Source organism: Medicago truncatula, chromosome 6 (assembly GCF_003473485.1).
Source record: "Medicago truncatula cultivar Jemalong A17 chromosome 6, MtrunA17r5.0-ANR, whole genome shotgun sequence".
Taxonomy (NCBI): Eukaryota; Viridiplantae; Streptophyta; class Magnoliopsida; order Fabales; family Fabaceae; genus Medicago; species Medicago truncatula.
The window spans coordinates 12,848,268-12,915,413 of NC_053047.1; the positions used below are offsets into that span (position 1 = coordinate 12,848,268).

At 34.2% G+C, this 67,146-nt stretch overlaps 2 protein-coding genes and 1 long non-coding RNA gene across 3 annotated transcripts; 1 reads left to right on the forward strand and 2 right to left on the reverse strand.

Moving 5' to 3' along the window:
- Positions 1 to 522: 522 nt before the first annotated feature.
- LOC112422559 (uncharacterized) lies at positions 523 to 4,534 on the reverse strand. Its single transcript, XR_003012980.2, has 3 exons — positions 4,111 to 4,534; positions 2,057 to 2,150; positions 523 to 813 (listed from the first exon to the last, which is right to left on the reverse strand). It is a non-coding gene; the product is annotated as an uncharacterized lncRNA (long non-coding RNA).
- Positions 4,535 to 33,286: 28,752 nt separating this feature from the next.
- LOC25496089 (squalene monooxygenase SE1) lies at positions 33,287 to 45,008 on the forward strand. The gene is made up of 8 exons (XM_013596360.2): positions 33,287 to 33,532; positions 35,464 to 35,575; positions 35,688 to 35,862; positions 37,419 to 37,587; positions 40,240 to 40,461; positions 42,111 to 42,386; positions 43,111 to 43,389; positions 44,896 to 45,008. Exons 1-8 carry the CDS (start codon positions 33,287 to 33,289, stop codon positions 45,001 to 45,003), a joined length of 1,587 nt encoding a protein of 528 aa, XP_013451814.1. The 3' UTR covers positions 45,004 to 45,008.
- A 13,362-nt stretch (positions 45,009 to 58,370) lies between these two features.
- LOC25496090 (cytochrome P450 71D8) lies at positions 58,371 to 60,627 on the reverse strand. The gene is made up of 2 exons (XM_013596361.3): positions 59,716 to 60,627; positions 58,371 to 59,244 (listed from the first exon to the last, which is right to left on the reverse strand). The coding sequence occupies exons 1-2, from the start codon at positions 60,598 to 60,600 to the stop codon at positions 58,627 to 58,629; spliced, it is 1,503 nt and encodes a 500-aa protein (XP_013451815.1). The 5' UTR covers positions 60,601 to 60,627; the 3' UTR covers positions 58,371 to 58,626.
- Positions 60,628 to 67,146: the final 6,519 nt, after the last annotated feature.

The window sequence follows — 67,146 nt, forward strand, 5'->3', positions numbered from 1 at the left end:
TTAGCACGTCTAAAGAGTCGTTTGAAATCCTTTGATCATTCACCAGTAATCCACTACAAGAAAAACTGCATTTTGCGACTTTTAAAATGGCTGATTGCGACTGTTAGAAGGGTCGCAAATGTACAATTGCGACTGTTCTCCAACAGTCGCGGATGTTGGGGTCGCAAGTGTCATTTGCGACCCTTCATAGAACAGCCGCACCAACTGCCGCAAAAGGCACTGCGACAGTTGCCAACAGTCGCAAATGAAGAGCTTTCAGATGGTTTTGAACGGGCTTGCGACAATTAGAACTGTCGCAGATGTCTAATTCAAAATTTTGAACTTAATATTCTGCGACTGTTCAAACAGTCGCAAATGTTTAGTTTTTTATTTTATTTTTTGAAAAAAGTCACAAATATTTATTTATTTTTGAAATTGATATGGCCTGATTTAATTTTTTTTTCTCTGCACTTTGAAGACAATCTCAAATAAATATATTAGTGACTTAAAATGCAAAAATATACATAAATAAATCTCATAAAATGAGTAAAAAGTTTGATCCATACATCAACTTAACTAAAACAAAAGATAAAGTACCTAGTTTAAATATTTTAAAAACTGAAACACTAGCGGCTGAACATTCGATAAAGTACGTATAGTTTAAACATTCAAAAAACCGAAACACTAGTGACTAAACATTCAAAACAACTGTACCAAAATTAGAAATCCATAAAATATCTAAATATTCCCCAATGATGTTGCTTCAATGATCCTCAACGCGGTAGCTAAACTCATATGAATGTCTACATCTCTTGTTGTTTCTAAATTTGTTGGCTGAAAAGAAGAAGAAAAATAAATAAGACAATGATGAATAAAACGCATGAAGCACACATAGGGCACCAAAAAAATATTACTATGCAGAAGAGTCATAAATATGATTCAACAATATATGATTCACTATAATAATATTGAGAACAGACAAAGAAATAGGCCAAAACATAGAGCAAATTCAGAATGATTGCAACTATCTATTAGGTCATCACAATCTTCTTGACCAATGACATTATTCACAGCTTAAGCATTTTTCCTTTGGCTTAGATCCAAGAGGGAAACCATTCTTCTTAAAACATGTCAAAGTAAAAGATTTTAGCTAGCAATGATGGATTATTGATTAAAGCTGAATACTTGATTGTCGAAGGGGCATAATTGATTAAACAAGCTGTATGTGACTCGAAGGGAAATTATTCTGAAAAAAATGCAAGCCAACAGTTGACAAAGAAGCCGCTGTATGGAACTATAAGTCAAGATAATAATGACAACTTGGAGCTCAGACTGAAGATAAGCTTGAACTTCATGTTAGATATAACTGTACTAACTTGAATGAGTGAAAACCTAACTTAATTGATACTAATAACTCAGCTGGCTATCACAAGATGATTACATAAGGATAACAAAACATAGTAAAGATAAGATAAAGCTGTGATCTAGGATCTTATTCAAGATAGAAAATCTCAACCTAAAATTACTTATTGATAACAGATAATATCCTCACATTCCATTCTTTAAACTGGTTACACACAGATGCAGGGGAGCCAGTAAAAGATCAGAGAAGGATCACATTAATGACTGAAAGCAATTCACAGAGAAATAACATAGTGACAACAGCTAATGAGGCAGCCCAAAAAATTTATTTATTTATAAGCTTTCAAATGAAATCCTTAAATCTCTTATAATATAATGCAGCCCAAAAATCTCTTATATTCACTTAAACATAGACATGTCAAAAACAATACAAATATTCATGAAAGTGATTCACACAAACAACTAAAAAAGTAAAGTGTACTTAGAAGCAGTGTGTTTACAGTATGTAGTTTGGAAAATCGCAGCTAGGTGTCATTATATTTTAGAACAAGTTTATACAACCATCACAAAAAGCACCAAACAGAAGCAAATCGATAAGACATAATCTATATCCCCATTTTACAACAAAATGAATAACAGTTCCAGCAATAACATATTGAAAAAATGTGCAACGTAACAGTCAAAGATCAAAAAACATGAGGGAAAAAAGACTTACATAAACAGCAGCAGACTTAAAAGGAAGTAGGCCCAAACATAGCAGATGGCAGAGCGACACAATATGCATGTAATAGATCAGACCTGTTGTGAATCTGTTGTAAGCATTTTGTTAGTAGAGTTAATATGTTGATAAATAACACCAATAAAATAGAAAATATCAGACATATAACTCATATAATCAATAGTCTGAAATAAATCAACCACGTTAAAGATGTTTGCAATGTCATTAGATAGTCTGACATACAATTACCAACAACTTTGAATCTGGTGACATTAACACCTCAAATAAAGTAAACGATAGCATTAGATAGCAGCCACACACACACACTCACTTGCGAACCTAACCTAGTGCCATCTGAATGTGACATGCCTCCTAACCTAGTGCTCACGAATAAATTAAGTTGTTACTCAAAGTATGTCTTCCCTATACTCACATGTCACAACCATTTTAATGCAGAAATAATTAAAATAACTATATATTCATATCCTCTAAAAATATTGATACTTCTTCATCTCATAACTTGATCCAAACAGGTCTACTTCATATTTGATTGGTTTAAGATACTTAAGATAATTATTCATGGATTCAAAATTATTGCTTCTTCATATATCTCATTAGTTTGAGGTTAGATCACCATTAACAAAAAAAAATCATTGAAATCTTAACCTTCATCATTCCGGGTCTTCAAGAACTTTGAAAGCAAACTTCGGAATAGTATACCTACAATTTGTAGTTTTGGTTCGGTTCGGTCAATAGCCAAGCAAACTGTTAACCAAACCATAACTTTGGTTCAATTCGGTTATTTCCAAACCTTAAACGGTTCGGTTCGGTTACTCCGAACCATTTCAACACTTCGATTCGGTTCGTTTAATATGGTTAACCGAACCATGCCCACCCCTAGTTTCAATTGTTGGTTAAGTACATTATCACCAAATCCAATATCAAAAAGAAAAGAAAAGAAAAAGATGTCAATGCATAAACAAACAAAACAAATAAGAGTTTAAAAGCATATACTGTTTGTTCAAAGTGATTGAAAAATAGGACATCATTGTTTCATGAGGTAGTGCAATGCAGATAGCAGAAAACCAGAGCTTTAAAGATACCAGAACAAAAATATTGATCCACAGATCGGTCAATGTACATCATTTCGACTTAAAATATTGATCCACAGATCGGTCAATGTGCAATGGATATTTTTTTCACATAAATTTCCATATAACCACACAAGGAACAAGCAAAAATTTCATCAAATAACACTAAAAGAATTGTCTCGTCTTATCATAAAAAATATCTCAGCATATTAAAATATTGAAATTATTTGATTATGTTTTGTTGTATTCAAATTCAATGTGCATACAAAATCACATTGAAATAAATACAGTGAGAAGAATGAAATAAAAAACAAAAACACTTAATAATAGGAAATTTATTAAGTTAGGAACGTAGCAAACAAAATCTCTAAAATATAAGCTACAGGATATAATCAAAAAGGTTCACCAGATATACATAAACCAAATTTGACATTATCAGGGCACTAGTTTTCTATTGCATTCTAAGAAATCGATAAGCAAAGTCAATCCGAAGCAACAATCACAGCAGAATTGACATTATAATAGACTTACATGACTTATGCTATTCTTAATCCAAGTTGGGTCATGATTAAATACAACCAGGAAGTATGATCCAACAAATAACATCGTTCCATCTACTGCTAGAACTTTTATAATATAAAAGAAATAACACATTTCCCTCTACTATCTTAAAATCCATAATCACAAGCTCAAATTCTTATCGCTTTCTTACCAAATAACACATTCCCCTCTATGTCTTAAGAACCATGTATGTTTTATTCAAATTATCATTATTATCTACTAGATTAAGAGCATTACATTTTCAATAGCATGAAAAATCACTCAAAAAACAAAAATAATCACTGAAATCAACAAAAAAAACTAAGAATTCTTTAAGAAAAAAATAAAAATTATCCAGAAGATTAGATGGTGAACGATTGAGAGTGAGAAGGATATAGAGAACAAAGATTGAGTGATCACCTTTTGAGCACCGTTCGAGTTCCGATTGAGCGAGTGAGTGAGAAGATTCTGAGATTGAGTGAGTTGAGTTCCGATTGGACCGATTCAGAGCTAGGTTAGGTTTTGGATCTGAATCGAGAGCGAGTGTGTGAGCTAGGTTGCGAGTGTGTGAGCTAGGTTGCGAGTGTGAGAGCGAGCGTCGAGTGTGAGAAGGCATAACGATTGAGAGGAAGCAGCACTGATACGGATCTTTGCGATTTGGGAACGATTTCGATTTCGAAATTAGAACCAGTGAAAGAGGAACTGGACTGAGTTGGTGAACGAGAGGGGAAGGTAAACGATGAACTGGTGGGAGTTGGTGAACGAGGAACTGGAGTGAAGTTTTTGATGTTTGAGAGTGAGATGGAGATTTGGGGGTTTTGGGGGAAAGTGAGCATAAATGAAATTACAAAGCGCCTTTTTTAATTCATTAACAAAGAAAACTTGCGACAGTTGACCCGAACAGTCGCAACAACCGTTGTAAATGTTCATTTTGAGGCAGTTATAAGGTAGGGGTCGCAGATGAAGTGTCGCAATTTCCTGATTTTCTTGTAGTGATCCTTTGCCTGATTTGGGTGTAGTCCTTTGAAGAATTAGCTTCAAATTCATTCCCATCTTGAAGGCACAAATTCTGCAGGCATAGCTGTTGTCTTGTCTTGTAGCGTGGACAAAACAGAGTAGTGGAGGTAGTGGTTGTACACTTGTACTTTGTCAACTCTGTTAACGAAGGACAAATGCTCAGTGCTATCCAAATGACCGTTGATACCTCCCTTTCAATTCTTCGTTCTTCTTAGATAAGGTTGAAATGAGAAACAACTACTTTGGATCTTCAGTTTGAATATACGGATTAAATGTAGCTTCTGGTGATGATTTCGCTTCTGATGAAAACCTTGCTTCTGATGACCTTCTGCTTCGGATGAACTTCTGCTTCTGATGACGTAATCACTTCAGAAGCACTTCAGCTTCAGAAGCACTTTAAGCTTCAGCCGCAGTTTTCTTCAGATGCTTAGAATTCTTTTGCTTTCCATTGTTCTTCCAAGACCTATTGAAATTACTTGACTAGCCTTTGGTCCTGTACACTTGAACAATTATTAGCAATAATCAATTGACAATTTTTAATACCTTGTTATCATCAAAACTCATTAAGGTTCATTGTGAAACACATTTTGTTCCAACAATCTCCCCCTTTTTGATGATGACAAACAATAGTATTTAAAATGTTCAATTGTTGTTGATCTAATTAATAAGTTGACTACTGGGATAGAGGTTTGTAAGCTCCCCCTGAGTCTAATAGATCTTTAAGGTGAGGTTTGTAAGCTCCCCCTGAGTTCTATTCTTATTAATTAAATTTCAATAAAAATACTCATAAAATATCAGAAGTATTAAAAAAAATGTTTAGAAGTGGTTCTGAGCAAAGCTCAAGTTATTATAATGGGGCTCAAAGCCTTAAAATACTATACATCTACTCCCCCTTTTGTCATCAACAAAAAGTAAGTAAAAACAAAAGAAAGAGTATCAGAGCAACAAAAGGATAAACTTTAAAATACAGTGTATTAGAGTAAACAACAGTAAAAAAAAAATGCAGCAAATATTATAAGAGCAAAAAGCTTGTAAAAAGTATGATTCAGAAGCAATGATAAAATATATGATTAAGCAAGTCAAAGTACAAAGTCAAAGCAATTATAATACTTAAAACAAAAAACTAAACAAGCAGCATATGTGTGCAACTAAGGTTTGGCTAGCTTAGACATCTGTTCCAATAGATATTTAATCTGATCATCCTTCTTCTGAAGTTCTTCATTCTTTGCTCTCAATCTGCTTTTCAGCCCTGCTTGAATTCTATCAGCCCTTGAAGTGTAATCATCTTCTGGATAGAAAGGAGAGTTGGCTGACAGAGGCACATAATCCAGCTCCTTCACTCTAGCTGCTTCATGCATATCATCCAACATTTTCTTCAGCATTGCAGAGTGAGATGAGATACATTTTGTGCTTAGTTGATCCAGCAGCTCATTAAAACCGTTCTTCAGATCCATCCATTGATCAAGATAGTGAATAGGAGGTACAGGAACTGTTATGCGAAGAATCAGTGTCTGAATCTCATCACTTAGCCTGACAAGCTGTTCATCAATATACTCAGATTCTAGGATAGTGTCAGGGATGGGTGAAGGTTCAGAATGGGTTGTTTGAGATGTTGAAGGTTGGTCAGAGGCTGTTTGTTGTTCAGAAGTGGTTAAGTCAATTATTGAAGGTGATTCTGGTTGTTGTTGTTGTTGTTCTGTGTTAGGCTGGGGTTGTTCAGAAGCAACCTGTTCAGGAAACATTTGTTCAGGAACAGTTTGCTCAGGAATGGTTTGGGTTTCAGTTTGTTGGTTTTCCAAAACAGTCTTTTCAGGGACTGTCTTAGAGGCCTTTGTTGGTGTAGGTTGCATTTCACCACCTAAATGCTTTTCTAAGTTATGAAGGGTTGATGATTCTTGTTGTTGGGGGATTTCTGAAGTAGTTGCTTCTGAAACTACTTCAGAGGCTCTTTGTGAAGTTTGGTCATTTTGAGGGTTGATTTGGTTATGTTTTTGGTTGGGTTCAGGGTATTGGATACTAACAGCTTCTGGAATTTCTGGTTGAAAAAAGTGATCTTGAGGCAAATTGAATTTTTCACAGATTTTTATCCTATTCTTAGAAAATTCAATTTGGGTCTTTTCATAATCAATGGTTCCATAGGTTGTTAGTTTGGTAGGTTTGAGATTTAAGAGTTTTTCTATGTGCTGACTTAAGGGTTTGTCATCTGATTCAGTTGAGGATGATGAGGGTGAAGAGGGTGAAATTGGAAGGCTAGGAATCTGAGTATTGATTTTAGCTTTAGATGAAGTACCTGAAGAGTTACCTTCTGGATGAGCTGCTTCTGGAGCTTTAGAAGCTGGTTCTGATGAAGTAGCTTCTGAGGCATGCTTGTCTTTCAAAGCTTGAGATAGCAGTTTCACTCCCTCCTGAACAGTTTCCTTTTCAACCTCAGCAGCCAACGTAGCAAACTCAGCAGCCTTGTCAGGAGCTAGCTTATACCCTGCAGCCTTGAGTTGTTCCTCTCTTTTCTTCTCCTGTCTCAGCTTCTTTAGCCTTGCCTTCTCAGAAGCGATATAGTCTCTAGCATATTGCCATTGTTCTTCTGAAGGAACAAACATTGGCATTACACTAGGCTTACTCTTAGCCTTTTTAGCACTTGGCTCTTCTTCTGGCTGTTCAGCTAGATCTTCTGTGCTTCCTTCAGAAGTTTTCAGATTCCTTGATTTCTTGTTTCTGATGGTTTGAAGAGCAGCTTTCCTAGCATCAGATTTCTTGATATTCTTCTTCTGAACATCTTCTTCAGAAGCAGGAACTTCTTCAGAAGCAGCAGCTTGTTCAGAAGCTGAAATATTTGCTTTGGATTTCTTGGGCTTTGGTGCTGCAACCTCAACCTTGGTCTCTTTTCTGGTCCTCTTGGAAGGTTTCCTTTTAGCTTATTCTTCTTCCAAGTATTCTTCTTTAGAAAGGGGTTTGCTTTTTGATTTCCTGCTCTTGGCAGCAGGAAGAACACCTCCAAACATCTGTTCAGGAACATCTTTCAGACTGATCTTCTCCCTTGTCCTTTCAAAATGCTCTCTGATATAGTTCATCTGAACATCCAGAGGATCTTGCTTACAGATGGAGGGAAATTTGGGAATCAAGGCTGATTTGGCATCAGATGGCTTCAAATCTGTGGGTAGCTTCTTAAGGTCTTTTACATCAACCAGATGCATGGACCTCAATGTTTCTCCATTGATAATTTTTCCTCTAACAGTTCCCAACTGTTCATCCGTGAAGAATTCTGCCTCCTTCAGCATCTTGATGATACCTCCTTGATGAAGAATCTCAGAGAGTAGCCTTTCATAGGGTACCCAACACCTATTCTTCAGCTGGCTCTCTCTGAGCTGTTGTACCATATGCCTGAAGATGTATCTGGGCACATTAGCCTTTACACTAGTTATGAAAAAGTGTAAAAGGATTTTGTGTTCCAGAGAAGGTTGATCACTACCACCACCTTTTGGTAGTAGGTTGTCATTTTGAATTTTCAGCATCACCTTGGTCTTGGCATTCATATCTGCATAGGCGAAGTCCTTGACCTTGTTGTAGAGTGTTTTGTTCACAATATCATTCCAGGGGCTGTCTTTGGGTTTAATGATTCCAGCTTTATAATCTCCTTCTGCTAGTCTTCTGAGGACGAAAGCAATTACATCCTCATTGATCCATACAGGAATCCCCATGATGCTTGATCGTATCTGGGTTTTAGTAAATGGTTCCAAGCCCATTTCCCGTCTTGATTTTCCCTTGAGTTCTGGATAGAGAAGAACTTTTTCATCTTCTTCCATCTTAGCAGCATCTCTATCAAAGATACTGGCTCTAACCTAGAAATGTCGTATCAAAGTTTAATAGGTTGGTCCGTTCAGAAAATTGAAGTAGCTTCCCAAGCCTTGCGCTTCATAGAATCTTCCAATATCGCAGTTATGAGCGGCCAACGAAGCAAAATCCACTGGATTTTCTGATTGAATCTTTAAATCCCATTCCTCCAAGGACATGGTTCTTCCTTTGATCACGCAGGCAGGAGCCTCTTCTTGTTGCATGTTTGATGATGAACCAGGTGCAGAACTTGAAGATGCCATTAGATTGATTGAAGATTGACGAGGGTTTCTAGGGTTTTTGGAGTTTCTTAGCAGAGAAGGTTTGAAATGAAATGAGAGTGTGAGTTGTGAAGCGAGTAGTGTGTGTCTTTGCTTAAGTGTATTTATCAAAACGTTTGCAATTCAAAAGAGACAAACAAACATAGCATTAATGACAAATTGGGGGCGCGTGTTAGTACGTTTAAAAGCAAATAAAACATCATTGCCCTTTTTGTTATACTCCAATACAAATAGACCACGTTAGAGACTTTTCAGAAAACTATCCTTTGGGTAATGGGACAGCTGTTACAAAAAGTAACTGCCAACGTTCCCACTAGCCTTGCTATTCAGAAGCAAAGAATACCGCTTCTGAAGTTTTAGTGCTGATGTCATCTTCAGAAGCACATTTTCCTCAGAACCTCAGTTAAGAGCTTCTGATGGACCAAATGCTTCTGAATGGACTTCAGAACCAAACTTTTTATTCAGAGGCAAGCAATTTTTCAATCAGACACAAAGTGCATGTTCAAAATTTTCTTAATAAAATCAAATCTTTCAACAGATAAAGGTTTTGTAAATATATCAGCCCATTGATGTTCAGTATCAATGAATTGTATATCTAAAATTCCCTTTTGAACATAATCTCTGATAAAATGGTGTTTGATCTCAATATGCTTGGCTCTAGAATGTAGAATTGGATTCTTTGACAAGCAAATAGCAGCAGTATTATCACAAAAGATGGGAATACTGTTAGCATTTATCTGATAATCTTCCAACTGATGTTTCATCCAGAGTAGTTGTGTGCAACAACTTGCAGCTGAAATGTATTCTGCTTCTGCTGTAGACATAGCAATAGTTGCTTGTCTTTTGCTTGCCCAGGATATCAGATTCTCTCCTAAGAATTGACAATTTCCACTGGTTGATTTTCTTTCAATCCTGTCACCAGCATAATCAGCATCACAGAATCCAACTAACTTATAATCTAGAGATTTCCTATACAGGAGTCCAAGATTAGTTGTTCCAGTCAGATACCTGAAGATTCTCTTAACTGCAGTTAAATGAGATTTTCTAGGATCTGATTGAAATCTTGCACACAAGCATACACTGAATAAAATATCAGGTCTAGATGCAGTGAGGTATAACAGAGAACCAATCATACCTCTGTATAGCTTCTGGTCTACTACAGTTCCAGTATCTTCTTTGCTTAAGGTGCAGGTTGGATGCATTGGAGTGTTCATCACTTTACGATCTTCTAGCTTGAACTTCTTCAGAAACTCCTTTGTATATTTTGTTTGATGAACATATACTCCTTCTTTACTTTGGTTGATTTGAATTCCAAGAAAGAATTTCAATTCTCCCATCATGCTCATTTCAAATTCATCCTGCATTAGCTTAGAAAATTCTTTGCAAAGAGATGCATTAGTAGAACCAAATATTATATCATCAACATATATTTGCACAATCAAAATGTCTTTCTTAAGAGTCCTTCTGAAGAGTGTTGTGTCAACTTGTCCTCTTTCAAAATCATTTTTAATTAAGAAATTACTTAGTCTATCATACCAAGCTCTGGGAGCTTGTTTCAAGCCATATAGTGATTTCTTAAGTTTATAAACATGGTCAGGATGCTTAAGATCCTCAAACCCAGGAGGTTGTTTAACATACACTTCTTCTTCAATGACACCATTAAGAAAAGCACTTTTGACATCCATTTGATATAATATTATGCCATGATTAATTGCGTAGGATAGAAGTAACCTGATTTCTTCCAATCTTGCAACTGGAGCAAATGTTTCAGTGTAATCAATGTCTTCTTGTTGACTGTAACCTTGAGCAACAATTCTGGCTTTGTTTCTGGTTACCTCTCCTTGTTCATTCAGCTTGTTTCTGAATACCCATTTTGTTCCAATAATGTTCTTCTGAAAAGGTTTGGGTACCAGATCCCACACATCATTCCTCTGAAACTGATTTAGCTCTTCTTGCATAGCTAATATCCATCCATCATCTGAGAGAGCTTCTTCAACAGTTTTAGGCTCAATTATTGAAAGCAATACTATTAAAGACTCTTTTTGTCTGAAGTGTGATCTTGTTCTTCTAGGACTTTCTTTGCTTCCAATGATTAGCTCCCCAGGGTGTGAAGATTTGTGCTTGAATTTAGGTTGAATAACCTGCTGAGTGTTATCTTGAACATCCTCAGAAGCATTTTCATTCTGTATTACTGGACTGGATTCTACTTCTGAAATAGACTCAGCTTCTGGAGTAGTTTCAGCTTCTGGACTAGATTCAGCTTCTGAATGCTTTTCAGAATCAGAAGGTTGATCAGATTCTGATGCATCTTCAGAATGAGTTGTACCTGCATTACTTTCACTTTGCTCTGGGGTTTTACTTCCAGGCTCTCTATCATCAAATTTAACGTGCATAGATTCTTCAACACAATGTGTTTCTGAATTATACACTCTGTACGCCTTTGACCTTTCAGAGTAACCTAAAAAGATTCCTCTTTGAGCCTTGGCATCAAATTTCTTCAGATAGTCTTTAGTGTTTAGAATGTAACATGTACATCCAAACTGATGAAAGTAAGAGATATTGGGTCTTCTTCCTTTAAAGAGTTCATATGCAGTTTTCTTCAACATAGGTCTGATATAGATCCTATTTTGAATATAACATGAAGTATTAACTGCTTCTGCCCAGAAATGTTTAGCTAAATTGTTTTCATGAATCATGGTTCTGGCCATTTCTTGTAAGGTTCTGTTCTTTCTCTCTACAACCCCATTTTGTTGTGGAGTTCTAGGAGAAGAAAATTCATGGAGAATCCCATGTTTTTCACAAAAAGATTCAAATGGCTCATTTTCAAATTCTCCACCATGATCACTTCTGACTTTCAAAATTTTCAATTCTTTTTCAGATTGTATTTGAGTGCAGAAGCTGCTAAACACTTCACAAGCATAATCTTTACTTTTAATGAATTTTACCCAAGTCCATCTGCTATAATCATCAACAATGACTAATCCATATTTACTTCCATATAAAGATGCAGTGTTAACTGGTCCAAAAAGATCAATATGGAGTAATTCTAAGGGTCTGGAGGTTGATACAATGTCTTTAGATTTGAAAGAACTTTTCACAATTTTTCCTTTCTGACATGCACCACACAGTGCATCTGAATGATAATCAATGTTAGGCAATCCTTTGACAAGTTGTAACTTGCTAATTTTAGAAATTAATCTCCAATTAGCATGTCCCAACCTTCTATGCCAAACCCATTTTTTATCTTTCATTGACAGAAGGCAAACTACCTTCTGATCAGCCAGATCAGAGAAATTTATTTTATAGACATTCTCAACTCTCTTTCCCCTGAATGTAATGGATTTGTCATCCTTGTTGACTAGTGTGCAGTTGGTCTTACTGAACATTACATCATACCCATTGTCACAAAATTGACTAATGCTCAATAGGTTATGCTTCAGACCATCTACAAGCCACACATTATTAATTGAAATGGAGGAATGACCAATAGTACCTGTACCAATGATTTTTCCAGTTTGGTTGCCACCAAACTTCACTTCTCCTCCATCTTTCATGGTAAGGGTAAGGAACAAAGCTTTCTCTCCAGTCATGTGCCTTGAACACCCGCTGTCTAGGTACCATGACCTTTGTTTCTCTCTTGCCCTTAGGCGCATCTGCAGTTTTAACCAATTCAGATTTAGGTACCCATATCTTCATGGGTCCTTTTGGGTTAGTTCTAGAGGTTTTACTTTTCCTCCTTTGTACCTTGAGGTGAGTGCTGAGTGGCTTCTGATCATTCAATACTTTAGGTTTAACACCTTTGGGTATTGTTTTCTCAGAAGCAGTAACTGCTTTGTTCTTCTGATCCTTTGGCTTTGGGATTTTAGATTCTGGTTTAATCAGACTCTGAGGAACAGGTTCTGATCTTTTCAGAATTTTAATCTTTTGACTCTTAGGATCAGATTTTGTCATAACCTTGGGCTTGAGGTTTTCTGGCTTTGATGTGATCTTAGCCTTTGAACTAGAAGCTTCAGGTTCTGACTGAACAGCAGTCACAGCATTTGTACCTTCAGGTACAAAGGTGGATTTCAATCCATCCTTGATACAATCACAATAGCTCTTGAGACTGTATTCTTTGGATTTCTCCTCAGAATATCCAATCCCTTTGCCATTGTTCTTGTATGTGCTGTAGATCATAGAAGCAACTTTGCTTCTGTCTATTCCAGCCATAATAAAATCATCCAAGACAATCTCATGTTTATTGTCTGAACCTTTATCACATTTTTCTTGTAGCTTCTGACAAAGAATCTTGAGTCTATCTTCATATGTTGTTGATATGAGGTTAAACCCTTTGAGTTCTTCTTCAGAAGCTTTCAGTTCCAATAGAGTTGTTTTTTGTTGTTTCATTAAATCAATATATTTTTCTTTTAAATCAGTCAACTCATTGGTTCTGTGTTCAAATAGTGATAAGAGTTCTTTTAGAGAATCAACAAGTTCTTGTCTAGGAATTTTGGAGTATACCTCATTTTCATCTTCTGAATCTGATTCAGCTTCTGATACTGCTTCTGATGATACTGTTGCCACTAACCCCATGGCTGCTTTTGCATCATCATCTGCTTCTTCTTTATCAGAACCAGATTCACTGTCCAAATCTTCCCAGGTCGCCATCAAGCTCTTTTTAATTTGCTTTCTGAATTTACTGGAGCTGAAGCTTGATTTCTTGGGTTTGCTTTTAGACTTCTCCTTCTGAAGATCAGGGCAATCAGCAATGAAATGACCAGGCTTCTTACAGTTGAAGCACCCCTTCTGATCTTCTTTCTTGGAGTTCTTGTAGCCACCTCTCTTGCTCAAAAATTTCTTCTGCTTCCTTGCCAGATACTCAAGCTTGTTGGACAGCATAGCCATCTTCACAGATTGATCTTCATCAGAATCTCCATCAGGTGATTCTTCTTCAGATTCACTGGCTTTGTAGGCTTTAGAAGATTTTGAAGACTTTCCTTTAGATGGTAAAGCAATGGATTTACTCTTCTTAGAGGATTCATGCTCATTTAAACTCATTTCATGCACTTTGAGTGAACTAACAAGATCTTCAACACTTAAAGTGTTTAGATCCTTAGCTTCCTCAATAGCAGTTACTTTGGGTCTCCATCTAGAAGGCAAGCTTCTCAAAATCTTACTAACATGATCAGAAGCAACATAGCTTTTCTTCAGTATTTGCAATCCAGAAACTAAAGTTTGAAATCTTGAGTACATTTCTTCTATACTCTCATCATCCTTCATTCTGAAAAGTTCATACTGATGAACTAGCATCAAAGCTTTAGCCTCTTTCACCTTCTTGCTACCTTCAAAGTTGGCGCATAGTGATGCAAACATAGCTTTCGCAGTGGATTTGTCACTCATCTTCATGTATTCGGTGCGAGGTATAGAAGCCACAATGATTCCTCTGATCTTGTGGTGTTTCTTATAAAGCTTCTTCTGAGCAGGAGTATGTATTCTTTTGTCCACAACAGCTCCTTCTTCATCTAAATCCAAGTCATCAACTCCATCTTCCAGTATGTCCCATAGCTCTTCATCCAATCCCATGATAAAGCTGTACATATTTGTTTTCCACCATGAAAACTCTTCTGGATCTCCATTAAACTTTGGAGCTTTTCCAGAGTCTGTTTTCTTGTCAGCAGTATCATAGTCATGTTTGACGCTTGTGTATTTTGTAGTAGTTGATTCCTCTCCTCTAGACATGTTTTTCTTTTGGATCTTGAACTGTAACACGGTTAAGTGCTATGATAACAGAGCAGGCTCTGATACCAATTGAAGGTGAGAAAAACACAAGAAGGGGGGTTGAATTGTGTTTTCTTTTTCTCTCTTAAAAAAAAACTTCTTCTGATAAAAACTTCAGAAGCAGTTTGTAAGTGCTTCTGATGAAATGATTAGAATCAGGTAGGCAGCGGAAAAGAACAGAGCAGAGAAAAGAAAGACAAAGACACAAGCAGTTATCCTGGTTCCTTCCACAAAACGGAAATAGTCCAGTCCCCCTTGCACTTCCAAGGAGATTTCACTATAATCACAAAGATTACAAATGCTCAATACTCTCTAAGTATGAGACTTCTCAAAAATTGCTCAAGCACACACGCAAGAGTCTTCCAATGCTCAAGCAATAAGCAAGAGACTTCTAATGCTCAAGCACGCAGGCAAGAGGCTTCTGATCAAACAAAAATACAAAGAATTAAGTTTGAATTGAACACTTGATATACAATCAGTGGTGTTCACAATACAATACAATAAAGACTCTAGACTTTTGAATTTCTAAGATGTATCAAATCAGTGCAGAAATTCAGTGTGCTTTGTAGAATCAAATTGACAGAGTTTTGGCGCTTTTGAACTTATATGTCTCTCACTTCAATCTTCAAGTCTTCACTCCTTTATATAGAGGTGTGAAGGAGACGTTGAGATAATTAGCACGTCTAAAGAGTCGTTTGAAATCCTTTGATCATTCACCAGTAATCCTTTGCCTGATTTGGGTGTAGTCCTTTGAAGAATTAGCTTCAAATTCATTCCCATCTTGAAGGCACAAATTCTGCAAGCATAGCTGTTGTCTTGTCTTGTAGCGTGGACAAAACAGAGTAGTGGAGGTAGTGGTTGTACACTTGTACTTTGTCAACTCTGTTAACGAAGGACAAATGCTCAGTGCTATCCAAATGACCGTTGATACCTCCCTTTCAATTCTTCGTTCTTCTTAGATAAGGTTGAAATGAGAAACAACTACTTTGGATCTTCAGTTTGAATATACGGATTAAATGTAGCTTCTGGTGATGATTTCGCTTCTGATGAAAACCTTGCTTCTGATGACCTTCTGCTTCGGATGAACTTCTGCTTCTGATGACGTAATCACTTCAGAAGCACTTCAGCTTCAGAAGCACTTTAAGCTTCAGACGCAGTTTTCTTCAGATGCTTAGAATTCCTTTGCTTTCCATTGTTCTTCCAAGACCTATTGAAATTACTTGACTAGCCTTTGGTCCTGTACACTTGAACAATTATTAGCAATAACCAATTGACAATTTTTAATACCTTGTTATCATCAAAACTCATTAAGGTTCATTGTGAAACACATTTTGTTCCAACACTTTTTCCTTTCTTATTTTATTTATTTTTCATTTTTTTTAATTCAACAATTTAAAATCTGACATTTTTTTTAAATGGTTAATTACACACGTGGCATGCCAAATAAGCGTTGACCAAGTCAAAATTAGCTAAAAGGACCAAAGATGCAAAAGGGTTAAATCTTTGGGGATCAAAATTATAGTTTTAATACTTAGGGGGTCAAAATTACAAATTTTTAAAAATTAGAGGTGGAAAAGTGCACTTTAGCTAAAAATAAAATAATGTTAGATTGAAAGTTAAATGAATCATTCATTTTAAAACATTTGTTTTTTTTTAAAGGACTTTATCTTTATCTATCTCTTTGATCTCCTCAATTAAATGGTAAGATAGAGGGAGTCGTACTTTACCTCATATCATATTGACGTCTGGTTGCGAATTAGGAAAATGTTAACCAGTGTTTCTGGGGCACTAGTTAAGTCCTTTAAATAGTAATTTATCATAAAAATATGTATAATCAATGCATCGGAAATCAAAATATTTAACTTTTTTATAAAATAATTTCTCCTTTTGAAATTCTTAAAGAGTGCCCCAAGAGCACTCGTTAACGAAACTCTTTTAATTATATAAAATTCAATTTCATTCCTCCACCTCTGAATGGAATTGGTACCCTACGTCTACTTCCATTACTGTATCTGGAATTACATTACATGTTGGTTGGAGTATAACTAAACCTGTAAACATGGATACTTAAAATTTTGTTTTCATAAAAGATATTTTTAGATGTTATTCTTCAACTGTAGAAATAATTTTGGTTGGAATACAAGGGTATGTTTGTCTTCCCATATATTTAGGGAATAGATTCTCTCAATTGTAATCCTCATAATTTTTTTCAATTGTTGCATCTCAACCATCAAATTCAATCTATCATTTCTTTTTAATTTTATTTTTCATGTTTGTCTTCCCCTGTTTCATGTTGATTGTTATTTTTTTATTTTGCACGGTTCTTAAATAAATTATTAGTTGTATTAATTTCAATCATATACACCATTCGTTCACTATTATAAGTAAAAATTTACATTTTAAATTCATTCGGTTAATGATGTATGTAGTCTATAATAAAGATCATGTACATCATTAATTGAATTAATCTAAAATGTAGATTTTTGTTTATAATAGTGACCGGATGATGTAATTAATATCATTTATTAAAAAAACACTTATGAAAACACATTATAATCTACACCCTCCGATCAATATTATAAGAAAAAATTAATATTTTAGATTAATTCATTAAATAGTGTATATGGTCTATAATAAAGAATATATACATAATTAATTGAATGAGTCTAAAATGTAGATTTTTGCTTATAATAGTGAACAGATGGTCTGTTCAAAAAAATAGTGAACAGAGGGTGTAGGTAACATCGATTAGGCCTCATACCTTCGTTTGTACAAAAAAAAATTAAACGGATAACATCAACGTATTACGGGGTCTAATATGGACTTTATCCCAATATGGACTTTTCAAAGTCAAACTCTCACATATAATTCAGATAGGACTATTACTTTTCCCACGTTATGTCATACTCACGCATTTTGCCAAAATGACCAACATGCCATTCAGATAACGTAATCCGGAAAAATATGAAATACATTCCGGATTACGTAATCCGGACTACTTCGATATTTATAAGAAAATCATCCCTCCCATTTTACAGTTTCACTTTTAACTATCTCTCTCTCTCTCTCTCTCTCTCTCTCTCTCACACACACACACACACTTATCCCAAAATTTAAATTGCACAAATCGGTCCAAAATTGAAGTTTTTTACTCAAAATCACCGCATTTGAAGCTTTATCAAACATCAAATTGAAAGTTACTTCGAATTCCTTATGCATGCAAGTTAATAAGGCCAATTTTTCCATGTGCGCTGAAGCTATCCGGATTTCGTTTTCGGACTAGATTGTTGCAGTATGGAAAATGAAATCCGGAATCAAACTATGTAATATTTTTTTTCCTTTCTTGTGTTGTATTGTGCCCTAATATGCATGTTACAGGTATGGATCGCAGAAGGGGTGATAATGAGGCTATGCACGCTTTTGTTAGGAGAGAGCGTCGAGAGCAGGAGGAGGCGAAAGGCGTAGTTCAAGCTCCCCGGCGTAGCGCTAGCAGGCCATGCCGTGCTGTCGCTGAAGATGAGCCTCAGCCTCAGGCTGAGCCAGAGTACGATCAAATGGACGTGGAGCATCAGGAGAAGAATGATACGGAGGCAATGGTGGAGGATATGGATGATGGCCAGCAGCGGAGGGGGAAGCGTGTGGCGGTGTCAGACCCTGAGCAATCTTGATGACTATCCAAGTGCCCACACAACACTACCCTGCTGATGAGGTACCATGTCCATGTAGCCAAGAAGGCCTATAAGGGCGAGGTACTTATTAATGTGAAACTTTAATGATTGAAATTTTTTGTTAATCTTTGTGAAACTAATGTTAATGTTTTGTTTTTAATTTTTTGCAGTGGCGAGCTAATTGAAAATGCATCAAGAACGGGAAGAAGATCGTTTTTGTTGGGTATTTGTATTGGCTGCATTATTGCTAAAACAAATATCATTGTTTGTATTATTGGAGACAATGTTCCAACATGTTTTAGGCATCTCTGTAAGATGTTGGATACGATGTTCCAACATCCTGGCACGGTTCAGTGTGCCTGGGTTCATGTAGGTGTGTTTGTCATCGAACTGGGCCAACAAACTCACTGTGTTCTTTACTTTCTTGTCATTTATTTTCTTGCTTGTTATCTGTTTACTGCATGATGTTCAAACATTAAACGGAACATATGCTGTCTATGTTTTAAACATTGGAACATTACTTAAAACATCTTAAAACAAGTATGCTAGAATTACAATTTGCATCAGAGCAGGCACCCTGCTTGTTTTAGGGTGAGCTCTAGGGAAGTTTCTTTCTAGCTAGATGGACAAGGAATGAGGATTTGTTAACAGACCACCTCTGTTCGATGGGTCTAACTATGACTATTGGAAATCACGCATGAGTGTTTTCCTCAAATCCATTGATAGCAGGACTTGGAAAGTAGTTCTGAAAGGTTGGGAACATCCTGTGACACTTGACAAAGATCGGAACAAGACAACTGTCTTGAAACCAGAAGAAGAGTGGACCACTGCTGAAGATGAACTGGCTCTTGGAAATTCCAAAGCATTGAATGCATTTCTCAATGGGGTAGACAAGAATATGTTTAGATTGATCAAGCAATGTACTGTGGCTAAAGATGCTTGGGAGATTCTCAAAACTGCTCATGACGGTACTACTAAGGTAAAAAGTGCAAGACTCCAACTTCTTACTTCTAAATTTGAAAAACTGAGAATGATGGAGGTTGAGAGCATACAATACTATCACTTGAATATTCTTGATATTGCCAATGCTTTTGACAGTCTTGGAGAAAAAATTTCTGATGAGAAGATTGCTTGAAAAATTCTCAGATCCTTACTAAATAGATTTGATATGAAGGTTACTGCCATTGAAGAAGCCCATGACATCTCTTGTTTCAAAATAGATGAGTTGATAGGATCACTTCAGAACTTTGAATTAAATATCAATCACAAAACTGACAAAAATATCAAAGGCATTGCTTTTACTTTAAATATTGACATGAATGAGATACAAGGAAATGATGAGGATGATAAGAGTTTGTCAGAAAACACTGTGCTACTTGGAAATAAGTTCAGGAGGATCTTGAAGCATTTTGATAATAAGCCCAGAACAAATATTCAGAACATCAGGTCCAACATTAGCAATCAACTTGAATATGTGAAAAATATAAGAACTGATCAAAAGGACACTCAATCTAAGGGAGTCCAATGTCTTGAATGTAAAGGGTTTGGACACATCAAAATAGAGTGTGCTTCATATCTTAAGAAACAGAAGCAAAGCTTGACTGTTTCATGGTCTAATGTAGATTCAGAAGGAGAAGTGGAAAATGAATCCTCTAAAGATGTCACTGCTCTAACAGGGAGATACATGTTAGATACTGAGTCATGTGATGAAGATTTGACCTACGAAGAGCTGACTGCCTCATACAAGGAATTTAGAAGGAGAAGTGGAAAATGAATCCTCTAAAGATGTCACTGCCTTGACAGGGAGATCCATGTTAGATACTGAGTCATGTGAAGAAGATTTGACCTATAAAGAGCTGACTGCCTCATACAAGGATCTACATAGTAAAAGTGAAGAAGTATGTAAATTACTTGATAAGCAAAAGAATGTCATCAATCAAATGCAGACTAAAATAAGTGATCATCTGATTAAAATATCTGAACTCAATAATGAGGTAACTAAACTAAATTCTCAGCTTGCGCACTTAAAGAAACAAGTAAAAATGATGACCACGTGAACTGATATATTGGAAGATATCTTAGATAGTCAAATCAAAGGAAAACCAAATGGTATATGTTTTAATTCTGAGGGTCAAAGCAAGAAGCAACAAAATATGAATTTTGGTTTTACCTTGAAAGAATTTGGTAAGGTAAAGAAGAAATAGGGAGTTCAAGATATAAAGTTTGTTGTTGTTGGTGGAATACAAAATCCCACTATGAACAAATCAATGTGGAAGATATCTCATTGGTGGTATATAAGACCATTATGCTTCAAACTGTATAGATATCCCAATCAATATAGGGGTTAATGGTCTACATTTCTCAGAAAATCTCATCTAGTGAAGACTGGTATTTTGACAGTGGCTGTTCCAGACACATGACTGGAGTGAATAAGTTATCCAAAGTTGTAAGATTGTGTGATAACAGCTATGTTACCTTTGGTGATGGAGCTAAGGGAAGAATATTGGGTATTAGAAGTCTGATTAGTAATGACTTACCAAAGCTTGAAAATGTTTTTGAAGTTAAAGGACTAGCCTTTAACTTGATTAGCATAAGTCAGTTGTGCGACCAAGGGATGGAAGTACACTTCAACAAATCCGATTGTTTGGTAACTAATAAGAAAGGTGATGTGCTAATGAATGAAATTAGGTCTACTAATAATTGCTACAAGTGGGTTCCACAACAAGACTATCAGAATGAAAAACAACCTAGGATGTTCCACATAATGTTGAAACATCTGGAAATCTCTAATAGTCTTGAACTTCCACATTTTGATAGTATAAGTCATATGGGAAGTATCTCTAGAAGATGCTCCTTCTGGATAAATACTCAGATTGATGTTCAACTTTACTCTATTATGGATCCTGTTAAAGATAAAATTATGTTTATAGAAGATTTTCTAACAAACAAAAATATAGATATAAAGCAGCTTAAGGAGTTAAGGGACAAATTGGTTATTTCTCATAATTAGGTGTTACAGCAGTTATTGTGTGATAGACGTGCAAGAAATTTGTTTGTGTCTCTCCTCCCATTGGGTGCATTCTAATTCAGGAACTCTTTTTCAAATCTTCATTAAACATAATCATCTCATTCTCTCTTAGTCTCACCAAACTTGGCAAAACCGCTCGTATCCACCTTCCTGTAACCAGACTTCATCGTCTTCCTCTCATCACTGAGCATTACCAACAACATTACTTCAGCATGAAATTTAAATCTAACACTTTTGTTCCTAAAGATAAGAACATCTCTGAACAACAAAGTAAAGATACATGTGTGTCTAAGATGGTCGAACCACTCACTACCGTTCCTCCCACTAAAACTAAAAGGAAAACTGCTTCCAAGTCTATGGCTAAGAAAAAGATACGCTTAAAGAAGGGTGAATCGAAAGAAGCGCTCTCCATGGCTGACCTGCATGTGGAAGAGAACCTTACCAAAGCTTCTGAGGCTGAGACCATTGAACAAGCATCCAAGAAAGCTGAAACTGAAGAGACCTCAAAGATCTCCCCTGATGTTGCAACACCTGATCGTAAAAAAGGTAAGTCTGATGCTCCCCTGATTTCTGATGTGTTTGAATCATGTAGAAACCTAGGGTTAAAAGATTTGAATAATGCTCTAGATAGTACTGAATCCATGGATGTGGACATCCCTAATGCTGGTAATGAGACCAATGTTGATGTCTCTGTGAAAGATCCAGTGAATAAAAATGTACAAGAGAATGTCGAGGCAGATGTTGGAACATCTTTAGGTCAACCTAGAAACCTTGTTGATGATACTGCTGCTATTAGCGATAAGAACTCTCGTGAAATTACTCCAGAGAAGGAAGTGAACTTTGTGAATACTGTTGTGATCTCTGTAACACCCCGTTTTTCCAACCTAAAATTTTTGCATAAACATCAGAGTATTTTTAACATAAACGGAATGTCACACTACTTTTCATAAAATCACAAACTGAATAAATAACTATTTATCCTTCAAATTCAACAACATATCAATTATTACTTCGCAGCGGAAATTATTTCAATATTTAAACATCTTTGGCACCAAGGCCTCAACATAAAATCTCATAAAATTGTTCAAACAACATGTCCTTAAAACTTCATAAAACAATACTTAAGGAACATAAAGCAATAACAAATTTCCATCCCGTTACGTATCATAGCACCTAAGACACACGTGAGAGGAGGTCCACTCCCGACGGCAACTAACAGCAACTATTCTCGATCACCTGCAAGTTACCCATACGAAGGGGAACATTTCCAAGCAGAAAGGGTGAGATTCACAATCAATAATAATAGGTATATAAATCATCAACTGTATTTAACAACCTATTTAACAACGGATAATTCAACAGTCTTGTTTCATACTTCATCAACATTAACAACACCTACAAACTCAACCAACAACAACGACAACAAATCAACCAACAACAACGACAACAACTCACCCAACAACAACGACTATGCAGCGACAAATGTGACAATGCACATGCATGTGGTACCTTTTTAACGCGTTTGAATGAACGAGCATTCACAGGGCATGAGCCCTTAACAATTTGAATGATTAAGCATTCACAGGGCATGAGCCCTCAACAGTCTGAATGAACTAGCATTCACAGGGCATGAGCCCTCAACAGTTTGAATGACAAGGCATTCACAGGGCATAAGCCCTCAACACTTTGAATGAACTAGCATTCACAGGGCATGAGCCCTCAACAATTTATGAGCATGCAATGGACTCAACTTTTGTGTATATCAACATACAACTCAGCAACATCAACGACAACGTAGACAACGACAACGACAACAACGACTGTGCATAAATAATTATGACTTACTCCACAAACGGACGCTTGAGTTTACCTTTTTATCTTGTTTCAAACTGCCAAAGTCCTCCAACGGACCGCTTGAGTTCACCATTTTATCATGTTTCAAACATTCAGTTCCAACAAATAAACAATTTGAAATCACTAATCAATTTCAATTTCAAAAGTGTCATCCTCAGCGGTAGTTGTGCCACTGATGTCACTAGTCAATTTCAATTCTAATGGTGCCATCCCCAGCAGTAGCTGTGCCACTAATGTCACTAATCAATTTCAATTTCAATTCCAATGGTGTCATCCCCAGCGGTAGCTGTGCCACTGATGTCACTAATCAATTTCAATTCCAAAAGTGTCATCCCCGACGGTAGCTGTACCACTGATGTCACTAGTCAATTTCAATTTCAAAAGTGTCATTCCCAACGGTAGCTATGCCAGTGATGTCACTAGTCAAATTTGAATGTCAAATTTCAATTTCAACTTTCAATTTTCTAAAGTTTCATCCCCAGCGGTAGTTGTGCCACTGATGTCACTAATCAATTTCAATTTCAATTTCAAAAGTGTCATCCCTAGTGGTAGCTGTGCCACAGATGTCACTAATCAATATCAATTTCAATTCCAAAAGTGTCATCCCCAGCGGTAGTTGTGCCACTGATGTCACTAGTCAAATTTCAATTTCAATTTTCTAAAGTATCATCCCCAACAGTAGTTGTGCCACTGCTCCTCCAGAGGTCTCAGGTTCGATTCCCTCTGGTGCCAATTTCGGTGGGCTAAGTCCATACAGAGCTTGCTCTGGCTTTAAACTGGGCCCCCGCAAGTGGGCGGTGGGATTGGTCCCCTCGGATTAGTCGATTAAATCGGATACCGAGTTTTCAACAAAAAAAGAAAAATCAATTTCAAAAGGCGTCATCCCCAGCGGTAGCTGTGCCACTGATGTCACTAATCAATTTCAATTTCAAAAGTATATATTTTCAAAAGATGTCACAGATCAATTTCAAGTGGCTAGCCACGTATCTCCATTAAGCTATCATTCCGAACCAATACGATAGTGGACAATCAACTTCCCTAGTAAAACTACAGTATCCCCCTAGCGGAGTCGGATCCCTTTCCTCAAACGAGTTTGGGTATCCCTTTATTGTTTCTCATTCCAGTCCAGCCATCTATTTCGTCCTGCATTCATAATTGCATCATATGCATTCATAAGCATCTTAGGTAAAAAATGGTGTACTCTGTATTTAAGTCTCTTCAACCCGTTAAATCAAAGATTCCATCTTCAAATCTCCGGACGAAGAAACTTAAATAGGGGCATCTGTCATACCCCAATTTTTGACCTAAGATACCACTAACACATGTCCTTTAACCCCGACCGATCTCAACCTTTTCAGCAAAAATTTGGCAGGGAGGTATTTTAAAATACCTCATATTTGGTTCTAAGTCGGGCCCTCTTCTCAATTTTCATTTTTTATTTCAACTTTTTTTTAATTTCCTTTTAGTCAATTAACTTTAAATTCATTTTTTAATCTTTATTTTTATCTCATCTTGCTTTTATTTTTAGTCTTTCTTTTTTATTTTATCAAAGTCCAAAGAAACCAACAATTGTCAAAAGGCCAAAGGCTCACCTGAGTTTCAAAAGAAAGAAGAACAAAATTGTTTTACAAAGAAAAGAATGTTCTTGAGAACATTCTGGTAAAGCTACAAATGGATAAGGATGATGTCATTCCATCACAGCCAATTACAACTCATATACAGTTGTATTACAATCTCACGTGGGCTGTCTCAAAAGGCTAGAAAACAGAGAATGTTCTTCAGAACATTCTTTACTTGGAATAACACATTTTTTGCAACACTTGTGCATCAAGCAACAAAGCAGAGTACATGAGCTGTTTTTTACGTACAAGCTTCACAATTGTATGTTCATGTACATTTCAAGTGAGCTTCACAAATCAAGCCTCTATAAATACAAGAACATAGCAAGGCAATTGAAAGGGGGGCTTACACACAAAGAATTGAATCTCTCTCAAAGTGAATGTGCTCACTACTTTCAAGCAAAGCCTTTTTTTTTTTTTTTCTTTCAAACAAAGCCTTTTTTTTCTCTTTCTCATCACCATCAACAAACAAACAAAAATCAAACAAAAAATCACACCCCATCATTACCAAAACAAACAAAAAAAATCAAACAAAACAACCCTTGTTTTTTCTTTTTTTTCTTTCTTCTACTCTCCCACAAAGGTATATCATCTCCCCTTTCTCTTCTTTCCTCCTTTTCCTTTTCCTTTTCACTTCTTCCTTTCGTGCTCTCTCTCTCTCTCTCTCTCTCTCTCTCTCTCTCTCTCTCTATATATATATATATATATATATATATGTATATATATATATATATATCTTTTAATTTATTTTACACTAAAATACACACCTCAATCAAGAGCGCTCTGGTCCTAAATTAACTGTTGATATTATATTTTTGTTTAATTTAATTATTCTCCAGAACAATCTGGTCCCTGTTAATTAAATTAATCCAGAGTGCTCTGGTCCTAAATTAACTGTTAATATTATATTTTTGTTTAATTTAATCATTCTCCAGATTGTTCTGGTCCTATATATATAAAATACTATTTATTTTGTTGAACTAACGTAAACCAAAAATCTTTTTCTCACGCCCACGCGCTTTTATTTTTTTCTCAAACGGATGTCATCGCCCAAGTGCGAATCCGCCCCCTCTTTTTAAGCAAATCTTCTTTTCACGCCCACGCGCGTTTAATTTTTTCTCAAACGGATGCCATCGCCCAAGTGCGAATCCGCCCCCTTTTTTAACCAAACTTTTCGCTCAAGCGCGACTAAATCATTTTCATAAATAAAATCAAACAACACAAATACATTTTCTACCCAGAACTACGTAGCTTTGATTTCTCCATCGCACCTGAAGATACGTAGGAGCAAGATGAAACTCTTGTCAAGCACAATAATAAAAAAAATCCTTCACAACCTATTTATATATCAGCTGAACCAGTTTGGTTTTCCCTAAACCGAACCGCCCTCCCCCAGAGCCGATTTGTTCTTAAGCTCCTTTCTTTTTTTAATCTGTTTTTTTTTGTTTTAATTCTTGCAACCCCATTTTTATCATTTATACGCTCCTGCATTGCATTCTTATTTCAATTCATGCATTTTTTTATTCCTTTAATATTTTTTCTTTCCTCATGCATTTCATTTAGATTAGGTATATTATTATTTATTTTGCATTTTTATTTATTTATTTATGCTATTTATTATTGCAAGAATTAGCATGTAGTTAGACCCAATGTAATATATAAAATGAGAAAAAATAGTGTGTGTGGGGGTGTTTTATTTATCGCTTTATATATTATTATTAGGGACCTTGTGGTGATCCAATGTTACCACAAAAATCCACGCGCTTTTATTACTCCATTAGTTTAATTTTCATTTATTATTCCAAAACAACAAAAACATTCAAAATATAAAAAATTCACAAAAAATAACTTTTCATAATAAACCTGGATTTTCAATCAAGTGATCGTTCTTTTTATTTTCTTTCATAATCAAATTTCAAATCAATTTTAATTCTACTTTAAGTCATTTTTTCTTTCAATATAAAAAATACAAATCAATTCTTATTTGCCACTTGACTTTTATTTTAAAACCTTTTCAAAACTAATAAAAAACCCAAAACCAATCAAACGACAATTTCTACTCCGAACTACGAGGTTTTGATCCCTCACGGGTACGTAGGCAAAGGACCTTGTCCTCCCAAATCAACTAAAATCAATTTTTTTCTTTTCAACTCATCATTCAATTCCATTTACATCTCTATAAAAGCAAGCAAGTTATAGGACAAAAGTTTAAATAAAATCAAGAGGTTCTCGTATAGTAATACGAATATTTAGGGTGCTAATACCTTCCCTAAATATAACCAACCCCCGAACCCTTAATCTTTAAAAATGTGGTATTTGAACCTTTTTCCACTTTCTTTAGAAAAAATTAAAAGTTCAGACGTGAAATAAAAAATGAGTCAAAAGTTGATCAAATGGCCTTGACCTCCGAAAAATGACGCGACAGGTATCAAGTTGATACTTTCCCCTAAATCACATAGAGCTCTACCAATATCTACCGGTCCAATGGAACAAGGGATGGTAAAGGCACCTGGATCTTTTAGCTTTGGTGGGAGTTCTTTTGGAGAATAGCACTACAATTCTCTGAAAGAGCAATGTTCTCATCATCCTTAGGTCTTTTTTTTCAAGTCAATAAGTCCTTCATGAATTTAGCATACAATGACATTTGATTTAAAGCTTTACCGAAAGGAATATTAACCTGAAGTTGGGAGAAAAGTTCCATGAACTTTTTGAATTGGCCTTCCTCATTCTTCTTCTCTTTGGCCAAATAAGGATAAGGAAGCTTCACATTAGATGGAATAACTTGTGGTTTATCTCCATCTTTCAATATTTGGCTATTAGACTTCTTCAAGATTGAGTCTTCATCTATCAATTTCTCTTTTTTTTTTCTCCCTCTATTTTTTTCTTCCTTTCATTTTCAACTATGCCTTGATCACTCTCATTTTCAACTACACCATGTCCAATTTCTTTTTCAACTACATCCTCAACATTCTTTTCAACTTCACCATCTAAAGGTTGTGAAGTGTTTATGCACGGTGCATAAGGATTTCCTTATGCACCATAACTTTTTCCGTGGATAGCTGCCTACTTAAAATCCCTGTGTCAATAAGTGATTTTTGTACTGGTGATTGTCCTTTCATAAAAATGACATTCATTGACCTTCTAACAATTCAGAACCATCATGTTTGATCTTCAAAACCATCATGCTTGATCTTCAGAACTATCATAATTTGACATCCAATGCTTCTCCTCCTTTGTACTTCAGCTTATCGAGTGTGGCTTTTAGATTCTGAGGTCCAGCTTCTGGGTGATCATTAGAGTCTGACTGCACCAGCTTTTGGGTAGTCATTAGAGTCCGATTTCTTCAGATTCTGACTTGAAACTTGGCTTCTCTTCAAAAAAAATTTGCTCTAAATTTGTTCTTTCATAACCAATACTTTGATTAAGACATAATAAATTTTAGTCTATGGTCCTGCACACTTGAACAAATATTAACATATCTAATTGATCATTTAATACTTTGTTATCATCAAAACTGAAGAGGCATTGTTTAAACTCATTTTTTTCAATACTAACTTCATTCAAGATTCATCTGCATGCCGGATTATATGTTACTCACCAAGAGCTCTTGGTGGCCATGAATTTGGAAATTAGTGATCTTATTTGCTACTCTGATTCTCTTCATTGCATCAACCTCATTAAAGGTCCCCCATTGAAATTTCATGTGTGTGTTGTTTTGATCCAAGATATAAAAGAGTTAAAGGAGTAGAGAAATGCCAATGTTTGCCACACCCTATAGGAAGGAAATCGATGTGCGGATTTTATGGCCATACTTGGAGCCACATTTCATAATGATCTCTCTCTTGAATCTTCTAAAGACGGACGTAACTAGAATCTTCATCTACAGAGAGTAGTTTTTTCTATTGTCTTGTTGTTCTTATTTTCCGTGTTTCGTTTACACTGTACCAAAATAACATATAGAAACAAAATGGTTTTTACACCATGCAGAAATGCCTTTTTTATAACTTTGTAACAAAAAAAAAACATAGAAACAAAATGGTTTTTACATGTCTTTTTTATAACATTATAAAATAAATCACATTATATATAATGTTTTTGGTGGTGGTTAGGATTCGAACTTCGGGCCCTGTATGAATTGTTCATATTAACCGAATTAAGCTCACGACGACTCATTATATATAATTTAATTAAATGGTCAAATTTATTGATCTAATGTTAAAAATTAATTTGTAGATGATGTAAGATTTATTTCAATTGTGCACTATATAGGTTTAAATGTGTCATTGGTCCCTGCACTTTTATCAGATTTTGGCATTGGTCCATGCACTTTTTTTTATTTGACATTGATCCCTGCACTTTGTAAAAATATTGGTATTGGTCCCTCTGTTAACTTTCTGTTAAAAAAAAAACACAAAATCAACGGAGTGCCACGTGGCCCAATCATTTCACGCCACGTGGCACCAATATCAATATTTTTACAAAGTGTAGGGACCAATACCAATATTTTTACAAAGTGCAGGGATCAATACCAATAGTTTTGTGTTTTTTTTTAACAGAAAGTTAACAGAGGGACCAATACCAATATTTTTACAAAGTGCAGGGACCAATGTCAAACAAAAAAAAAGTGTAGGGACCAATGCCAAAATCTGATTAAAGTGCAAGGACTAAAGACATATTTAAACCTAATTTGATTAAAAAATTTGGATCCGTTCCTGCACACGATACAAATTACGAATATTTATGAGCTAGATATCAATTTTATCTACAATTAAATACGTACAAGTACTTGTACCAAAAAAAAAAAAAAATGGTACAACTACATTTTCCATTACTTTTCTGAATATAAAAACGTGTTTGCCAGTATCACCACAAATACATAAACAGGAACACAGAACTTCCAAGAATTATTTTACTTATTGATCATTCAACTTTCAATGATATTTTGGAGATGAATTATCAATATATACTTTAAAAAGTTATGCCATCAATTAGGCCATTCTTTAAAAAATTTGCATTTATTTTTAATATAGTTATGTCGTAGATCTGAAATGCTATTAACATATATTATGAATACCTGTTATAATGAAGTTATATTGCTTAAATTTATATTTTTTTTATCAAATTTTTATAAATTTTTTGGGGTTTGTTTAGGATATTTAGGGTTTATGTTAAATTTTCACTACAAGTGTTTGAATGAGTTTTTCATTGATTATTTTTAATTTCTAATTGTGTAGATTTGAAACAATGGCCGGGTGGATCGACGTTCATGCACAATTCAACGGCGGAGAACCTCAGAGGTTGAAGGTTTGGTGCCTTGGTATAACGTTAAGCGGTCTCAATGATGAACTGACTGAATTCAACCAAGGAGTCAACCCCAGAGACATAAGGAGGGTGGAGCACGTTCGGTATAAACGTCTAACACTCGACGAGGGGAGAGTATCATTCAATTGGGTGGAATTAACGAACGACGAAAACATGACGAGCATGTTTTGGGAGCACAGCATGTTCCAGTGGATCGATATGCGGGTAACGTTGCTGAGATCTACTGAAGATATCATCAACAACTTGATTCCGCCAAAAGATCGTCATTAGGTACAGAATGAATGCACCTTTTAGCTACAACAATTGTCTTCCTTTGAATGAGGTAATTCAAACTTGTCAAACGGCAGGTCTCCAATATTCGACCGACATTCCCATTGTTCCTGTCAAAAGATTAAATTCTTGTTAGGCTGGTTTAAATGAAGGTATTGAAGTGTCAACGAATGGACATCATTCTTTTGACATTTGAATACCGTTATTTAATCCCAGCCTAACAAGAATTTAATCTTTTGAATGGATCATTGGGAATGCCGGTCGAATATTGGAGTCCTGCTGCTTGGCAAGTTTGAATTTACCCCATTCAAAGGTAAGACAATTGTTGTAGTTGGGAGGTACAAACATCCAACTGCAACAATTATCTTCCTCTAAATGGGGTAATTCAAACTTGTTAAACTACAGAAATCCAGCATGTGATGTGCATCTTGAACAATGATATTCAAGTGTCAAGGAATGCACCTCATTCTTTTGACACTTGAATACCATCATTCAAGATGTTCATAGGATGTTGTAGTCCTGCTGTTTAGCAAGTTTGAATTTGCCCCATTCAGCGGTAAGATAATTGTTGCAGTTGGAAGGTACATTCCGGAATGTAATGCAATGCAATGTAATGTGATAACATATATAGTTGAATATGCATAATACATGTTGTTTTGAATGGAACAATAATTATCATATTTATTCACTTTTCGAATTTATTTATTCATTACACAATTTTAATTAGTTGAATTTACATTAGATTTAGTTAGTTTTTATTCGAATATGCAATTATTCAAAACGCGACTTTAATCGAAATTATTCAAAACGCGATTTTAGTTGAAATTATTTAAAACGCAAATTTATATAAAGTACCAATATGTCAAGAAAAATGTACCATAAAAAAATATCCAAAACAATTAGATATTACAGCCCATTACATTCAATCATCTTCCTCATCACACAAGTCAATTGGGTTGTCCTCGACAGTCCCTGGGCACCTGCTTTTGGCTGAGGACCAAAATATCATGTCCTCCCGCTCCTCCTCAACCTCGAATGATTATACACCAACACCTTCGAATCCTTCTTTTTGACGGATCCATCATATGTGATTTCGTGCCATGTCATCCGTGATTTTTCTTTCTTCTTGTCGTCACCCTCCTTCTTCTTATTCAACTCAACGTTTCCCTGATTCTGAGACATATCTACATAAAAAAATCGGTGATCAAAACCTACATCATATCGTAACAATTCTACAATAATTCATCAAAACCTAAACTAATCCTAAAAATTATACCGTAACTAATCGTAACAATTCTATCACAAATTCATTACAACAAAATTTCATAACAAACCTAAACTAATCGCAACGATTATACAACAATTCATCTAATCCTAAAAATTCTACCATAATTTCATAACAATTCTACAATTCTAACAATCTAAACAATTCTAACCTAAACCTAACAATTCAAACAACCTAAACTATCATAACATCATAAAATCAATAAACTTCTATAATCACAATTTAACAAAAAAAAACTATCAAATCAATCACAAAATAGCAACACAATAGGATTCAAAAAACTTACTTGATTTTGTGCTTGAAATTGGCTTTGAATGGCTTATGGTTTGTAAATTTCGCACCTATGGAAGCAATAAACGTAACAATGGAGTTTTGAAAACTCCTATGCTGTTTTGTTCATATCACGAACACAACAGCAATTAACTGCCGCAGGCTTCCAGCGGGTGTTAACTGCCGGCGCATTGCCTAACGGCAGTTAACTGCCGCTGGGGATAAAAGCGTCATTTACTTGTGTCAATAGGAAGTATTCTATGACAGAAAAGCAATTTTTTTTTTTTTTTTACTATTTGGACTTATGGCATGTTTTATGTTTGGTTTAACTTTTTAAATGGGCTTAAACCACTTAATATCTATTCAAGTAAAAAACTTCCACTCCTTTCAGGTTTTTAAGTCAGGTGGATAGCTGCTTACTTAAAATCCTTGTGTCAATAAGTGATTTTTGTACTAGTGATTGTCCTTTAATGAAAATGACATTCATTGACCTTCTAACACTTCAGAACCATCATGTTTGATCTTCAAAACCATCATGCTTGATCTTCAGAATTATCATAGTTTGACATCCAATGCTTCTTCTCCTTGGTTCTTCAGCTTATCCAGAGTCTGGCTTTCAGATTCTGAGGTCCAGCTTCTGGGTGATCATCAGAGTCTGACCGCACCAGCTTTTGGGTAGTCATCATAGTCCAACTTCTTAAGATTCTGACTTGAAACTTGGCCTCTCTTAAAAAAATTATGCTCTAAATTTGTTCTTTCAAAACCAATACTTAAATTAAGACATAATAAATTTATAGAGGGTAGTTTTTCTGTTGTCTTGTTGTTTTTATTTTCCGTGTTTCGTTTACACTTGTAACCAAAAAAACATATAGCAACAAAATGGTTTTTACACCATGCACAAATGTCTTTTTTATAACTTTGTAACCAAAAAAACATATAGAAACAAAATGGTTTTTACATGTCTTTTTTATAACATTATAAAATAAATCACATTATATATAATGTTTTTGGTGGTGGCAGGGTTCGAACTTCGGACCCCATATGAATTGTTCATATTAATCGAGCTTAGCTCACGAGGATTCATTTTATATAATTTAATTAAATGGTCAAATTTATTAATCTAATGTTAAAAATTAATTTGTAGATGATGTAAGATTTATTTCAATTGTGCACTATATAATTTCATTAAAAAATTTGGATCCGTTCCTGCACACGATACAAATTACGAATATTTATGAGCTAGATATCAATTTTATCTACAATTAAATACGTACAACTACATTTTCCATTACTTTTCTGAATATAAAAACGTGTTTTCCAGTATCACAAATACATAAACAGGAACACAACTTCCAAGAATTATTTTACTTATTGATCAATCAACTTTAAATGTGGAGATGAATTATCAATATATTCTTGGAGGAGAGTTTCTTGCTTGTAGTTTTGCATTTGTGTATGTTCTATACACTCTTGTTGAAAAGAAAAAACCCAAAGAAATAGCTTCAAGCTCAACATATCTGAAAACCAATGGTCCAAAAAATGGAATATGCAGCAGCTTATTGCAAGAGGCTGCAGGAGGTACTGATATCATCATTGTAGGTGCTGGAGTTGCTGGTTCTGCTCTTGCTTACACACTTGGAAAGGTAGAATATAACAAGACCTTTATCTCATTCCATTCTCATGTTCAATTATAAAATTTGAGAAAAATAAATTGTTGTTAAGTCAAAATAATAATAATAATAATAATAATGATGATGATGATGATGATGATGATGATGATGATAATAATAAACACAAAAAAATATAATAATAATAATAATTCCATCTTTATTATAAGATGGTGGATTTTTTGGAAATTTTTTTCTATTATAACCTCATTTTAATCCTCCAATAAATTCCTATCTTTCTCCCATAACAAACAATTTCTAATTACTCTCTCCAACAAATTCAAGGAGTCGTTTATTTTTCGATTAGAATTGTTTTAATAATTTTCAATTATGATTTTTAACAATGTTACTAATCTTTCCTTAAAAAAAAAAAAAAACAGTTACTTTTTTTTTTTTGAATAAAAAAAAAACAATGTTACTTATTTATATAGTTTCGTTTCAACTCTTTATTGGATCATTATTATAGTTAATAAAATTTTGTTTCCTGGAAATTTAAATTTGCACACAACAAAAACCAAACTTTTAAAAAAAAAAAAAAAACTTTAATTTTACAAATACATGACATTAACTAGTTTTATTGAAAAGGGATAAATAGGAGTAATTGAGAAAAAATATAATTGAAAAATTAAACTCTTAAACTATCAAAATGACAATTAAATAGAAATATTCTTTAAAAAAAGACAATTAAATAGAAATACAGAATATTCACTCAAACCATATATATCTAAAAAGAAACGGTGGGATGATGATGATAATAATGAGTTTAAATTGGTAAGAAAAAGCGTTGACTAATATATTTGCTTACATGTTTTATGTTTGTGTCATGTTTTATGTACTACTTTGGTTGTTTTCTTGATTTAGAGATGAAATATAAATGTTTGGAAAGTCTTGCTTCAAGGAAACGTGCATCTAATGACAATGCACCCCGGATCTAAGAGCATCTTTAAGAAGTATTGCTTTTTAGATTTAAGGCTTATACAAGCATTGTCTCTCTAAGTGACACAAAACATGAAAAAATTAATGCATGAATACAATGTTACAAATGGACTGATCTTTTAAGAGTTGTTGGGTTGGCGTGAATAATTGCTTATTAAATATTAAAACTAAAAATGAAGTGAATATATGATATGTACGTGGAGTGACCACTTAAGCTACCACTTGATTTAAAAGCACTAATGGTATATAAGCATGTTGATTAGCAAAACACGCTATCTTATGTTTGGCCACTTTGTTTGACGCAACTTTTAGTGCTGCTTGTCCTACCATAAAAGCCCTGAACCATAATCCCATAAGTGGTGAAACCCCAATCAAGTCTACACATGCATGTTTTCCTCCTACCCATCCGTACACCATAACATTTGCAGACTTAAGTCTTGATCTGCTATCTAGTAGGTCAGTCAGGAAGTTCACAGGCGCCTCCTTCTTCACTAATACTCTCGCCCGCCTGAATATATCAAAAAGTACATTTCTAACAAAGTCATGTTTGTATTCAAAGCTGGGAAACTCCTTACGCGGCATGCTCCCCAAAAGTATTCTAATACGCCTTACGGCAAACAGGGCACAACTCATCAATAGAAAATAGTGTAATCATAAGACAATATCTAAGCATAATACGGTACTCCACTGGTGACATTTACTAACCAAATTTAGTGTCTCATATTATCGATCGCTAAATCAATTTTTCACCTATTTAGACTTTTATTTGCCAGATGTCGTTAAACCATTAGTCACAAATGTTATCCATCTATTTAGAGATATATTTGATTGACAATTTCGGTCTCAAAATTTGTTGTGAAAATTTTCTTTTGGAGTGGATGTTATGGAAAAGAATCTTCTTAATTTTTGTAAGCATATATTAACTTGTTCGAGAATGACATACAATCTTGCATTGTTCTTGTATGTTGCAGGATGGAAGGCGAGTGCATGTCATTGAAAGGGACTTGAGTGAACCTGATAGGATTGTGGGAGAACTGCTACAACCTGGGGGGTATTTGAAGTTACTTGAGTTGGGTCTTGAGGGTAATTAATTCAAAAACTAAATATTCAACAATTAATAAAAAAAAGTTCCCCTAACTCTTCTTTTAAATTTTTACGGCCCTAATTATCATAACCATGTTTTAAAATATTGCAGATTGTGTAGATGGAATCGATGCTCAGAGAGTCTTTGGTTATGCTCTTTATAAGGATGGAAAGAATATCAAGTTGTCTTATCCCTTAGAAAATTTTAACGTTGACGTTTCTGGAAGAAGCTTTCATAATGGTCGTTTTATAAAGAAAATGCGAGAGAAGGCTTCATATTTACCGAAGTACAAATTTTTACATCTTTTCATTTTAACAAAAAAATAAATAAATTTGAAGTAAGTTGAAATTTAAAATTTTTGAATAATTTTTTATAATCATATTTAAAACTTTATAAAAAGTTCTTGTACAAACATTTAGAGTAATTAAAAATACTTGCAAAAAATAGTAAATTATTAAAAAAAAAAATTAGTCAACTTAACATCATGTTTGGACTGATTTAACTTTAGCTTCTTCTCTCCATGAAAGGACAAGTGCGGCCGAATCGCTTTTTTTATAAAAGGAAATGCTAAAGAATGCCTTAAATTGCAACCAAAAAAGCATTGATTAGTGAATAAAAATAGAAATATTGTATTAAGAAATGGTGAAAAATGATGATTTTAGTTTTTTAAAAGTTAAAATATAGAGTACTTGCTAGCATAACCGGTTTATAAAGAGTAGAAATTATATTTGTGACAGCTTTAGAATAACTTTCTATTTCATACTCACATGATGTTTTTATCTATAAATTTACAAAGAAAAGTGAGTATTGTCACGGAAGTCAAAACAATAGAGGAAAAAGTAATGACATAAGTAAGTATGAAAGATAAAGTTGTCACAAAATAGTCGTGCAAATATCATTTCTATATGCCATATCTGATTGTTTTTGTCTTCCTTTTTTTTTTCTTCTATTTATATCTTTCTTTGTGACCATCTAGAAGTATTAAAACTTTAATGGTTTAAATATGTCATTGATCCCTGCACTTTCATCATATTTGACATTGGTCCCTGCTCATTTTTTTGTTTGCATTAGTGTGCACTTTGTAAAAAATTTGCAATTGGTCCTTCTGTTAAATTCAAGTTTAAAAGAAAAAAACTAATGGTTTGCCACGTGGACCAATCATTCGACGTCACGTGGCACACTAAAAAAAAAATATATTCAACTTTTTTATTATTATTTTATTCGTTATTTTGACTTAAAAATATCATTAGTTTTTGCACTTTTAACATATTTTGATATTGATCCCTGCATTTTGGTATTTATCCCTCAACCTTTTAAAAAAGAACATTCAATTAGAATATTATTGTTTTATTGAGAATATATACACACACATTTAAACTATTTCTTTTAATGTTGTATGTATACCGTAATAATCAATCATGACCTTTTAAATAAACGTATTATCATCCTTCAAAAAAAAAAAAACCGTATTATCAAAGCCAAAAAACTTTGAATTTGATAGTATCTTTTATGTTAAAATATATATATAAATACGAAACAACTTTTACATTATTTTTAAAGCTCTAATTCTTAACTTGAAGCTAAAAGTATGTTACAAGTATAGAATAATTATTTAGGGACTAAAAGTTAGAGATTTTTTTTGCCAAAAACTCTAAATCAAATGTTGAAATTTTTTTATTTATTTTTTGTTAAAACAAATGTTGAAATTTATTTTATAAGGATTAAAAACATTTTAACCCTTTTTTTTCTTTCTTAATATGTGGTATTTAACATGGGCAGTCAACCACGTTTAACGAACCTTTTGTTTACAACTCTCTTATCTGTAGATCTAATTTTTTGTAGTGTAAAATTAGAACAAGGAACTGTCACATCTTTGGTTGAAAAAAATGGAAGCATCGTAGGGGTGAATTACAAAAACAAGAGTGGACAAGAGTTCACTGAAAAGGCTCCTCTCACTATTGTATGCGATGGCTGTTTTTCTAATTTGAGGAGTTCTCTTTGCAAACCTAAGGTAATCGAGTTTTTATTTTATGGTATTTTTTTTTTTCTGAGTTAAATTCACAATGACTTATTTTATTTTATGGCACTTCATTCATTTTATACTTGTGTGTGTTTCAAATTATAACATTTTTATTCTCTTACTAAAAATTATTTGCACTCTATGTTCATTTAATTATATCTTAGTAATATATAATTGTGATGAACTAATAAATCAATTATTAACATTAAAAAATAAAGCAATTGGACTGAAATGATTAATGAGCTCTACTAATTATTCAGAAGAACCTGAGTTCGATTATTGTGTGGAAATTTTTTTGGTCAGACTTTACTTAACTCTCGGCCCATCTTTGAATTACCAGGACCACTTTCCTCTAAAAATATAACAAAAATATAATGGGTCGGGTCCGGGTTGGCACACGACCCACATGGATCAGGCCGAACTCATTAAGATGTTGCCCAATTATAAACAGGCCAGGCCTGGTTGGCCCATTTATTAAGTTGGGCCTCCGATACATGACGGGACTGAGATAGTTCAATCGACAAGTCTATGTATATATAACTATAAGAATTCTGCTCTTTACCCAACAAAAATTGCTCGCTCCCAACAGAAAAGACTAAAATGCACCTGCGTGAGTTAAGTCACACTACGTAAGTTAACTCACGCACCTTATATTTCAGCGTAACTTAACTCACGCACGTATATAACAAACATATATTTCCACGGGATTTAAGTCCCGCTGATGTATGTCTAAATAGTATGATTTTTCCCCTGCGGTCACTTTCCCTTCTATTTATAAATTTTTATTCGTGAATATCACTTCCCAGTTTAATCCTTAGTATTTAAATGAAAATTCCTAATTGAATGATGACAAATAGACAATCCAGTTTAAAGCTTCCAAGGCACGACTTTTATATTAGAGAAGGCTTGTCAGACGAGCATTGAATCACTTTCTAGCCAACTGATATATCAACCCCCATAAAATCCCATAAATGGATAAAATGGGAGCCATCAATTAAACACAAATAGAGTTAGAAACACCTAGATTATCAGCAAAAACTCACATAAATTAGCCTCTAAGGTCTCTATAGATCCCCACACAGGGGATGTTGGAAGAAAAATTGGAAGATTAAACATCAACTAATTATATTTTGATCTAATGTTGTGTTAATTAAAAAAATAGAGTGTGGAGATCACAAATAAAATAGAACACACACATTAGTAGTGATTAAATTGAGGTACTTAATTTTAAATACTTGATAATGATAAAAATAATAGTAATTATTATTTTTATTCGTGAATATCACTTCCCATAAATTTAGCTTATGGTGATTGTGATAAGAATAAGAATTCAATTGAATTTCTTATCTTTCCATCATTCAAATCCAATGAGTTTGTTTCCTCCATTTTTGTGGATTTTTTTTCTTTTAATCCTATCTGCAAGTGTTGTTGAACTGATAAATGGATAAGTTTCATTTTTTATTTTATCCATTAGAATAACTGCTACCGTAATTTTTGCTAACACAAATCTTTATATAAATAGAAAACTCCACTCAATTCAAAAAACACACCAAAAAGTTTCAATTGAGTTGTCGAGAACTCTTTCTCTCTTCCTCCAGCTTGTGTTGGCGAGCTATTCTTCTCCTCATCTCATTTTTCTGTCCCTTCGGAAATAAGAGTGTTCTTAAGACCTTAGTCCCTATTCGGTATAATGTCCCTTCAGAATTAAGAAAAGTCTTAAAAACGTAGTCCTTTCGAAATAAAGAGTATTTTTAAGATCATAGTCCCTTTTGGAACAATAATGTCCCGTCGAAATTAAGAATGAGCTTAACAGTATATAAATATTCTTTCAATATTTTTCTAATTGAGGAGAAATTAAAATGTCAAAATGGTAGTATCACCATATTTGAGTGGTCGTAGTACCATATTGATAGTTTGGAGAAATTAAAGTTAAAATAGTGGTAACATCATATTTGAGTGGTATCAGCACCATAACAGAGTGGTAACAATACCATATTAAAGTGGTTTCAGTATTAAAAAGTGATTTTAGTATCATATTTGAGGGTATAAATCTCTCACGGTTTTCTACGGTGCAGTAGTTAACCACACAGTTGTAGTTGAGCATGTTTTATCATGAAGGCGGCGTGATTGATAGTCTTCCTTGCACAACTTTAGGCACTGCCACGAAACGTCTTTAAGAGAGCGACCTGGTCGTGACTCAATCTAGTAACAACTTCGGTATATATTCTTTAAAAAAAAAAATTGAAAATCCAAATACAACAGTTTGAAAATCCAAAAACAACTAGGAAGAGATCAGGGGATCCTTTAGATGCATCACCGGTTTAAAGCTTTATTTTAAAAAACAAACAAACATTGTTTAAAAAAACACAATTTTAGTTTTTCTAATAGATAACGTAAATTAGTTTTATTGAAAAAGATATAAGTAACTTAGAAAGGATATAATTAACAAATTATATCCTTAAAATACTAAAATGATAATTAAAAAAGAACGTTAAATCCGTAGTTAAAGAGCACTTAGAAAGGAACGTTAATATATAAATAATTTATGTATATCTTAATGTATGTATATTTGTATCTTCGTCAATCCATTATATTTTGTTTATAGACTGAATGTTGCGTAACAAATTCTCATCATTTCTCCAGGTTGAAGTACCTTCTTATTTTGTTGGTTTAGTCTTGGAGAATTGCAATCTTCCATATGCAAACCATGGGCATGTTATCTTGGGTGATCCATCACCCATTTTGTTTTACCCTATCAGTAGTACTGAGATTCGTTGTTTTGTTGATGTGCCTACTGGTAGAAAATTACCTTCCATTGGTAATGGTGAAATGACCCATTTTTTGAAGATAGTGATAGCTCCCCAGGTATACCAATTAATGCATGCTTGTATCTTGTATGCTTGTATTTATGCTTCGGCTGTTTTCCTGCCACCTATCCTTCTCTACTTGAGTGGATATGGCAGGTTTAATAACTTAGTGTTTGGAGTGGAACTTCAACCGTTGTATATATTATACAATATCCTTCCCAACTAAGTTAAGTGGACGATAATTATAACAACTCTATCAAAAGTAAAAATGTAAGTATAAATATTAGTAAAAACACTTGCATTTTCATTGTTAAAATATTTAGCAAAGGCTTAATTAGAAAAGTGTCTTTAGTATATTTGGCTTGAATTTATGTTTAGAGGATCATAGTTCAAAAAGTCATAATTTAATTTAGGCTAAATTACACTAGAGATTTTTAAGTTATATAATTATGGCTTAAATATGTATTTCATCCTTACAATTAAGGATCGTTTAAAAATTGGTCTCTGTATTCGCTAATCCTTGTAAATTACTCTAGCAAAGTTTAATCATTTAAAATTTAGTCCTTGAGCCTAGTTAATTACTGCCACGTCACTAATTAGCTCACGTGGCAGTGGGACTCAACAATTATGGACATGAACAGACAAAAATACCCTAAAGGTCTTAGCCAAACATGAAAAGATGCATTTACCCTTAAATCTTCTTCATTCACTCAAGAACATTCACTACCCCAGAAGAATATCACGTGAATGCTTCTTCCTCCAATCCAATTATTCATTTCCCCTTCTGTTGTTTGATTTGCAACTCTTCTTCTCCCATAAAGATATTCAACATCCATGAATTAATAACCTTTAGAAACACTGAAAGTGTGATTAGATTAGCCTAAACTTCACATAACTCTGCCCTATATTGTGTTTACAAGCAAAATTCATGATGTTTCACTATTTTCCCTTTCTGCAACTTACGCTGATAATTCACAAACTTCTTTTTTACCAAACTAAAAACAAAAGGCCAAAGCTACAACAAAATAACATCAAGAAAAGAACCAATGGAGGGTTTTTTTTTAATAGGGTTGATGAAGTAGTGAAGTTTTTTGAAGAGAAAAAATTGGTACATTGAAGGTGTATGAGGAAATTGTAAAGGTCGAGGAGGAAGAGAAGAGAATAGGAGTGTTTCAGGTTTTTGAAGAAGATGGATGGGTATATTGGTCTGAAATATGGAATTGTGAATAAGGAAAAGGAAAAAAAAATTGAAAAGATGAAGAACAGAAGAGAATAGGAGTGTTTCGTGTGTGTGTTGCTGGGAGTTGCAGTTGAATGAATCTGCAAGGAAACTGAAAGGGAAAAGGAAGAAGATGAAGCCAGGGGCATTTTGGTCTTTTTGCAAGCTACATCAGCTAATCAGTGATGTGACGGTAATTAACTGGGCTCAGGGATCAAATTTTAAATGATTAAACTTTGCAAGGATAATTTGCAAGGATTAGCGAATACAAGGACCAACTTTTAAACAACCCCTAATTGTAAGGATGAAATACATATTTAAGCCTATAATTATAATAAGTTGGTCATTTTAAGTTTTTTATCCTACTATTTACGTTCTTTAAGTTATTTAATAGAACTGCTCAATTAGAGGAGTGTAAAACATTTAGTTCTCAATAAATTTTTGTTTCATATTTCTTTTACTAAATTATGTAATTAATTTATGTTCAGATTCCTCCAGAGTTGTATAATTCTTTTATCGCCGCAGTTGATAAAGGAAACATAAGAAGCATGCCCAATAGAAGCATGCCTGCCTCACCTTATCTTACTCCAGGGGCTCTTATGATGGGAGATGCCTTCAATATGCGTCACCCTTTAACAGGAGGAGGAATGACTGTGGCTTTGTCTGACATTGCTTTGCTAAGAAATTTACTTAAACCTCTACATAACCTACATGATGCTTCTGCTCTTTGCAAATACCTTGAGTCATTCTACACCTTTCGCAAGGTAATAAATATGTTGTTCTTATTTATATTTATACTATATTTAAAAAAGAAAATAGTCTGTGTTTCGCCTTTTGAGTTGATTTTTTCTCTTTTCAAAATCACTCTCAACTTTTAATACAAATAACCAGACCGGATCAGTCGATTCAACCAGTTGGATCGGGAACCGAACCTATTTCCAGTTAGAGTCACACTAAAAACTACCCTCGCGAAGAACCAGATAGAAAACCATTAATCCGGAAAAAAAAATCAAGAAAATCGTTAAAAATCGACGGACCAACAGTTTGGGCCGGTTTAGACCATTTTTTTGTTTTTTCACAAAGATTTTTTTTTTAAAACTTTGTTGTTTCAATTAGGGTATTTTTTTAAAAGAGTAAATTACACTCCCCTCCCCTAAGAGAAGCTTGAATCACACTCCCCTCCCCTCCTATGTTAAAATATACACTCTCCTCCATTGAAAAGTAAAATTTATACTTACATCCCTTATGAGATGCTTAAATTGCAACATCTTCCCTTAATAATTAAAAATGCACTACACTTTAATATATTTTAACATAAAAAAAAATATTTTTATAATATATACTAATTTTGAATTACCATTTAAAAAAAAACAAATTCGTTTATTTATAATTTAAATGTCAATTTTAATCAAAATATGGGTATTTTCTTTTTTTTTCTTCTCTTAAATGATTTTGACCAAAATACTTTTTTGATGTTTCTATTTGCAGTCAACGTCGTCTACAATAAACACATTAGCTGGTTTATTGTATACAATATGTATTGCATCTCCAGATCCAGCTAGAAAGGAAATGCGTGAAGCATGTTTCAATTATTTAAGTCTTGGAGGTGTTTTCTCAGATGAACCAATTGCTCTACTCGCAGGTCTTAATTCTAGTTCATCGACTTTGTTGTATCATTTCATTGCGGTGGCTGCATATGGTGTAGGTCGATTAATGATGCCATTTCCATCTCCAAAACGAATTTGGATTGCTGCTAGACTTCTTTCGGTGAGGACTTTTTATATCCCTTTTTTCCTTAAAATACAAAATTAATTTAATTCTTATACACTGTCATCGAAAATAAATTTTGCACCGTCAAGTCAATAGATATGTTTCACTTTCATAATAATCACTTTTAAAGGTACGAACATGAATGGCTATGACGTGTTTGTTAACAATAGAGATAATCAGAGAATAAAAACAATAACTATTAGGGTTTCAATATGATAGTAGCAGTAATGGCATAGCATAACACAGTGACATTGTGTTTACCGGTGTTTTCAGCAAACTACCTGGCTAGTTCTAATTATTACAAGCAAGACCGAATTAAAAATCTCACGACATGTTGTGCAAAGGTTTTGATCGAAAACAGTTTGAAAAAGGTCACGAAATGCACTGAGGTTACTTAGAGAGCAGGACGAGTTTTAAAGTGAAAAGGGCATTGTCTCTCGACAGGTTTGAGATTGCAAGTAAAAGCAAGATAAAATTAAATGAAAGGGTAAAAGTTTAAACGCATAAACTTAAAGAAAATGTAAAATGTATTGCAATAAAAGTAAAATTGTCTACAAATTAGTTTACATACATTATGCATAACTCGTTTTCCTCGACACCGATAGTTTGAGTGTCTATAAATGATTTGCGACCCATTTTCCGGCTAGGAAACTCTTATTTATGCATAAAGAAAATAACTGGCAAAAGACTAATCCCACGATCAGCACTTCCTCCATCTTGGAAACCGCCTTTGAGCTTGAAAATGTGCCTTTCCTGTCTTGCATGCTTGACTTCAACGCGATTGCAATTCAACCTTTTTCTATCGAACTCTTGATCATGCACGCTAAGCTTACTATCTTGTCGAAATCCTCGAAATGAAATGAGAAAGCCTTCGATTCCTGCAAGGTTAAAAGTCAACTAAATATTTTCTATATTAAATGAGTCTGTCGAAATTACAGGCTAACACATATATTACAAACGAATATATAATAAAGCTTTCTTTTTATATATTGATAGATGTGTTTATTATTATTTTTTAAAATAATCCTAATTAGTATTATTATCGAATAAGTATACATTCTATTGAATAAGTATATCTACTACCTAAGAGTGCTTAGATGAGATGGAACAGGTCTCTTCTAACTTAACCAAGGTCCTGAGTTCGAATCCAGCCTTGGGCATGCAGCAGCGTTAAAACTCTTAGGAAGAGTCTGCCGCCCATTTAAGTCCCACAATGCTTGAGGGATTAGTCTCCACAGTTGCGCGCGGGGGATACCCGGTTTATACCAAATAATAAGTATATCATCTACTCCACATAGCAGACCTTTATTAGATGGAGTGAATCATAGGTTAGACACTGATCCTAAGCTATTATTGTAAATTTTTGTGTGTATAGATTGGATTACTCTTTGTACTCTCTTTTTTATATGTCGATATAATTTTGCTGTTTCAAATAGTTAGTTACTGGCTAATGTTTCAGCAACTTTAGTTTACGTTATAGTCAATTTCTTTGATATATTATAGGTTGCATTGGGTATCATTTTCCCGATTATCAAGGCTGAAGGAATATGGCAAATGCTTTTCCCATCAACTGTGCCTGCTCTTCTTTGCACACCTTATGCTAGAGAGTAAAATCATGTCCGGTAATATATTATTTTTGTTTGTTAAAAAAAAATTACATACTGCCTTATGTTCATTAGTATATTTCAGTGTAGTTGTTTCTTTCTGGACCTTTAAGTTGGTCCTCATTTTTATAAAAATAAAATAAAATTGTACTGCAATTTTTATTTTTATTTTTATTTAAAAAAAAAAAAGAAGTATTAGAGTTAAGGAGTTCGGAAAATTTCAATACCAACCTTCCAAACATTCCCTTAAAAAATAAAAAATAAACCTTCCAAGCATTAGTTTTTGGGCCTATAATTTCGAAAGTTACATATTTTTTGTCATAAAAAAGCAATTACATATTAAAGTTGTCATAAAAAGTAAAATTATTGCAACTTCAAGGAAAAAAAATTCTCACCTTTACTTTTCTTTTTCATTTTTTTAGTTTAAAAAAAAATATGAAAAAGAAAAAAAAGTGAGAAACAAATTATATCTTCCCTGAAATTAAAATATTTTCTAAATATATATATATATATATATATATATATATATATATATATATTTAAATTAAATATATATTTTTTTATTACTCTTCATTTTTCACATTAAATTAAATAGTTTTGCTTGATCTTAAAAATATGTGTCCTCGTGAGCTTAACTTAGTTGGTAGAGACAATGCATAATATATGCAAGGTCTGCGGTTCTAACCCTCGTCACCACAAAAAAAAGATCTTAAAAACATTCACCATATGGTACCTCCATTCTTAATTATAAGACATTTTTAAGTTTTTTCTTTATCTTTCTTTTTATACACTTTATCCCTTTTTATAAAGCCCCTTTCAACTTTCAATGTGCATTAATTATTTCTTCACCATATATCCTTATTTATATGGAAAACAATAACTATAAATCTCACTCCTAAATGGTAAACATGTAAAATAGGGTTAGGATCCTCTCCATTTCTTCAATTTGGAGAGATAAAAATACATAAAATTTTGAAAAAAGTAAAATATAATTAATGATGGTGGAACCCACTTAGTGGTAGGACCCACCATCTATTTCTTGTGTCTATCTCTCTCCAACTTGCAAAACTCCATTTATTTTGCCAAATGGAGAAGATCTTTACCCTTTGAAATAGTCTTCGTGAGCTTAACTTAGTTCATATGGACAACGCATAAAATATACAATGTCTAGGGTTCGAACCTCGACCACCACAAACATGTAAAACAATAGTAGTTGTCAACAAAATTACTTTAAAAACAACCTTTCTTAATATCCGTATTTTTTTTCTTCTCAAAAAGATCATATATTTAGGGACAATGGTAGTACAAGACAATTGCTTTACTTAAAACTTAGCCTTCCATCAACTTTGTCCTTTTTGCTAATACTATCAAGTTTATGAATATTTCAGGTAATAATTATATACTATTCTTTCTCTATGGACAATATTCAAGGCGCACAACTTGATCTATATTACCTTGGCATCCATCTACTATAAATAATATAATATAATGAATAAATTGATGATACATGTTGTGCGTTTTTTAATTAATTAATTATTGTTTTTGCCTTCTTATAGTTTGGTATGTATATTCCCTGAAAATAAAATTGGTTTGTAAGGGTCTGTTTGGTTGATTCTCAATGTTGTTGGAGGTCGATGACTAACATTATTTCTGAATGTTGTTGATTGAAAATAGTTAGTACATGCTTTACTTGGTGTTGTTACTGCACCGGATCATTTATTTTTAAGAAGCCAATATTCTCTAAAAAAAAATTGAAAAAGCCAAAATGATATATATATATATATATATATATATATATATATATATATATATATAAGAATCACCGCTAAACGCTTTAACACAAGGAGTGCCAAAACGCCTAAACACATACAAAGTTTAGACAATCTTGTACACCGCCATTACGGCGCAAAAAAGCAAAACAAGAAGCAAGAAACACAGAAAAAACAACATGCTAAAAAACTGAGTTCAAGTAGGTTAAAGGACTCTGCCGCCACACTTGATAATCAAAATCAAAATTAGCGTATTTCGATTTCAACCACCAGCATGACTGAAGCTTTACCGTTGCACCTAATGCAAGCAAGTTGTCCTCTTTTCTTTGAAAAATTCTATTATTTCGTTCTTTCCATATTGTCCAGACAACTGACAGCCATATAATGTGCATGGACTCCGTCGTCTTCTTGGAAAGACCGCCACAGGCCACCAAACTGATGCAAGTGCTCGAAAAACTTACAATGAAAAATTGTTGATAGACCAAGCCAACCGACGACAAGATTCCACAAATCACCAAAGAAATTGCACATAATAAATAAATGCTCCATGCCCTCATTGGAACCGCAATTAGCAACACATCCTTGATCAGATATTAGTAAGACCCTCTGTTGGAAGAGTTTATCTCTAGTAGGAATCCGGTCAAGAAAGAGACGCCAAGCAAAAATCAACACTTTTAGAGGCATCGCTTTCAGTCACAAGAAATTGTTATTATTATTGTGTTGCTGATGCCTATCATGCTCCAATTCTGTTAAAAAAACTAATCAGAACTAACAGTGTATTATTAGTAGCATGTAACTTCCAAATTCATTTATCGACACGGTCAACCTGAAAAGAGAAGTTAGATAGGCGAATAATACACTCCCTCAACAACTCCACCTCCCACACAAATAACCTCCGACGCAACTTCCAAGCCTCACCATTGACAACCCACCCTCTCACAAACATAGTAGCCACCGTATCTAATTTATTCTCCGCTAACTCAAACAATCTCACATACAACTCGCACAACACTCAATATATCAAATATTCGTTCCTGAAATATAATAATATGCAATTGAAGTAAAATAGCTCAAAAAGGAAATAATATTAAAATAAAATAAACTTAAATCTTATTAAAACGAAATTAAATATTATAATAAATTAGATAATTATTGACTAATCATATGTTCATGTACATTTCAAGTGAGCTTCACAAATCAAGCCTCTATAAATACAAGCACATAGCAAGGCAATTCTTAAGAGCTTACACACAAAAGAATTCAATTCTCTCATTCACATGAATATTGAAAAGAAGTTATCATCAAGCTCTTCAACAACAACAACAAAGCAAGCTTCAAATATCTTTCTTCTCTTGTAGCTAAGATATCTCTGAAAGTTTGTAACAACAACAAAGCAAGCTTCAAATATCTTTCTTCTCTTGAAGCTAAGATATCTCTGAAAGTTTATATTGAAAATATCTCCAAGTTGGGATATTATTTGAAATATCTCTTTGAGATATTAGTTTGAAATCTCTACGTGAGATACTTGAGAAATCTCCAAGTGAGATACCATATTCAAACAACACCCACCACCATACAAAGTGTAACTAGATCTCAAGTCTATTGGGCTTAATAGTTTGAGATAGAACTTTTCTTGTGTGATCAAGAATCGTAGAAGCCTGCTATGGTTAATAATACAGAGTGTAACGGACTGATCTGGTGTGATCAACTTATTATAGTGCTATTAAGAAGTTTCTGATAAGAGGATACTATAATGGATAATCTCACACGTAGTGTGTGTAACAACCCGATTTTTAGCTAGATTTATTTTAATTACTTTTATTATGTGTTTGTGTGTGATTAATTGTGCTTGTGTGTATTTAATTGTCATTGGGTGCATTTACATGGATTACCGTATTAGAAGGGTATTTTGGTCATTTGGCGGGTAAGGGTAAAATGATAATTTTGGCGATAATTATTTTTAATATTTAGTGAGAACCCTTATTTTACTAAGTTACTAATGTAGTGATTAGTTTTTACCGTTTAGTGACCGTTGGTTATAATTTACCGTTGTTAGTAATTACCGTTGAGTGTATAGAAACTTTTTAAAATTGTGGTTTGAATAGAAACGGGTTAAGCCCACTAAAACTAAGTTAAGCCCACTAAGGGGAAATAACATTAGGGTTGTGAGAGCAAATTCATTCATTCCTTTTCATTTCACTAAGTTAGAGAGAGAAGTGAGAGGTGAAGGAAGAACAAGGTTAGAGGAAGGGAGAAACTTGAAGATTGAAGCAATTAGGAGCTAAAGTGAAGCCTAAGTTAAGATTAAACATCATCTAAGGTAAGGGGGTTTGTTTTCATCATAATCAATTCAAATTTTTGCATTTTCTCATGTTTTACGAAAATGGGTTGATGAACAATTGATGCTAAATTCGTGCTCTTACTGTGATGCTGTTTTCTTGTGCATGAATTGATGATTATGGTATGTTTGTGGGTGAAATTACATGTTCAAAGCATGTATAATTGTTAAGTTGTGAAATTATACCCAATTGGTGAATTTTTGATGTGTTGTTGAGAAATAAGATGTGATTCATGCTCTTTGATGTTGTTGTTGTTAATTGATGATTATTGTGAGTGAACCATGACTTGGGTATACATGTTCATGGGTTGTTGATGAAAAATGAGATGTTGTTGTTGTTTTGAGAAAATGGGTCAAATGGTGATTTTGTTTAAATTGATGTTTGATTCAAGTTTGTATATGATTTTGAGTATCTTTTCATGTCTAAAAACATTTGGGTAAACTTTGGAATCAATTTGGGCATTGGGAAGTTGAAAATTGGGATTTTGGGGTGAAAATGGATTTTTCACGAAAACAGAGTTTTCTGCAAACTGTCAACACTCGCGAGGCGAGTGGGAGGCGAGCTGATGGCGAGTAGCCACTGGAATTGCTCGCCATGGCGAGTAACCCTCACTCGCGAGACGAGCTGCCCAGTGACAGCTTTCCTAGTTTCGCACTCCTGCATCGTTTCCGCATATTTCTGTTTCGTTTTGGACTTTGGATAAAACATAAAAGTTGTAGACAATTGAGTTGGTATTCCTTTGGCTTTGGTTTGACTTGAAAATATTATTTTGTTTTTGAGTTATGAAGAAAATACTCTAAGGATGTTTTATTAAAACTTTACGAAACTTCCGCACCATTGTTTCTAAGTCAACCCAACCCTTATGAATAGTTTCCAAACTTCAAAGTCTGTTGTTATAAGTTCATTTAAAAGTGTTAGAGTATTTGAAACTTGGTTTACTTGAAAATGGGGATGTATGGATAATTTATGATACGTTGATATGATATTAACATGGTGTGTTGTATGTTCTCTTAATTAATACTTGAGAATTATTGTAATGATAAGATGAGATCGATGAGTTCATATACATTGTTATTGTGATATGATGATGATTATTTATGTGGTGATGAATTATTGGTGTGATTGTATAACTGCAAATAATATTGGTGAGAATTTGGTGAGTTGTTGTGTGGACATATGCATTATTATTGAGTCATATGTTCATGCATACATGACTGATGGAGATGGATATTTTACATATCTAAATGGTGATGATTATGATGTTCTATCGGCATCATGGGCGACGGCCTAATTATTGGTGAGATTGGTACCGCATGCATATAGAGTTGTGTCTAGGATCATATCATGTTGTGGCATGAGTCCTAGTTGTGAAATTAATTGATGTACTTGTGGTTGTACGTGATTAACGGTGATGTTTGTATTTGATGAATTGTTGTGTCATGTTATGATTAATTTTGTGAATGATGAATATTGATGATGATGTGTTCATTGAATTTATGTTGGCGAGACTTGGATTGTGGTGATAATGCATGTATGGAATTTATCTATTTTGATTCATTACATGATATTGGCTATGTTATTCCTGCTTATCTGTATTATTGATTATGTTGATGTAATACTCACCCCCAGTGGTTTTAACCGCCTACTTGCCTGTATGGGTGAGTAGACGTTGTGCAGGAGTAGTGCTCGGTGAGTCTTGCTTGGGATATCGGGAGCTTCCTCCGATATCGGTGTTGAGTCGGCTCTGATCTAGGCTTGTTGTGTCGGTCTAGATTAGGTTGTTTTATTTTCCTTTGGATTATTGTTTTGTTGATGACTGCCCGTATGTTTGGGTTTTTGAGATTCATCTTTGAGATATGATTTATTTATTCATGGCATGTACATATTTTGATCACTCTGATTTATATTCCGCTGTAACTGTTGAGGTTTATATACATGTCTATCCGTTTTGAATTTTGAATGTGGCGTAACCTCTATTTCTTGAATAAATGTATTATTCGCATGTTTAATTGCTTAAATAGAAGTAGGGCGTTACAAGTTGGTATCAGAGCCATGGTCAGTCGTGTTTGGATTAATCTTTGTTGTTTTTCCCTGTTATGTGCGAATGGTAGCTTAGTACCTTCGACATTTGTTTTGTTGTGTTGTTTCTTATCGGTTAGTTGGTTGTGTAGTGCTGAGATGGCAGGAGGTCGTGATGATGCGGCGGTTGCACAAGCTTTGGCTGCTATGGCTCAGGTGTTGGCTCAATCGAATGAGCAAGCGGCGATTGGTCGTCGGAATGAGGGAGAAGCTGAGGAGCGGAGGCTTGATCGTTTCTTGCGAAACAATCCACCTACGTTCAAGGGAAGGTTCGACCCGGATGGAGCTCAGACATGGTTGCAAGGCATGGAGAGGATCTTTCGTGCTATGGTGACTAGTGATGATCAGAAGGTGAGGTTGGCGACTCACATGCTTGCTGAGGAGGCTGAGTATTGGTGGACCAATGCTAAGGGAAGACTTGAGATTGGTGGAGAGGTTGTGACTTGGACAAAGTTCAAGGCTGAGTTTTTGAGGAAGTACTTTCCAGAGGATTTGAGGACTAGGAAGGAAGTGGAGTTTCTGAATCTGAAACAAGGGATCATGTCGGTAGCCGAGTATGCGGCGAAGTTTGAGGAGCTTTCGAGGTTTTGTCCCTACATCAATGCTGAGGATGCTATGGTTTCGAAGTGTCTGAAGTTTGAGAGTGGGCTTAGGCCGGACATCTATCAGTATATGTGTGTTCAGGAGATCCGAGACTTTGATACTTTGGTGCACAAGTGTCGTATGTTTGATGATGCTGGGAAGGTTAAGTCTGATTATTACAAGGCACAGAAGGATAGGAAAGGAAAGAGTCATGGGTTTGGAAAGCCGTACAACAAGGATAAGGTAAAGAAGAGGGAATCTGGTGGAGGCTCTAAAGCGAGTTTAGAGGATGTCAGGTGCTTCAAGTGTGGAACTTTGGGTCATTATGCTAATGATTGCAAGAAGAGTGAGAAATGTTTCAAGTGTGGACTAGCGGGTCATAAAGCGGCTGATTGCAAGAGGGAGATCACTTGCTATAATTATGGAGAGAAGGGTCATAGTAGTACCAATTGTACCAAGCCAAAGAAGGCGGCGGGGAAAATGTTTGCTTTGAATGCAGAAGAGGTGGAACAGCCGGATAATCTTATCGAGGTATGTGTTTTATCAATAGTACTCCTTTGATTGCAATTATTGATACTGGTGCTACTCATTCTTTTATCTCGGTTAGTTGTGTTGAACGTTTGAGATTGGTTGTAACTCCTTTGTTGCGGGGAATGGTTATTGACACCCCGGCTAGCGGTTCGGTGACTACTTCTTTTATGTGTGCTAAATGTCCTGTTAATTTTGGTAATGTTAATTTTGAGTTGGATCTTGTTTGTCTTCCGTTGAAGCATATGGATGTGATTTTTGGTATGGATTGGTTGTTAGCTTTTGGGGTTAGCATTAATTGTTTGACTAGGAGTGTGACTTTTTCTAAGCTGGTAGAAGAGTTAGATAGGAAGTTCTTGACCGCGGAGCAAGTGAAGAAATCATTGGATGGTATCGATTATCAACTCGGACAAAGTACAAGATAATTGATCGAACAACTATGTCATCGATTAAACATCATGGTTAAATTAAATGACTCGACTTCTATAAACAAATGTATATGTATTAAATTGAATTGAATCAGACGACTAAGTCAAAAAAAAATCATAACATATAGTAATGTAAAAAAGATCATTACATAAGAAAATATACTTATAATCAAGTACAATGATGAAATATATTTTTATTTAATAAAGAATATAGTATTTTTGCACCTAAAAAATATAGTGTTTATACAATTAAATATTTTTATGTAACCAAAAATAAATAAATTATGATATAATGTTTTTTTTTAAGGATTTTATGATATAATGTTATTTAAGGATCTTTTAACATTTATATTATATGTTATGTGCTTTATGAATTTTAACTTTAGACTTCTAGCATGCAGGATGTTTTTTTCTAATAAAAAATAATGGAAAAAAAAAAAAAGGAAAATGGCTTAGGTAGGAGTTGAACCTAGAACATTATACTTGGCAAAAATCTTCTTAACCACTACAACACACTGCACTATTAAAGTTAAATTGCACAAAATAAAGTATATAATATCCATTTATGAAGTAATATTTATATAGGCTAAAATATGGTTTTAATCCCTGCAAATATGCCTCGTTTTGGTTTTAGTCCTGGTAAAAAAAAAATTTGTTTTTGTTCCCTGCAAAATTTTTTGTTTTTGAAAATAGTCCCTCCAGGGACTATTTTCAAAAACAAAATATTTTGCAGGGATCAAAAACAATTTTTTTTTTTACCAGGGACTAAAACCAAAACGAGGCATATTTGCAGGGATTAAAACCATATTTTAGCCTATTTATATATACCTATTAAGAATTATTGTTTTTGGGGTGGGTTGTGGCCCACCTCGGCCCATAGGGTGCTCCGCCCCTGCATTCCAGAGCATCAAGCCCTCAACTTTAATGTGAATGATTATACATTCCAGAGCATCAAGCCATCAACTTTAATGTTTATGCATGGACTCAGCAAAAAATGCAACAACAACCAACAACTTCAACGACATCGACAACAACTTACAACTTTAACGATACCGAATGTTGAGTGCCCGCTAGCTGAAAGACGTTGCATGAAAACGATCTTTTATGTGCAGGATTTAGGATCAAAGAGGTAGAACAAACAACTCCTTGGTAAAGCCCTGAGAACCTCGGGAAGTTCGTAAAGCTTCCAATAGCGAGAAGAAATGGCCCTAAATCTAAATTTCTAATACTAGATTTACCGATCTTAACAGCAATAGGAAGGAGGATATGATTCGATAAATCGTCCATATGATTTTTTTCAAGCAAAGGTTACAGATGAAAAGGAAAAGTATTTTGGGAAAAGAGTTTCTCGGACCTTTGGTTGATATCACCTCAACAGACTATTTGAAGGATGTGAAGATGGATGCAATGGCTTCTAAAAGATTCAGAAGTGGGAATCTCAATGAAAAGGCATGATTACAAGAGAAAGAAGTGAAATGAAGATTAAATATGTCATTAATCACAAAACCGTTTGAATATTACCACGTGTGTAGCTTGGTGGATTTGATAAACGACTGACAGGTGGTATGTCACTAAGGTGTTCCACTAACTTCTCAACTGCAAATAAGGGACCCCCAAGGGACAATAAAATGGTGTCAAACATTAAAAGGAAACATTGAAGGGACAAGCGAAGTACTTTAAAAAAATGCCAATCCTCTCCTTTTGAGAGTTGTGTCGTCGAAAATGGCATATTATGGGGGGCATTTGTTAACCTGTAAATTTGACAGGCTCATTTAATATGGTCAACATTTGTTTGACCTTTAACTTTGCAGGAATCGAAAAGCTTTCTATTTTCATTTGGAGAAACTCGACAGAATATCAAGCCTGGACCGCATAACAAGATTTTCGACAGAGCGAGGCTCAAGGAGTAATTACGCGTCGAAGTCAATCAAAAGGGCAGGAAAACACGATTTCAATCATTAAAACGGTTTCAAGGTAGTGAAGACATGGGACATGCAGTTGTCTAAGATGGAGGAAGTGCTGATCATGGAGTTAGTTGTTCGCCATCTAGGTTTTTAGTATAAATAGTAGTTTCCAAGCCGGAAAGTGGGTCGCAAATCATATACAGAATTCTACAACACTCAAACTAACGACGTCTAGGGAAACGAGTTATACAGAATGTATGTAAACTGATTTGTAGACCACCCCTTTTATTTTAATGCAATGCATTTTACCTTTTCCTTGAGTTTACGTGCGTAAACTTATTTTTATTTTTCTTTTAGTTGATTTGTTTTAAGATTTTAATTGCAATCTCAAACCTGTCGAGAGACAATGCCTTTTACTATCAAGCTCGTCCTGCACTCTAATCAACTTGAGTGCATTTCGTGGCCTTTTTTGAAACTCTTTTTCCGATAAAAACCTTTGCACAACGGTCTTGACATTTCTAGTTCGATCTCGCTTGTAATAATTAGAACTAGCCTCCGTTTGCCAAAATCACAAGCAATCACCTGGAAGCACGAAATCGACCGCCTTGCCCACCAGTAGACAGAAGTAGTCCGACTGCAAAAGAGAACAATTGGAAAGAAGAAAACATGTCTCGGGCGGGCCCCATCTGCGATATACCAAGCTATGTCTGACTGCAAACAGACAACATTGGTAATATTGAAGAGGAACCCGACATAGCCGAGCGCCAAACCTCAGCCAGGAGAAGATTCGAGCCCGCCCTACGTAGAGCCCGAGGATAGGATGACGGCCGCCACAACACGTTTGGCTTCGTCGCAATATCTCCAGCTTTAGCAAAAGGCCCTCGAATCGACTCGGGTAACGGGACGAAACAAGGCAAGCCGCCTTCTTAACGGGACGGAAAAAAGCGAGTTCTACGTTTCAGTTACAACATCTGCTATGTCAGCCAAAAATCCTTGCAAGAAAAAGAGAGTTACCCACGAAATCATCCATTCCAACTCAAGAATGAAGAAACCTTCAAAAGTCTCAACCTCATCTTCATCTCCGCAAATCATCATGAAAAGCACATATGGGATTTTTCTATATGACCCACACAAGAAGGTATCATCACTTCCTCAGATTCGAGGCAACAAACACTCAGAAGATGGAGAGGAAAAGAAGATCAAAAAGAGAAAGGAGAAAAAGTCCTTTTTGACAAAAAATTCCCAAAAGAAAGGAAGAGTTGCAGAGAAAAATAAAGAGAAAATTCTCCTTAAATAGCCTCAAATCTATCCACATCAACGGACCAGGTCAAGCAACAGCAAAGAGCCACGATCTGACGCTTGACAACGGTCTTGGGAAACGGTAATGCGGTCAAAGCCACACACGCGTGAAGGTGAGAAAAAACTCAAGAGGAGGGGGGGGGGGGGTTGAATTGTGTTGGCTTTTTCTTCTTTTTCTCCTAACTGAAAACACATATTAGAAGCAGAAAGAGTTCTACTTCTGAAGAGATGTTCAGAACTAATTGCAGCGGATAAAAATAGAGAGAGAGAGAGAGAGAGAGAGAGAGAGAGAGAGAGAGAAGAAAGACACAAGCAATTTATACAGGTTCCTTCCACAAACCGGAAGTCACTCCTGTCCCCCTTGCACTTCCAAGGAGAGTTCACTATGTAATATCTGATTACAAATGCTCACTACTAAACTTAGTAAGAGACTTCAAATGCTCAAGCACAACTGCAAGAGACTTCCCATGCTCCTGAACACAATCAAGAGTCTTCTATTGCTCAAGCACAACTGCAGGAGACTTCTTAATTCAAACAGAATTACAAGAAAAATGTTTGAGGTTGAACACTTGATATACAATCAGTGGTGTTCACAATACAAATCAGATACAGACTCTAAAGACTCTAGAATTCCTAAGATATGAGCTTTGATAAGAAATTCTGAGTGAACTTTGAGTGCAGAACAATTTTAGCAGAGTTTTGGCTTAGTTAATTCTTGGTATTGTTCTTATGAAACTCTGAGTCGTCACTCTTTTATATAGAGGTGTGAAAGAGACGTTGGATTGCCAGAATATTCGAAATAGAGTCGTTTGAAGCTTTTGATCAATCACCAATGATTTTTTGCCTGATATGGTTATTGTCCTACAAAGGATCAATTTCAAATGTATTCCCATTGAGAAGAAACATGGCTGCAGGCAGAGTTGTTTTTCTTGTCTTATAGCGGAGACAAAAACAGAGTAGTGGAGATAGTGGTTGTACACTTCGTACAAAGGTACTATGTCAACGCTCTTTGAAGAATAAGCATACAATGCCTTCCAATCCTTTCAAAATAGTCGTTGCTATACTTTTCCAGTCTTCTGCATTCTTAGACGAGTTTGAATCCATTAAACAGCTTTTGGTGATCCTCGGCTTCTGATAAACTTGCTTCTGATGACGTCATCACTTCAAGAGCACTTTGTCTTCAGGAGCGCTTAAACTTCAGGAGCAGTTTTCTTCAGACGCTTTAAGCTTCACTTTTTGTTGATGTATTTGCTCTTTATTTGTTCTTCCAAGACCTTTTTAAGATGTCAAATTTTTGTCTATAGTCATGTACACTTGAACAAATATTAGCATATCTAACTGACAATTTTTAATACCTTGTTATCATCAAAACTCTTAAGAGTTATTTCTAAACACATTTTGTTCCAACAACGCGTGGATTGATTTCCCAAGAGCGCGTACAACACACGAACCAAACACATGAAAAGAGAAACTGAATGGTTTTCGCATCTTCAAACGTTCCGCTTGAAGCATTTAATTGCCATCTGCTTCCACTAACTCAAAATCAGGCGCCATCACCTGCAGACGGAGTCAAAGCTTCCCAACGAAACACTTCAAAGGTCGGCCGACATAAATCATCAACAGATGCCATACTCTTTGCGGGCGGGTTTAAGTTCCTGACACAACGCATCGAGGGCCGCCGAACTAAGTCGTCGACATGTGCCTTTTATCAAATGCCTCCTTTCTCTGCTAAAGCCATTGAGCCATAAAGGCATCAATGACTTGCGGGGAAACTTTTCTGGACCACTCACACGGCTACACTTGTACAATAATATGCCGCCTTAGGGCTACGCACCCAAAGGAGCACACCAACTTGCACGCGCCGTGCAACACTGGAGTACGCCTCCTTGATGGGATCACGCTACACGTGTCCTTTCCCGCTTCTAATCACATGCCGCATAACCCGGAGACGGTTATGTCACGAGCGCGCCTATATAAGGGTGAACTTGCTTCACCCTTAAGGTACACAACACTTTTCACAACACTTTTTAGACTTTCTCTCTCAGTTCCATTACTGACTTGATTGTCGTAGTGCTAACGTGCCTGCAGGCACCTTTCGTTCCACTGCAGAAGACTTTTCGCCGCCGCACCGGAAAACGTTACCGATCATCGGAGCATTCTCTACAACCATTGCAACTCAATCGTTCTCACCGGACAGATCAATTATTGATAAAAACCATTTCTTGAAATATTAAATCATTTTATTATCAAGTTCTTTTTTGTTATTAAAAAAAAAAAATTAATGTGTATGTTTAAATACTATTCATTTATTCACAAAAAAAAAACATTATTCATTTATGTTTGTGACTATAAAAGAATTCATGTTTAACTACATTCAAATTCAACGCCAAGGTCTTAGATGAGTGAACAAAACATGTCTTTATTGAATACATTTGAACGTGTCACAAATTCTTAAAACTTAAAAGTAAACTTTTATTTGATATAATTCGAAAGTAAACTTAATCTCGGTTACACGTGCTGACAGTGGATTTTTTATGGAAATAATCAAGAGAATTGTCTACAATAAACATTTTAACACACACTTTTCAACACACTTTTTTTATTGGTTAAAATTCATGATGGGACCCATGTGAATGTTAACCAATCAAGAGAATGTGTTGAAAATGTAGGTTAAAATGTGTGTTGTTAGCATTCCTCTGTAATCAAATATACTGAGTTGGAATCAAAAACAGGTTGTTTTTCCTAGACACCGTAGCTCCAAAGACTTCAGTCATATCTAAGTCCTCTTCTTTCATTTCATTAGGAATTTTCCAGTCGAAGTGGTAAAGTAATGCAGCCAGAGGAAGCTCAATATTTGCCAAGCCAAACAAAATTCCTGGACACATTCTTCTTCCTCCTCCAAAAGGGAAATACTGAAAGCTATTATCATTCACTTTATTAAAATCAAAACCAGTACTATCATGAAACCTCTCCGGTATAAACTTCTCAGCATCAGACCAATGTTCGGGATCTCTTCCAATTGCCCATGCATTTAATATTAAGTTAGTTTTTAAAGGTATTTCATATCCACCTATGTTGCACGCTTCCCTGCATTCTCTCATGAGCAATGTAGCAGGTGGGTGTAACCTCAGGGTTTCTTTGATCACTAACTTCAAGTACCCAAGTTTATGTAGATCACTCTCATATATTCTCTTCTTACCTTTAACAGCTTCTCTTATTTCAGCTTGTGCCTTCTTCATCACTCTTGGGTTTTTCATTAACTCTGACATAGCCCACTCTATTGTTATTGCTGAAGTATCACTCCCACCACCAAACATGTCCTGTTAAACAATAATGGGGAGTAAAGTTATTGGTCAGGTTTCGAAGTTGTTCGATTTATAAATTTGTTTCAGCAGCCTCATCATTTAAGCTAATTTTTGTGATGAGATTCAATCCCATTTAACATGGTATCAGAGTCGAGTTGAGTATTGCAAAGTGGAAATTGGAACCTGAAACCAAAAGACTGTTTTTTTTTGGTGTCCAGAGTTCAAACCTCAATCCTTGCATATATTATGCATTGTTCTTAGCAACTAAGCTAAGCTCAAGGGGACAAACCAAAAGACCGTTTGTAGGAGCTATAAATGTTTTTAACAAAGGCTTTTTAAAAAAAAAAAAGTTATGACTTATGACTTTAACATTATAGTTTTTTTATAAGTCTGCCTTCGCTACAACACAACTATGATTCTTTAAAATATGAAGTCTTATTCTGCAATCAATATTGTGAATGCGATTAACTGAATTTAGTAACTAACCCAGATTACGGCTTTGACATTGTCTTGTGTTATTGGGATCTCGAGACTGCTACGTTGCTGGATGCGCAAAAGAACATCTACTAGATTTTCACCTTGCAGGGCAGGGTTTGATTGATGCTCGTTTATAATGCTTTCTAAAATCATATCCAACTTCTTTTGCAAATTCTCCAATTTTGGTTTTATCCCAGTAATTAAATGAATAGGTTTAAATGAAGGAAACAAATCAGCAACATCAAAACCACTTGCCATTTCCATTGCTTGCTTGAGCAAACACAACAGATCATCTTCATACTTAGATTTTTTACCAAAAGTTGCCCTTGAAACAAAGGAACTTACCAAAGAACTAACCATTTTAGTAAGATCAAGTGGATCTTGACAAGAAGAGGAATGAATGAATTGTATCATCTTTTCCACCCCATCTTCTCTAATGGAAGAAAAAGATTGGACCCTTTTAGCACTAAGAAGTTCTGATGTACATATTTTTCTCATCTGTCTCCAATAATCACCATATGAAGCAAAGATAATATCTTTTGATTCATATGTTAATATATTTGGAGCTAGGAATTGTGGCCTCTGAACAAAAGAAAGATCATGTGTCTTCATTATCTCTTTAGTCAAATTAGGGGATGAAACAACCACTGTAGAAATTTCACCAAGCTGAAGATGCATAAGAGGTCCATATTTGTGGGATAGATCTCCAAGTGTATGGTGTGGAAGTTTTCCTGCTAATGCTAGTTGATGCAAGTTTCCTATTAGAGGAAGCTTCCATGGTCCTGGTGGAAGTTTATGGCTCCTCATTTTGATTTTCTGCTTGTAGATTTTTGCTAGGAAAAGCAGAAAGAAGATGAATGAGGAAATTATCAAGAAGGAAGATTTGGATTCCATTGCAAAGGAAGGACGATTTGAAATAATGATCAGGATGCATGTATATGTCTTATTGCCTTCCAATGATATATATTATATATTATTTTTTACTATTCACACCCTAAGTTCGTAAAATTAACGATTTTGGCCTCCTTTTAAAAAAGAGTTGTGATATTTGAACAACCACAACTTTTGTGACAATTTCTTTTTTTTTCTCTCTTTTTATTGGTTTAAATCAATGAAGAGAATAAATGTATAATATGAGTATGAAAGAGAAAGTTGTCGAAAAGTGGATGTACAAATATCATTTCTCTTGAAAAAAATGGCAAAAGTGATCCCCCATGTTTAGGGAAATATGCTCTTTTGAACCATTAACATAAAGGAAATATGTTTTTTTTACCCTTTATCTTTACAAAAAAGTTGCGATTTTGACCCATTCTTTGGGACACGTGCCATCTTCTCAGCAATTTTGCGACGAAAGAGGCCAAAATTGTTTTATTTTTGTTTGGGGGCTAAAATCGCAACTTTTTAAAAGTTAAGGTATCAAAAATGTACTTAAGCCTTTTTTTATTAAGGGTACAAAGGCAATTTTGTTCATTTGATTTACCATTATAATCTGCCAATTCTTGATCTGAAAATACAATAATGTTATGTTGACACATTTTTCCCTACCCCATTATACACCCCACATGAAAAGATATTTTAGTAGGATGGTCAGGGTCACATGGCCACGTGTCACGTTTGTATGTGGTGGTAGAAGAAGTATGTGCCACCTATGCTAGTCAACGTATCACCAATCCGAAAAATATTGTCATCAACTTTATTCCGATAATATGTTAACTAGTTTACATGTATTTCTCATCTGTCTCCAATAATATTATTTTTTTAACAAGAAAAAATGATTATATTAACACTGACAACGTAATTGTTGCAACACAAGGTGTGCCAAAACAATCACGGAAAGAACACAGTCCTGTCAAGATTACAATCCTCTTAGGTTATTTCAGATCACTTCTTGCAATTTATTAATTATGCAGGTGGTTTGAAATCACAACGATCTTTTTTCACTTTGATATGACTCCAGTGTATTTGGGTATTGTGGAACCTGTCTGAGCTCGACTCGATAAGAATTGATTCGGCTCGAAACTCGACTCGAGTTCGATACGAACTTTTTGTTAAGCTCGAGTTCGACTCGTTTAAAGTTTACGAACAGTTCGACTCGACTCATTAGGTTCAACTTGTCAGCTCAAATCAAATAATTAAAATGCCAACTTTATTTAAAAACATTTGTTTTAGATATTTTGACTTTTAGAAAGTATATATTAAAATAGATTAAGAGATCTCAAGCACAAATTTGTGCTGATTACAAAAATAACAAATTATAATATGGGTACTAAAATATATTTATTTAACCCAACGCTCTTAAGTTAAAATAGCATGGTACTAAAATATAATTTAGGTACAATGAAGTTCGTATACACACTCTTCTTTTTATACAGTTGGTCTAATCTATGTTGTTTCAAACCCACCGATGTGGGACTATATTATCTTGTGTAAAAGCTTAGACTATTGACAATGCATGAGCTGTTAACTTTCAATGTAGAACTTTTTTCACCATTTATTATTATTATTATTAAATGAGACTACTCTTATTTTATTATTGTTGGGCATATTTCTTTTTACGTTGGCCTGTAATTTATTATTTAATTAGAAAAAACTGAAAATTATTATTAGAACATACCACCAACCAGCAAATTCGTGCATATAAGAGAGACAAAAATCTAACTAAATTCCAACGATTAGAATTGAGAATATACTCAATATTCTTTCACTTTCAAACCAATATATATATATATATATATATATATTATCGAGTCAACTCATGAACCAATCGAGTTGAGTTACATATAGCTCAAGTTCGGCTCATTTATTTAACGAACTTAATTTTCAGCTCAGTTGGTTCATAAACCAAGTTCAACAAGTTCATTGTCGAGTCGAGTTCTGAACTATATTTGAGTTGGTTCGGTTCATTGCCACCCATATGTGAAATGAACGAAATAAGAGGTTATTTAGGAACCAACAAAGCTCTATACCACATATGTTAGATAAAGTAAAATCATATTCTTTGTGGTAGTTGAAAGCTAGTAATATTGTCTTTAGTTTCGACTTTCATAACTGGTGGTTGAACCTGCTTTTATGTGTGGACATCTCCAAAAATAAAATGTCTTTGGAAAACATGTTAAGAATAAAAAAAAAAGTTAATTTTATATTGATTCTTTTTAAACACTTTTAAAAGATTGACCATACGTAAAAGGAAGATATTTCAATGCAAGGAGATAGATTTTAGAATGGGATGGCAATGGGTACCCAATGAGTAGGGGACTACAATGCCCATCTCCAAACCCGTATTTGTAAAAATTATTCGTACTCATGTCTGTACCCTCGTGGGCAACTACTTTAGTGCCTTTCTCCATATCCTATGGTTATCTAAGTGTCCATACCCACACTCATTACCCGCACTTTAACTATGAAAAGACAATAAAAACATCACAATTGAAATAAAATTATGGTCTAAATCTTTTAAAATTAACCCGTAAAATAATACAAATCGTAGTATTTAGTCAAACTAAAAACATCCAAAATATCTTTAAAAAATTGTAAACTAGCATGATAAAGTTGTTATTGTATTAAAGAGTTTTTTGGTTTAGGGTAGGCTTAGGTAAATAAATTATTTAATTATATGCTAAAAAAAATAAAATTACTTATGATATTAAATAAATATGTATATGCGGGGTTACGTGGCTGGATAGTATAGTACCCTTATCCGTGCCCATACCTATTTAAATTCGTTGGTATTACCCAGATCCATCTCCAGACCCATGGTAGCATGATTTTACTCTACTCATTGTGGATATTTTATGCAGGTATCCATTGAACATGGGTCGAATTGTCATCCTTACTTCAGATGTTGGTTTAGTGGCAAAATATTGTTGGCCTTTACTCCATCAATGGTTTCCAATTATTATGATTATGTTGTCAGACTTTAATGTTTTAGATAGGTTTTCTTTTAAAGCATATGGAGACCATCCAAAAGTTGTTGTATCATCTTTATTGTAATAACTTCCTCAAAAATAGTACCAAAAAAAAACTTCCTCAAAAAAAATCTTTATTGTAATAATGTTGGAATTATTCCTATAATGAATGAATGAATTTCCAATTACCGTGAAAAAAATGACAAATAAAAATAAAATAAGAGACGCAACTAATTTTTAAAGAATCCAAAAATATAAAATCTGTGTTAGAACGTTGACGATGAGCAATGCCTCTTAGAAAGATGTCACTTTAAAGACATAATGGTTCAATCAACTCATACATATATAAACCATTCAATATTTAAATTTAAATTACTTAAACAAAATTTTATCCAAATTTTCTAGCACAAACACATAACTTACAATTTTCCAAAAGAGTTACTTATGTAAATAAATAAAAATTTACCAAAGACACTTAATATCATGATTCACATGTTAAATTGCTTATTCATTATTCCTTTCCCACAAAATTTACATCTTAAACACCGTGTAAGACTTGAATGACATTATGGTGTTAATGTCATGTGATATTGACCAATCACAATGTGATAAATGATTTTTTTATCTCACTTTCATAAATATTTTGGTTTTTGTTTTTTTTATGTAAAGGGTAACATGTAGTTATAGAATTATCCCTTAAACAACAAATATGTACAGAAACGATAATTTTACATACCAAGTAAAACAAGTTGAAAATCATCAAATTTAAACAAAAGAAAATAATCCAAACTTCTGTGAGAAAACCATTGATTCACATCTAACTGAGACCAAAACTGCGGCCAAAAAAATAAAAATAAAAACTGAGAGCAAACCATCATCAACCGTATAAAAAATCAAAAATCTTGTAGGTAACATATGATCATAAAGTTAAAAGATAAATTTTTTTAATGGTGTTATTTAAGAAGACAAAAATTTTGTCATATTTTCTTTGCTTAAACCACAGTGCTTTTAAAGTGATATAGAGAAAGACAAGCTCTCATTAGAGAGTGGGTATTTTATTAAGATTATTTGGCAAAAAAAATATGTTAAGAGCACATAATGTAAATATTTAATCTTGCTAAAACACTATAATTTCGACTATCAGATGACTTGTTCGAAAATTCAGTAATTTCGACTATCATATGACTTGTTTGCAAATTCAACATTAAGTATTCTCTTTGCAAAATTAAGTTTATAATTGTTAAAGTTAGAAATGATCCTTTAAATGATCAATTAATAAAGTGTGCAAATAAAGAGGAGCTGAAGCAAGAGAAAATAAAATAGTGCTCATTTGGAAAATACCTTAAAAGATTGAATTCAATCATTATATGCTGACGCTTCCTTCCATTCACATATGGTTTGCGATCAATTCTCCCATACTCTCTCAACTGTTTGTGGAATCGCCTCTGTTTTGCATATCTACGCAAGCAGCCCCCATGGTCTACGAGTGCCAATGGCCATGCATTACTAAAAAAACACTGTTTTCGGACAGAATTTTCGGACGGATAGGTTTTTGTCTGAATTGTTCGGACGGATTTGGGACAGTTTAAATGGAGCGAAATTTTCGTCCCAAATCCGTCCCAAAATCGTGTGAAATATTTATGACATGTTCAAACAAGGTTTTTTTTCCCACAAATTTCGCATGGATTTCCTTAAAAAAAACAAATCCGTCCCAAATCCATGTGAAATATTGAGACGGATTTCGGACGGATAATAATTTGAAGGTTTTAATTTTATTTCTAATTTGTGCACATTTCAAATACCGTCCCAAATCTGTCTGAAATATTGAGACGGATTTCAGATGGAATACGAGATGTAGCTTATTATTTTTATTTACGTGTATTCCGTCCCAAATCCGTGTGAAAGTTTGAGACAAATTTTAGACCATATTTAACATATTTTTATTTCCGTGAATTCCGTCCCAAATTCGTGGGAAACTATTGAGACAGATTTCTAACAAAGTAATTTATTTATATATAGGCTCTGTTTGGTAAAAATAGCGGATAGCTGATAAGTTAGCTGATAGCTTTTAGCTTATAAGCTAACTGAAGTGTTTGGTAAAAATAGCGGTTCAACTAGCTGATAAATGTAAAATGACATAAAGGGTATTCTTAATTCATAATAAAAATTATATCATTAATTTAAGTATTTGTAATTTTGTAAACTAATTTTTCTTTAAAAAAATACTTTAAATTTATTAATTTAATATATCCTATGTGTTATAAATTAAATTAAATTTTATTCACTAAAATTTTATCTTATATTTATTATCATTTAAGTGTTTCTACTTTATAAAGAAAATAACATTTACCTCAAAAACAAAAAAAAAAGGTAGCACTAATAGAGTAATACTAATAACAGAGAATAAAAAAAATAACACTTACCTCAAAAAAAAAAAAAAAGTAACACTAATAGAATAATAGTATTTTGTTCCGTAAAAAAAAGGTCAGCTGATATATATACAAAAATTGGAATAAAGGGATAGTAGTCTTTATTACGTAGCTTATTATAATGGATAAAAATACAATTTAAATGAAATAATAAGGGTAAAATTGGAAGAAAAAGTGAGAAGCTATAAGCTATAAGCTCAAACGCTACTTGGAATGGCTTCTGAAAAATAGCTTATAAGCTCGTGAAATAAGCTATAAGCTCATGGTGAAAAAGTGTTACCAAACAGAGATTTTTTTGTCAAACGAGCTTATAAGCTATAAGCTCTTTTTTTGGTTTTCCAAACAGACCCATAATAGAATAGTTGTGAAAGATAAACCCTAATGTGTTAATCTTGTGTGCCTCCTTCATTCTCTCTCTCTAACCTTCATTTCTATCTACCTCCATGCCATTTTATCTCTATTTCTTTTGCCATTGTAAGCATATAAGAAGAATAGATCTCGTCTCCTCTCATCATTATCTTCCTCTCTATCCAATTGAAATTCCATAAACAAGTGTTTGAAAAAATGGGTCATCTCATCATCATCTTCTTTTCTACTGTTGTGTTTCAGTCTCTTCCATTCTCAGCGATTTGCCTTCACTGGATCTAGTCTCATTGCATCCTCATCTTCCTTTCTATCCTTATTCTCCACCAGATCTATTTTATGCTTTCTCTGTCAGGTGTTTTTTTAACCTATTTTGCCCACACAATATTGTGTTTATGTTTCTTAGTCATGTGATTTTGTGTGGTGTGTTTGGACATTCCATCAGTTTTCTTGTTGTGGGATTGAACTTCTATGTTGTGCTCCTCATCTTAGTGGTCTGTATTTGTTTTTAATAATATTAGTTGTTCAAGAAAGTAATTGAAGTTGAATCACTTGTATCAATTCATTTGTAAGAATAATAATCTAAAAAAGTCATAAAAAACAGAAGAAAAAAATGTGTACAAATCTGAATTAAAAACACCCAAAATAAAATAAATTATTTAATTTTGGAAATTTAAGAAAAATTTAATTTAATTCCGTCCGAAAACCGTAGGAAATTAAAATCAATTCCGTCTGAAATCCGT

Coding starts and splice junctions, on each gene's coding strand:
- LOC25496089 (XM_013596360.2), top strand. CDS start 33,287: ATGAATTATCAATATATTCTTGGAGGAGAGTTTCTTGCTTGTAGTTTT. Junction 35,863..37,418: donor AAGGCTTCATATTTACCGAA/GTACAAATTTTT, acceptor AATTTTTTGTAG/TGTAAAATTAGAACAAGGAA. Junction 42,387..43,110: donor CATTCTACACCTTTCGCAAG/GTAATAAATATG, acceptor TTCTATTTGCAG/TCAACGTCGTCTACAATAAA.
- LOC25496090 (XM_013596361.3), bottom strand. CDS start 60,600: ATGGAATCCAAATCTTCCTTCTTGATAATTTCCTCATTCATCTTCTTT. Junction 59,245..59,715: donor ATGTCAAAGCCGTAATCTGG/GTTAGTTACTAA, acceptor ATTGTTTAACAG/GACATGTTTGGTGGTGGGAG.